The following is a 60,948-nucleotide window of genomic DNA, read 5'->3' on the forward strand; positions in this document are numbered from 1 at the left end:
TAAAAAGCACTGCGCTGTCCGTTATATAGGACCCGACGAGAATGTCTGTAATGTACAAATCGAAATAGAATACCAATGTAAAATGCGCAGTATGCACGGGACATTCAAACAAAATAAATGCATTGTTTTTGCTGTATTTATTTGGCGTCCTGCTACCGTTCTGTGTAGGTAAGTTGTTTTTGTACTGAGCGAAAACATTTAGAGAGATAATTATGTCCGTTGATACACGGAAGTCAAGACATGCTCAAAATTAGAGTGAGCCAGATATTTTTCTCATTATCAGTTCCAATCACGAAACCTAAACTTCGGCTCAGTCCAAGAATAGCAAAAGGCTCGCCCCGTACGCGAAACTCGTAAACAAAACTTATAGGTGACCAAACGGATTGATGCGGCAGAGTATGCGTTAGCATTAGTGTTCCCCCAGGACGGAGCAACCGCTTCAGTTGATGGGTTATACCTTGCGAGCGAGTGGCGTGGTCCAGTCCGTCAATCCCGTGTGACATGCTGTACCCTCTCTCACTTTCCCCTACCCGCCGCCCGTAGCTTACTACCCTTTCCCTCCTCTCCCCTGAAAGTGGAGAGAGGAAGCTCCCTCTCTCTCCACTTTGTCACCTGCCAACCGGGGTCGCAGACGGACGGACAGATTTTTCCAGCAGGGAGGTTCTAATGCAAACGAATTTAAACAAATTTGTAAATGCAGAAACTACGTTACCGCAAGTTCCTTGAGTCAGAGAAATTCTGAAAAAAAAAAAAGATTCCCAGCGGAAAGGTAGCAACTCTTCTTGTCTGATCACAGCCATATAGGGACTGAAAAATGCTGGGCAGATATTGCAGATAATGAGAAAGTTAACGAAATTCCTTCGATACCGAGAAAGCTGTCTGCTTCCACTGTTGATGTCAGTTGTAACTGCTTCCTTCTCATTTCCTAAAAAAATTTCAGTACGTCGCATATTTTATGACACTAAATCCTTTTCACGAAATTGATCAGTGTGATGTTATACAAGCAGAAAGAGACTCAACATAGCGTTTGAAAACGCGAACAAAAGCGCGTAAGAATGCCCACCTTCGTACTGGTTCCAGTCGACATCGAGTCCCTTGGAGATGCTAATGCCGAATCCCTTCAGCGGATATTTTATGCGTGACGACACGACGCTGGCGTCTATCCTCTGCGCACGCAGCAGCAAAAAAAAAAGAAGAAAATATTGATCATTCTTTGGGCGATGGCGAACGCACGCGTCCATCATGTCTGGAAGCACTCGGGCACAGAGTATCTTCATAGGATAACGTGGGGGCACTAGCCGTTAGAATGCGTTCAACAGTCATGGCAAAACCGTCGAACTTCAGACATCATCGTAACGCAGCTTTGATAGAAAAGTGATCCAAAGGCATAACCTCAGTCAGAGGTCACAAGGTCACAGGGTAGGTTAGGTCGAGTAGTATACATCCCGAGCATTGTGGTGGTTGTTGTACCGCCTATCGTACGCGACGACCGCTGCCCTCTTTTTTATTAGCAGCTGAGCGTGTGTGGTGAGTGATAATAGCGATAAATCGGAACTCTTGCCTCACGTATTGTATGAACAGTGAAGAAAAATTGGAGCGCCAGAAGTGGTATGAGGACTCCCAGGGATCTATGAATGTTAAGTAGAGAATGACCAACTCCACATATATCGGCCTTAACCTATTAAAGCTATCGCGTCATGCCCTTACGGCGGAGCACGTTTAGGGCGCTAGCATTTTTAGTGCGCTAGCATTTTCAGTGCGCTAGCACTAACATCCTCACTACGATTTGGCCGATATTTGGCGCGTGCTTGACCTTTAATACCGAACTTTGACCCGAAACCGAAGTGAAGATCGAACTGCTAGTGCATCTCATTTGAATTTAGCCTCACAAAGCTAAATAGTCAGTCATTTTTTCTCTTTTACGTGTATGTAAGATTGAAACAAGGCTCAACCCTTGTTTTGTTAAGTGACGCGATGCACCGAAACAAGTCATTTCTTGTGCCGCAGAGCGCACAAGAAAGAGCGCACCTTTCTATTTGACCTCACCTGCGCGTAGGCGGTCCTTTCGCCGAGCGTGGGTGACCCGTGGTAGATATACACGACTCCCACGTCGTTCTCGTACGGTGCGCCGATCGCCACGTCTGCAAAGATGGCAAGGTGAGGCCGGTGATACAAGTGCTTCACACCGCGAAACATGAGGCTCAAGAAAAAAACTCTCAGATAGTTCATTGCATTGCGACAGGCCTGACGACACACTCAACACCGCTTAATTTTGATCGGCTCGCATGTCGTCCCCGGTACGCACGCATATTAACCCGTATCCTAAAAAAAAAAAAAGCCGATCACAGCACATCTTTTTGGAACATGCTTCCCTTGGCGAACAAAATGTGAGACATATTTGATCAAGGGTCCCACTTTCCTCAAGCCTCAACTAGTTCGTGGGTTCAACCTCTTTTTCCACCACCCACCGTTTCCCATAAAGTAGCTTAGATTAAAGAGAAAAAAAAATACTACCTCCGCCTCCAGAAAAAAAAAAAATTACGGTCAAAAGTCTGCCAAACTTCGCGCTCATAGCCATAGAACGCTAAGCGGTACGCAGCATCCTGTCAGCACTGCAGCAAATATTTCTCCTTGCTTTGCTCTCGGAGGCCGAATGTGTTTACAGAAAGATCGATATTTGCACTGCAAGAGAATGCTGCCGTCGCATGACTGCTTAGCCATCGACCCCATCATATCTTCTCCCCCTCTTTTATATATATATAGTACAGAAAGGTAAACGTATTTGGTTGCTAGAGGCAAAATGCAAAGTTGAAAACGCTTCATTTAGCCATAGATTTATTTTGAGTCGACGTTTCGAACAGAGCCTGTCCTTTCTCAAGACTCTTCTCATCTCTCTCTCTCTCTCTCTCTCTCTCTCTCTCTCTATATATATATATATATATATATATATATATATATATATATATATATATATATGTGTGTGTGTGTGTGTGTGTGTGTGTGTGTGTGTGTGTGTGTGTGTGTGTGTGTGTGTGTGTGTGTGTGTGTGTGTGTGTGTGTGTGTGTGTGTGTGTGTGTACAGTTGAACCTCTTTATAATGAAGTTGACGGGGCACGGATGTTACTTCGTTGCAGCTGTGGCTTCGTTGTAGCCCGTGTTCACCTAGCTTCCAAGAAGAATTGTCATTCATTCGTTATATCCATTATTTCGTTATAAACATTTTGTTATAACGAGGTTCGACTGCATACGTTACTGCTCGTCAAACGCCGATTTCAGTGTGCGACCCACCTTGAATTCCGTCCGGGTTCAGGTCGCCAATTTTGGCGATGGTCGTTCCAAAGCGGGCAGCCGTTGCTCGTTTTCCCTCCAGGTATCCGGATGCGTACAATCCCTTCCAGGGTGAACGAAAGGGTGGACGTGAGCACTACTCAGAGAACAGTCCGTCATTTAATATTAGGCAATACGTGTGTCCCTTGTGCGATGTCACACATACAAAGCGCTCTCCGTAATTCAGCGAAGTGTGACTACAGTGTTCGAATATTATCGCTGGCTCTGGAGAGAAGTTCGACAACTCCGTCATAGAGCCGACAAGAAGAAAGACAACTTTCCATAGCGCTGGTCCCGATTACAGGCAATAATAATTGGTTTTTTTGGGGGGGAAAGGAAATGGCGCAGTATCTGTCTCATATATCGTTGGACACCTGAGCCGCGCCGTAAGGGAAGGGTAAAGGAGGGAGTGAAAGAAGAAAGGAAGAGAGAGGTGCCGTAGTGGAGGGCTCCGGAATAATTTCGACCACCTGGGGATCTTTAACGTGCACTGACATCGCACAGCACACGGGCGCCTTAGCGTTTTTCCTCCATAAAGACGCAGCCGCCGCGGTCGGGTTCGAACCAGGGAACTCCGGATCAGTAGTCGAGCGCCCCAACCACTGAGCCACCGCGGCGGGGCCCGATTACAGGCACTGAGATCGTATTTCCTTGAATGATAACAAATGTCAGAAAAAGAATCTGGAGTACTTGGGCAGATGTTTTTTTCTTCTAACTGCAACCGCTGCGCACTTTATGATTTTTAGTCGTTTATTTGTTATTATGCTGCCCCTAATCTGCTCATTCTAGCACAGCGCTATTCCCCCTTCAGCCAAAAAGGAAGAAGTGACAGAAAAAACGGCGCGTAAAAGACAGAAGAAAATGAAAAATGTAAAAACGAAAGTGCAGCGACCACATCCATGAATGATACACCTACTGGTACTATATGCAACATTCCGGCACGACAAGAGAAACAGACAAGGAGGACACAGCATCCTTCTGAGTATACATGTTCAGTGTAAAACTGAAGAACTCACAGTGAATGCAAAAGCATAATGAACACAAGAGAAACAAAAAAGGGGGAAAATAATTTTGAACACTTACATTGTAAGCAGATATTGAAACTGTTCGATATCATACTATGTGACTACGCGCATTGATTCTAGTCTGTAATGTTGTCCAGGTAAGGAAAGATGTTTAGAAACGCCGGTCGTATGCTTAAAATGGATTAAAGCAAAAGGTCCGTTAACACAAGCGCATGACAATATTATCTGCCGTCTGTTCCATGTATTCTTTCTCTTACCTCTCTAATCTCCAACAAGACCGCCGCGGTGGCTCAGTTAAGGCACTCGGCTGCTGACCCGAAAGACGCGGCTTCGACGCCGGCCGCGGCGGTCGAATTTCGATGAAGGCGAAATTTTAGAGGCCCGTGCACTGCATGCGATGTCAGCGCACGTTAAAGAACCCCAGGTGGTCGAAATTTCCGGAGCCCTTCACTACGGCGTCCCCTATAGCCTCAGTCGCTCTGGGACATTAAACCCTCATAACCCAACCCTAATCTGCAACAGGAAAACGTTCTGGCCGTTCTGGCGCCAGCTGCCAGCCTTTTCCTCTGCTTCGTACACTTCTTCACTTCGAAGTCAAATGATTGTAATACACAATCACGCTCAGCATTCTCCGACTGGTAAAACATAAGCAGCAAGTGAAACTAAGTTGGAAACCAGATGAAAAGAGACTCGATACCATACATCCTATTAAATATAACACCCACCCACATGCACTCCAGCCACCATCCTCTTCAATAAACTTTTATTCAATTCGATTCAGTTCAATTCAATTCCGTCATATCACGCCTAGCGTAATGGAAGACCCCATCTAAACGCATGCGGGTTTCCAAAAGTCATTCGGCTAGGGCGGCTGCGTTTTTATGGAGGAAAAACGCTAAGGCGCCCGTGTGCTGTGCGATGTCAGCGCACGTTAAAGATCCTCAGGTGGTCGAAATTATTCCGGAGCCCTCCACTACGGCACCTATTCTTCCTTTCTTCTTTCACTCCCTCCTTAACCCTTCCCTTACGGCGCGGTTCAGGTGTCCAACGAAATATGAGACAGATACTGCGCCATTTCCTTTCCCCAAAAACCAATTATTACTAGCGTTAGCCAACCGAAGAATCTATGCGCAGGCAGTACAGAGGGCCTCATAAGTTATCGGCAACCGTAGGCGGCCGACGACCGTGGCCGACAATTGCGCACCGATGGCTCCTGCGAATCGAAAACTTCCAAAGTTTGAAGAGTTTTGTGAACCTCGGCTCCTGACTGGCTCTTGCGTCTATTGAGTTGTCTAACCGGGTCGTTTGTACGTCTGCGCGAGGCCTATAGAGGTATGTACTCACGACGCCGTTACTGCGGAAGACGTAGACGCGTCCTTCGTCCTGGCCGTCCGGGATGGAGTGCATGGGCGCGCCCACGAGCAGGTCGTCGATGCCATCGCCGTCCAGGTCGGTGGCCGCCAGGGACGCACATCTGCGCCAGAGGAAGGGGAGCTCGGACGTATGTACACCTGCCGACATAAGTTTAAGGTAAGAAATTCAATTTCTTGACACCTCGGCGGCTGCGTTTTTATGGAGAAAAAACGCTAAGGCGCCCGTGTGCTGTGCGATGTCAGTGCACGTTAAAGATCCCCAGGTGGTCGAAATTATTCCGGAGCCCTCCACTACGGCACCTATTCTTCCTTTCTTCTTTCACTCCCTCCTTAACCCTTCCCTTACGGCGCAGTTCAGGTGTCCAACGATATATGAGACATACTGCGCCATTTCCTTTCCCCTCAAAACCAATTATTATTAAACGTTGATGCAAGAATATATGAGCTGTATTAATACAATGCAGAGTAGCATACAGCGACTAAAGTAGAAGACTGCACGCTACATTCCTCGAGGCGCGCGCCGTTTGAGGCGTGCCGCAGTTGAAGAAGAGCAAGAAGACGGACAATGGAGCCACCGGCCGCTGGACCCAAGTCGTCGCCGCGGCGCAAGCAGGGGGCATCGCGCTCGCCCCCGAAATCCCGAGCGTCTTCGGCTGCGCCGCGGGCCGGCAAGAGGATGAGGCCGGAAGCAAGCGAGTCCGGACAGCCGTGTCCCGGAACCGGAGTGGTGAAAAAGGCGCCGCGTCCGCCACATGGGAAGAAGCAGTCGCCGCCCAGGAAGCCGACCAAAGCCCGCACCGAAGCATCTGGTTCTTCTGGTGAGCGGCACCTTGCAGGGTTTCCGGTGTGAGATCAGCGCATTCTTCTCTGGTCACCCTTGACCACGACCTGTCCTCGAAGAATGCTGGGAAGAGAAAACGCAGCTATATACAGAGAAAGGCGGCCTAGTTAGCGGCTAGTGTTGAATGAATCTTGAAAGCGCGCAAAAAGACAAGAGACCAACGGGTAGGGAGTAGCTACCCTGCCGGCACCTGGCAGAGTAGCTGACGGGTTAGGATGCCGGCCGTATTGGTTGATTGGCTTGCTATATACATAGTCACATGATGTGCACAGCGCTGCCCCCCCCTTCTCTCTCGAGAAGGAATTTTTCTTTTTGTTTTTATAAACCGAAAAACAAAACAGTGCAAATCAATTCCCCTGGGAGTGTGTCGTCTTTACGTAGCATTCTGAGATTCGTTGGGTTAGGTTTGATTGCCGGCCGCCGGGAGCTTTTTGTGCAGGGTATTCTGTCAGCAAAACAGCTGGAAAAAGAATACCGGTAGTGTCGTTTCATTGGCTGCGTGCCGCGATGTGAGCGCAACCAGCCAATGGGGTGAAAGTTCCGGTAAAGTTCCCTGAGGGCTATTTTTGTGGCTGCCGGCAGTTCCGGCACAATATCTTGCCCGAAATTCACCTGTGGTAACGTCACCCAAGTGGACCGCCCGTGTGAAACTTTTTGGGAGTGCGGTATACCTGTCACTTTTTCGCCAATAGGGGAGAGAAAAAGTTTTGACAGCTTCCCCCCCCCCCCCCCCTGCTTCGCATGTAGCAATGTGCCCAGACCGCTGCAAGAAGGGAGCTCGGCTTCATCACCTTTAAGGCTCGAGCTCCTTCCTTCAGCTTAGGACTCGGAGTTAGTTTTTCTTTTTAATCGCGCTGACGTCAATGCGTTAACGTTTTATCATTTCCTAATCGTGCTTTCTTCTCTTCATGTATTTTATGTCTTCTTTCATGGCACGTGCTGCTTCAGGTGACGTATGTACCTTCCATTAATGCGGGACTTTTTTTTTTGGCACAACCAGGCTAAGATTCCGTTTGCTATGCTTTTTCTAGGACTGTTAACTTATCCACACTTCAGCACCCACCCCAGCAATAACCAGCCCCTTTGCCCACACACGCAGAGGGCATGTGCGGGCAATTGAGTTGACATTTAGCTGCTAACGCAGACCTTTGGTGCCCTGTCCGCACAGGACCAAAGGAAGCAGCGGGAGCGGCCAGCTCTAGCAAACGCCAGCCACCTGCGTCTGGCGCGATAGCCGGAGCAGGCGCAAGTCCACCAAGCGACCGTGCGGACGTCGCCGTGCACGCGAAGGCTGGAACGACGGCGACTGTCCAGCCGCCAACCAAGCCGCGGTCTCCTGCTGGCCGACCGGCCTCCGTTGAGACCGCGGACGTCGCTCCTCCGGGAAGGAGGTCGATGAGGTTGAGCCCGCGTTCGGTGCCGCGCCGCAGCGGCTCGGCAACGCCGTCTCCCGCCGGCTCGGTGCCCCTTGTTTCATCGTTCGCCTCGTCTAATCTGCGCACTGCGGAGCCCGACTCCAAGGCGAGCACCTCCGCATGGCTGGACAGCCACACCTCCGCATAGGGTCCTGTCTCTTAAAGGAACCCGAAAGCCAAGACAAGGCTGAAACTTAGAAGAATGCTACCTATACCGTGCTTTTCAAATGATGTCAACAGTGCCTGACATGTCCGCCATTCTTAATTGCCAAGTTCTTCGAACGATTATGAGAAAATAGTCGAACCAGTTTAGATACCAGTATAATTAGTACTAATTATTATTATTATTATTATTATTATTAGTAGTAGTAGTAGTAGTAGTAGTAGTAGTAGTAGTAGTAGTAGCAGTAGCAGTAGCAGCAGCAGCAGCAGTTATCGTTAATTTTAGCTGCCCTCAACTGACTCCGCCACCTCGTGGATTATAGCGGCAAGCTCGAGAAGCCTGACGTTCTACGAGTTGTGCGGTGTTGCTCTCAGCCCGTACAGCAGTCGGGGCGCGCGCCTTCATGCGCATACGTGCGCAAGACTATATCACGGACGTTATGCTACCACTCATTGCGCCGGACGCTTCTGGGCGGTTACAATCACGGTATCTTGAGCTTGTTTTGCAGCAAATCGTGTGGCATGCAGGCGGTCATATATACACGAGCTCACAGTATCAGACCATTTTGCGTGAGTGCAGCACAAAACGCATCCGTCATGCGTCGCGTTGAAACAAAAGTGTACCGATCCTGACACAGCAGTCGCGAGTCCAATTCCTGGCTGGCTAGAAGCTTTTTTCCTTCTCTGCGTTGATGCCATGGTAGAGGATACACCCTACCGCATAGCAGCTATAGTTATACCAGAATTAGACATGTCACCTGCTAAGCATGCTTTGAACCGATAAACTGGTATTCATACAATAGCTATCACTGCAAACTATAGGCACCCGAAGATCACCGCGCCACTGCAAGTTCGTCAAGCATCACTGTTTTCTCTGAGTTTTGTATGAGGCCTGCTGTGGCAGCGAGCCAACTGCGACATGAACGAAACCGTAGCCGAGCGGCTCTTTTGCCGTAAATGCATATTTCATAACGACTCCGCTAATCTCTTCGATGTCGCAGAGTTCGTCACCTTCGCATGTGCGGCCAAGGACTCGGAGCTGGAGGCGGGCGAAACGCGGGCGCGTCGCAGCACAAGCCGCGGCCATCATGGCGGTGACGGGTGCGCTGCTGCTCTACCTGATGCCGCGCTCTGCGATCTCCAAGATGGTTAAACGCACCTCGCTGTGTATCACGCCGGGCTGCCGTCATCATGCCGACGTCATCGCTGCCTGGGTGAACACAAGCGTGGACCCCTGCGAAGACTTCGAGGCGTACGCCTGCTCGCGTTGGGCGTCCAAGTCTCGAGACAGACCCCATGGCACGGCCATGATGGCAGTGGCCGAAAATTCTTGGATTGAGGATTTTCGACCACGACTAGAGCAAGCCACGCAGAGCATCCACCTCGCTAGGCAACTGGAGGTGCTTTTTGACACCTGTGTGAAGCGTCGGCCTGCAGAACACGCGATTACAGAGATATCGCAGATTAAGGAATTTATGCGAGAACTTAAGTTACGCTGGCCCCAGCCACCACTTCAAGGCGTCGAACCACTCGGGGTCATCTTCAATTTGGTGTTCAACTGGGCCATCAACATCTGGTTCCGGGGTTACCTGGAAACCAACGACAAAGGCGACCGCAGAAACCTCGTCTTACAGCCGGGAACGTTGTTTAGTGAGCGCTGGGCCTTCGCTCAAGACATCTTTAATGTAAACGCATATGTGAAGTACTGGACTGGTTTTCATCTCATGTTCGCTCCCGGAGAGGCCGTGCGATCTCATGTGGAAATCTCGAAAATGGCGACCATGGAAGAGAACATTTACAGAGACTTCATACGCGCAGAAAATAGCTCGCTGAAGAATCCAGCTTACATCCATCTCGAAGCCATCCGAGACTACACGCCCCACATACCTACTCACCAGTGGTTAGACGCATTGAACAATTACTTGGTCGGACAAGGACAGTTTCTTGCTTCAGACGGCGTAACCGCTGCGGACGTGGATCTCCTGAGGGCTGTCAACAACCTGTTTGCCAACTTCAGTCGAGAACAACTGCTGGACCACATTTCGTGGGAATTTGTGCAGCTCCTCGCCCCACTTGCCAGTTCAGACTTCCTAGTGGCCAAATTCGGCGACGAGAGTCGGGCTAAAATAGAGGTGAACCACTTCTGCGCTACCGAGATCGACAGGGCGTACCGCTGGCTCGTCACTGCGGCACTACTGCTCCCGCGTTTCGATGTCACTGCCAGGGCAGCCATGGACGAGGAGTTGGAGAACATCACCCACACCGCCATCGCCAAGGTGTCCAGCCTGTCGTGGGCGGACAACACGTCTGCGCAGACTGTTGCCGACAGGCTGCAAAATATCAGGGTCACCATCTGGCCGCCTAACTCTCTGCTTACCAACACAGAGCTAGATGAAACGTTCGGTTCCTGGTTCCGCAAGGACTTTACATTCACGCAGCATTTCATACTGGCATTAAGAAATTGGCAGCGCTTTCGCATGAATCCTTCGTACAAAAGTACGGCCGACTCGCCGCCGCCCTTCGAGTTACCGTTCCTCAACTACGACCCCGTCTCCAATGCGGTTCGGATATCAGCGGCCGCACTTTTTCTGCCCTGGTACCACTTTGAGGAAAGCATAGCCACGTTCTACGGCGGTTTCGGTTTCACGTTCGCTGGTAAGGTGGTCAGGTCTTTCGACGGATTCACGCTGGCGTTCGACCGGATGGGCAAGCTCCTGAAGACGTGGCCTTCGGCTGCCTGGAAGGAGGCCTCGGAGGACAAGGCGCAATGTCTGCGCCCAGAATTCGACACGTTCTTCCCAGAGATTCCCGCTCTGGAGATCGCACACGCGGTGTACCTGGCCTCGCAAAGGGATGGACTGCGCTCGTTGCCGATCGCCAAGGGATGGAGCCCTGACCGCGTGTTCTTCGTCACCGCCTGCTTCACCATGTGCAGCATGCCGACCACGCTGAGTCGTTTTCGCTTGGCCTGCAACAAGGCTATGATGAACTCTGCGCCCTTTGCGAAGGCCTTTGACTGCCCTGTGTACTCGAAGATGAACCCGCCACGAAAGTGCACTTACTTTGATTAACTTGTTGTACCTCGTATGTAGCAGCCATCCAACCACTTTCCCAGGCAAGGCTGGCGTACGGTACGGAATATTGTGCTTCGTAATTAATCTGTGCTTCGCCCTGCTTCTAACCTGCGTTCTAATTTGTTGAGTTGGCTGCTACTTGGCGTGGAAAATACGAAGACACATTTTGTTGTGTTTTGAACCACATTTTGTTTAACAAGCGTGACGTCTACGTTAGCGCGTCCTCATGAGTTGGGGCTACAGCTAAAGCGCCCACATGAATTAACTCTTCAAAAGTCTATATTGTTCCATCCTCCCACCTTTTCGTTCTTTAAAGACCCGCGAATTATATGTTCCTTCAATAACGGAAGTGTTGATATTATATCACTGCAAGTATTTGTAAAGATATAAACATCTGGTTTGTACGACTAAGCCTTGCTGAAAAAATATGAAGGCACTTAAGCCTGCTTATGTGCAGGAATGCGAAAGAACGCATGTATTCCCACGACGGCAGCACACGTAATTTTTTTTTCTGTTGCTATTTTGTAGTGAAAGCTACTCTACCCTAGCCCCGTACTCTACCCTACCCTCTACCCTACTCACCCGTATTGGCCATATGATCCTACTGCGCAAACGTGCGTTTCGCCACAGGATGGATGAATAGATGGATAGAAAGCCGTGGAGGATTCGCTGGGACGACTGCGACGAGCCGAGTTGGGGGGCCGCTTTTCCACAGCTGGCATGACGTCACGTAGAGCGAGTGCCTCCCCCACGGCAGCGGCGCGTGGAGGATTCGCTGGGACGATCGCGACGAGCCGAGTTGGGGGGGGGGGGGGGGGTCGCTTTTCCACAGCTGGCATGAGTCACACATAGGTCACGCTAAAGGTCAATGGTGGATTCTCCAGGACGACGGACAAGAGCGGAAACCTCGAGCAGTGTTGCTTTCGCAATAAAAAAATATGCCGAATATGTATACTGAAGTATGTGCGACGAGCTTACACATTGCCTCGATTTTATGGATGATAGATTAAGCCAGTTATCCTGCTCATACTCTGTTTTATGGTTTCATGGTACCGCCCCTGTTCATGTTTTCCGGGTAGCAATAATATGGAAAAAAATTCGCGCTCCCGGGCCCTCTCTAATGCCTATTAGGGGGGTCGCTGTCTTCTTGTCCCTCCCCTCTGTGCGCACATCTATGGCTCACAGACCCTCAACGCACGATAATGCAACAATTTATAGCTTTGCATACCCGAGTACGATGGTGCAGCCGCGGACTGTGCGACGAGCTGATGCATCACCTCTATTTTTTGGGTAGCACATTAAGCTGGGCATCCCGCTCATACCCTCTGCGGCTGCACCATATCGTACTCGGGTACACAAAGCTATAAATAGTTGCATTATCGTGTGTCGAGGGTCTGTAAACCCTAAATGTGCGCACAGAGGGGAGGGGCAAGAGGGGACAGCGGCTCCCCTAATAGGCCTTAGAGAGGGTGAGCAAACTTTTTTTTCATTTTATTCCTTCCCACCGAGAAGACATGAACAGAGCCGCTACCATGAACTTTGTCCCGGCGCTTTATGGAGAAACCTGTGCGTGCCCATATATAGTGTTAATGGTGATAAGTAGGTATGATATATTTTAGGTACTCGAAACTCGGCAGGGTATACGCTTTTCGCGGACTAACCTTGAGCGCCACCCCAAGGGTTGATCCGCTCGAGCGGGTCCTGCTGGGCAGAGCAAACGGCCGAGGACAGCTTTACTCTTGCGAGTGGCTCTACACATTCACAGCCGTTATTGCTAACAGTGCTCCACTTGGCTGAGCTACCGCCATCTTCACTTCCCTCCATCACCCGTATCAGCCCGTTGCCGTCGGCGTATTTTGTGTATTGCCTCGTGCCTAGCAGCACGCGGCCTCCGCGCTTAGCCGGAACGACGGCGAAGCAGACGTTGGCCAATCCCCCGCTGTGGATATCAGCCATATTCCACCAGAGGCCAGCAACAACAACCTGGCTCGGTGATTAAAAAACCGATCTCATTGTTGGGTTCTCCCCTGCGCCTGCCTGTACGCGGCTCCTTGTGTCGTGACAGTATATTTGTCCGGAATCCAACTAGCTGTAGAACAAACGCCTATGCTCAAAGACCAAGGTGTCAGTCTAGCTGAAAACAATGTCCTCGGACGGCAAAACATACGTCGATGGCGAAGAACAAGGACTAATTCTTTGCTCAATCTTGTTGAATGTGTCAGTCCGTGTGCTAGCTGTGCGATGCCATTGCATGTTATAGAACATCAGTGGGTCGAAATTAATCCGTGCCATCCACTACGGAGCCCCTTTCTCTCCTCCTCATTGCGCTTGCTCCATTCCTCACCCCAAAGCACGGTTGAGGCGTCCATTGAGAAGTGGGACAGTTAATGCGCTTTAGTTTTTCTCGTAACCAATTTATTTTCTCTTCCTCCTCCGGTTAGCAAATATACTATTACTATTACCACTGCTAATTCTATTACTATTAATGCAACCGCTATTACTATACTACCAATACTGCACGATTGGGAATGTTCCGGCGCTCCCGTCAGCTCATGGTTCCGGTATCCGCGACATCCGATAGCATTTGCACTGAGCCGGAACTGCTGCTCTGGGAGATAGTCCGCAAGTCAGCGCTGTAACCGCACTGAAAGCGGATGCTTGCTGACGCGCGGGTGGCATTGCGAACTTAAGCCGGTTTTCCTCAGCCGCCGCCTTCATCCGCGATTCTCATCTTCCGGTCAGAGCAGCGCGCTTCCGCCTCTATCGGTGTCGGATCCTCGGACCAGTCGCAAACGCCTCCTTTTGATGGCACACACTTTGCTTAGATCGTTGCGCCAATATTACCCCCTCCTGCACTCACTGGGAGTGGTAACTTACTAGCAGGAGAAGGCTTCCCTGTGTCCATGAAGAATGTCGCGTGCCTCGGAAGACAAGAGCATCCGAGCAACTGATAATGGTATAGCTCATTCATGTTTCCCATTTGCTGTTATGAGGAATAAGTAAAACAGCAGTTCGGGCCACTTTATTCGACATACTCGACTGGAAGCATATTGCACAATTAAGACGAAGGGACGCAGAAGACAAGTGGACATGAGCGATGACAAGTGGGCACAAAGGCACTAAAGTGATGTGTGTTGCAAGCGTGTTGGTGAGAACGGAAGCGGTATCTCACGCGAGCCAATAGCAGCACAGAAAGCCCGCTCCTTTTTCGGTTTGGTTGCTTGCACCGGCCGCCGCCAACCTGGCCACCATGGCCGACGAGCTATGCATCCTATGGGCTATGGAGCTGTGCGTGTCATATGTGCGTCTCTCACGGTATCAGTGTCCTTTTTTCGTGCCGAATCACATTTTAGAAATAGCGGACCGACTAACCCACATAAAGGCTCTACTTATGCAGTGAGAAGGTGCAGAATTGTGTTTATCGTTGAAGAAACTACAACGGCAAAGCTGCTGCCTGTCATGAACAATTCATCAAAAAGCTTTTCTCGCGGCGGCGTTCCCGCTGGTGTTCGACTTTGCGAGCACACTATTCATCCGTAAGCACAACGTTCGCCTCACGCGCGGCTGAATTTTGCTTTCATGTTCCTGCTATTTGCATACTCTCCTCGCCCGGTGCCAACCCGCTCCGCCATGTGGAGCTGCTCTTGCTGCCTGCGCACTGTGGGAACCCCGGCTACGAGGCCGTCAGCAGCTTATCCCGAGGTTCGATACACCAGGTAATTGTGGCCCCACGTTGGAGTTCTAACGGGAGCGCATGCACACGTTCAGTGAGCTGACTCAGGCCTACCGAGCTGAGAGAGAGCTCTACCACCAACCCAAACCCTACCTTGACAATTACCGCCAAACTCTATGGCGCCGCCTCCAGACGCGAATCCTCCCAACCCTTATAGTGTTACGTCCCGCTACCGCCACACCCTCACCAACCCCTCTTGCACCCTCTGCAACCACTCCACTGTCACCCTCGCCCACATTCTACTCGAATGCCCGGAAGATCGTCCCCCCTGGGAGTACAGAACCTCATCAGTTGGGAGGACTGGGATACCCTGCTGCGCTCTGAGGACCCGGTCCGGCAGAAAACCGCCACGGACGGGGCTGACGACATCATGGATCGCAGAAACATGAACGTTTGGGCGCAGTGGAGCCGTGCGGGGTCCCAGGGGCTTGCGTGCCACAAACTCCTCGGAGTCAACAAAAGTTTTTACTACTATACTTCTACACGTTCATGAGTTCGTGGAGTTCCATGATTTGGGCGGCCTGGTCAGTGGCGATTTTCTGCCTGGCTAAGGGAGCGGGCCTGAAGGCGGCGCCATAATATTTGGTGATAACTGTCAAGGGAATGGTGGGTGGGGGTATATAGCAGGCGTTCGGCGCGATATGCCTCGGTCAGCGCGCAGAAGAAGTGCATACGCTCCTGAGAAGAGCCCGACTTCGGTTCTACCATCGCCCGGTTGATAGGGCCTCGGGCTCTGTTATTGGTGGCTTCGTTGCCAGACTTCCCAGAATGCGCAGGCACTCGGTGTAGGGGGAGAGGGGGTGGAGCGACCTGGTGATGCTGAATGCGACTCGCCCTCGTGCAGAATTTAGGAGTGCAGTTTTTGAGTCGGTAAGGACGTACCGGAAACTAGTGTGTGTGAGGGCAAGCGCGATTGCCGCCTCTTCCGGGAATTCTGGGGTGGATGTGGCAGGAAGGTGGACAGTTATGAGGGGTTGGAACGCATTGTCAGCGGCTGCTCTTGCCTCGTCTTCGCCCGTGCAGGCCCCGTTCACCCGTACGGCGTCGGCTTCCGGACCATAATATTTCTGGAGAGCTTTTGCACCGGCCATGCGGCCGGCCGAGTGATAGGTGGCGTAGGCGTTCCGAGGGAGGGGTTTTTCTAGGAGCTGCGTTTGTGTGAGGCGGAGGACTGGTAGTAGTGTGGGGTCAGCTGCTGGTATGTGAATATAGAGGGTGTCAAGTATGTGACGTCATGCGAAATATTGAGCTAGGCGACAGCATTGTGCTTGAATGTGGGCCTCATGAGTTCGTGTGTGGTGTTGTGGGTGCCACGCTTGAGGAGTTTAGTGTTTTGGGAGTTAGGGAAGAGATGAAGGGCCACCTTGTAAGCTTTACGGAGTATATAATCTAGGGCGGCGATTTCTTCTTTTTGGAATCGGAGGTGTGGAACTGTGTAGAGGAAAGGACTAAGTATGAAAGCATGAATGAGACGGCACAGATCGGGCTCCTTCATACCATACTGTTTGCCGGAAACTCTGCGGATGAGGTGCGAGAACGCTTCCGTCACCCTCTTGAGTTTCCGGATAGTAAAGTGTCGCAGCCGTCCTGGATGTGAAGGTCCAGGATGCGGAATATGTCGGCCTCCGGGGCAGGGCGTCCGTCCAGAGTAACGGCGATGGGAGCCGTCGGAAGGGTACATGGTGAGGAGCGCATGAGAAGTAGCTCAAGCTTTTCAGGGGAACAAGAGATACCTATGCTTTGTGCGTGTTGTGTGATGTTTGCGGCGGTTTGTAAGGTTTCCTCTATGGCGCCATCACTGCCACGGGTGGTCCATAGAATGATGTCGTCCGCATAGAGGGTGTGGTGAAGGCGAGGGATATTGTATACACCGCGGGCTAGGGGCATGAGCGTAGCATTGAAGAAAAAAGGGGTGAGTACAGAACCTTGCGGGGTGTCCACTCCGCTAAGGGAGGGGATGCACAGGGGCCCATGTGAACCTCGGCCGTGCGTCCAAAGAGGAAGGTTTGTATGTAGGCGCACATGCGACATTAAAGGGTGAGACCAGCCATGATCATTGCGTGCTCTACTCGATAAAAGGCTTTCGATAAGTCCAGGATCAAGTCGGCTTTAGTATGAGCGGGAATGAGAGGGTCAGAAATGTGCGTCAACTGAAGCTTGGCATCTTGGGCAGAGAGACGCGGGCAGCAGCCGGCCATGCTGTGCGGGTATAGGTTGTGGTCGTGCATATGTTCAGTGTCTTTTTAAGGCATTATAAGTTTCCCGAGGCACGATTTGAGTGATATGGAGTGGAGGTTTTATATGGTGAGGGAATTGTTTGGTTTGAGGATGAAGATATTTTTGGCGTGGCGCCAGGATAATGGGAGGGTGTCTTCCCTACAGCAGTGTTTAAATTATTTTGTAATCTGTCTGATCGATTGATCATCCAGGTTACGGAGCATAGAGCTGGTGAATTTGTCCTCTCCCGGTGCAGAATTTGCGCGGAGGTTTTGGAGGGTCATGCGGAACTATGGCTCCGTGATGTCGGCGTCCAGGACCTCATTCGGGGCTCCTGTATAAGGCAGAAGAGGGGCGGAGGTGCCAGATGCCATGTGTGCAGTTCGGAGTTGGTCCAGTGGAGATCTTTAACGGGCACTTACATATTGCACAGCGCCTTTTGTTTTTTGTCTTCACCGAAACGAGGGCTGCCGCGGCCGGGATTGAACCCGGGTCAGTAGCCAAGCGTTCTAACCATTAAAGCACTGTGACTGCACCAATCCAAACAATAGCTGCACAATCCAGAACGCCTTCATTCGGAAGCAGTTTCATCGTGTACGGCATGTTGAAGGTTTGTCTTTCGTGAACAGATATCATGACGCCCTGTTACAGAATTTATCGTATTAAAAACCAGTGCAGCTACACTGACGCCCATATGGAGAATGTACAGCGTAATAGTACTCCAATATTAAGAACACAGTGATACTTGTTGGTGCGCTGTGAATATTTATGGGAATTTACCTGCACCTGCACCTGCGAAGCGTTTTCTCTTGCAATGTCTGTGTTTTTAAAAGGATGTGCAAAAACGCGAATGGCACCCCCGAAGTGCACAGAATCTTCTAATTTAGCTGTAAGTGCTTCGCAAAGAACTGCAACAGCAGGAGACAGTCTTTTCTCAAACTTATGTATGCAAGTGCATGCCTTCGCTGAATGGTATTTATTGAGCCTTTACTGAGGTAGAGATCACTTTCTTCCTGCTGCTCAGAGAAGATGATTTCATTTGCATTCAGGGGAATCAGCTACGGAAGTATTCTGCAAGAGATGTATATGATGGTGACCATATATGTGGCTCTGGTGACCGTGCTTCGTGTATCGTACAGGCGAAGGAAGTGTAACCATCCTCCAACCACTTTTGCCTGTAGACGGAGTGCACAGCCAGTTCAATTCTCTGCCAAGAGTGGCATTTCACTCAACGATTCAGGCGGAGCAAATGTTGCAGGTGGTGTTGGTACGGTGGTTCCCGGACACTGCATGCACTGCTTGAAAGGCTGTTCGATTGAATGACTTGCAGGCGAAGCGATTTGCAGAGAAACGAAGAACTTTATACAGGCTATATTTAAAGAGCACAAGTGTCAGTACGGCTACAACTATCCGCCGCCGGCCTAACCGATCGCCTTCACAGAGGCAAGGCACAATCGAACTGATGCGCCTCGCACCAGCCCTCAACGGTCGCTAATCCCCGTGCTTCGCCAGACCGAGCGCGTGAGAGGTGGCAGTAGCTAGAGAGACAAAAGCCTTCGGGCGGCGCAGGTTCCTTGGCGGGTAAACCGCAGCCATGTCGGCGCCCCTTTCCCCACGTAACAATAAAATGTGCTAACTGCAGCTTTCATCCTAACATCAGTTTTAACAGAGAGGAAAGCTCAGAACCGACATCCCGGTTTTGCAGTCACCCCAAAATACCTCCCTACATGGTTGCGCAATCCCCACCTTGTATACCGTATGCATGCTAGACGTCGGGCTATCCGGCACTTTCGGTTTCTTTAAGACCTTGACCTAGCACACGGTACGCCATACAACGCAACGAAACCGCCACCCCCTATACCCCTCTCGCTTGCTTACGGGCGGCGGCGGCTGTCCACGGGAAGCGAACTCCGGGGGGACAGGGGTCCAAGGTCGTGGTCGGTGGAGTTACTGTATACTACCAACAGTACCTAGAGTTACGCGTAGGTCCGCCATATTGCTCCCCCAAGCATCCAAATTATGAGGGAAAGTTTCAACTCTTGCATGCAAGAGGCGGACTTGGCGCAGTGTTAGAGCGAGTGCAGTCTCAATCCGCTTGATCCTGGCTGCCGAACTTGCTTTATTCAAGGCAGATTACTGTTGTATTCAAATGACATAGCTTGCTAGTAATGCCGGTAATGCGTCGACTGCACCAAGGCCTACCTCAATAGTAGGCCAACAAAATACTCGCCATGTGGTGGATTGGTGGCGCCATCTTTTGTAAACGCCGCTAATCACAAACGTTTTCTTAACGATCGGCGAACACGCGATAAAATTGCGAGTTATTGATAAGGAAACATCGCTCTCAGTTAATATACGCCCCGGATAAAATAAAACGCCGCAAAGCACGATAACAGTAGGTGTACGAATGGATTGTCAGCAAAGGTCTTGTGCTAAACCACCACGGGAGATCGAGCGGCCGTGGCTAAACGAGGCAAAGGAGTCTGCTTCCCCGCAAAGCATTGATGCTTTTCAACCATGTGATCGCGGTTATAATAGAGGCGCCAGCGACGCAGGGAAAACAAACGCGCAACTCTAGGTACTTATACGGTAGCTCCGCCGTGTGGCGGGGCAAGGGAAAACGCTCTTGAACGAGCCGGGAGACCAAATGCAGAGCAGGGGTTTTCGAGCTACGTGCCCTCCTTCTAACGGAGCGCACTAAAACAAAACAAAGCTCGGCGCGTAGTCTGTCACACACACGCACACACAAGATATACAGCAACGCGCAAAACAAGCTGCTAAAGCTAATAGCTGTTTCCTTACCACAAATGCAGACAGTAAACGGAGTGGTCAACTTGGTGCTTTTTTTGCAACGTATTGTTTTCCTCACTTGTTTTCACTTTCTGGAACCGATTCCTCTACGACTGCTTTATTTATTTTGACTGTTTGTTTAGTTCCTCTCCTAGAACCATACCAAAAGTTATGACATTCTTGGTCTTATAGCTTTATCCACTATAAATTTTTGTATCAAATGTCACTTTCTGCCTAGACATGTTACGGCAACTGTATCAGACAAATTCAGAGCTAACAGTTTGTTTTGCTAAAAAAAAAATCCAAGCACATCATGCCCTGGAGCGCACTTGCAGAAATGCAATGAACAGTGAACCAACTTTTTCATATTTTGTTAACTCTGCACGCTTCTCACAAGTTTTAGGAGAGAAATAAATTGTAGAAAAAAAATGTTCTGGAGATATAACATTGAAATTTCTAGAAAATAGCCATAAAATTATTACTGATATGCTGGATATTTGTCACGTAAATCCAAAATAAAAGAAAAATTTTTTGCTGAAAGCTGCCACTCCTGCTGACCAATATATGCCTCTGACTACTTTTGTTTAAATAATCATATTTAGACAGCTAATCTATCCTACCATATATGCCAAAACATTAAAATATTTCTTGATATAAAATGTTCATTTCACTTCATAATCATCCTTGTATTGGGGAAAATATTTTTCTCAAACCAGACTTTTGAGCCATCCACAAGTAGGATACTAGGCAAATTTGCTACCTTTAATGTGTCGTAAAGCTTCAAACATTTGACATAGACTTTAAAATCACATTCCTCATCACGAGCAGTGGTCTTGTGACCACACACAAAAATTATTCGTTTTAACAAAAATTTTGTTTTTCTAGCAGAATCTACATGTAGGACACTGCAGATTTGGCATCCTACATTTGTGCCCTACATGTAGGACTTTGCTCGCGTCAGCATGTTGTAGAAGCACTTAGAAACTCAGCGTTCAATAAGACTGGTGCAGAAGATGCCAGTAGTACATGGCTGGCCAATGTAAGCATGCACAGTGCTAGCTAGCATTGTGCATTTTGCAATGGCAATATTGAGTAGTGGTGAGATTATGATACAGCTTTGCTACAGAGCACTGCACTTGTAAAAATGCTTATATGGCAGCGTCACTGCTCATAATACTAGTAAACTTTGCATGTAAAAAAAGCAAGTCAAGCATTTATTTGCATTAACTAACTAGTCTTTAGATTGCAACTAGCCATGTGCTGTTACATCCCTCCTAGTTAATTATGAAATGTGAGCGACTCACCCATCCATTTAAGATGCACATTTCACTGCAAGAGGAAAGAAAGAGCACAGCAAATGAGGTTAATTAGCTGTAATGCTGTCCTCTTGGCTTCCTTACAACGGCACAAAGGATGTAGCGTTCAAGAAGCCAAGTCACAGAAGGTGCGGCTGCAAGGTCAATCCCGACACCAAGTGACCTACTTGTAGCTCATTACTGCATGGTCACAGCTGGATGAACAAAATCAGAAATGATATGAATTTAGAACAGTTTACTGATGCCTCATAACAGCTCCTTTATTTTACTTCAGAGTAATTAAATTTCTTCATGGAGATCAAGAAAATTATGTCGACATAGCATTCTTATGTTTACCAGGTGCATGAATTTGCAAGTCTAGCCTGGGGAACTGAAGCTCTAACTCCAGCCTCTTTGCCACTGACAGTAAATTCTGTTCTGCAAACTTTGGTGCAATCAGCTGCATGCTGAGTGGAAGGCCATTAGATGAGAGACGGCAGGGCAGGCTGACTGCTGGCAGTCCTGCCATGTTCACTGGCTGCGTACAAAAGTCTTCAACGGACACGCGCTCCCTGTTGTCCTTAAGAACCCAGTCTGAGTATTTGGGGGCCTCAGTAAGAGTCACTGGTGTCAAGAGCAACTGGATGCCTGATTCAAACACCTTTTTGAAGTCGTCACATATCAGGCGACGCACTTGAAGAGCCTTCGTGAAGTACTTGTCATAATTTCTGCGCAAAAGAAAGAAATTTCCAGCCAAAATTCGTCCCCGAACGACTTGGTTGAAACCCTCGTGTCTGGAAGATGCGTACAGGGCTTCTGTCGAGGAGTCGTTGTCAGCGCGGAGCCCATATTCGAGACCATCATAACGGGCAAAATTTGACGCCACCTCGCAGCAGTTCAGCACCGAATAGCACTCGGTCGAATACTGAGAATGAGGCAAAGACACCGACGACACGGCTGCGCCCAGGGAAGCCAATTTATCGGCCACTTCTCGCCAAGTGTCTAACACTTCCGTCGACATGCCCGGACAGTGATACTCTTTCGGGATGCCCACACGGACTCCTACAAGCGAAGACTCGTCGCTCACGTCCACGTTTCGTGCATGTTCGGGGACGGAGATGCACGTGGAGTCCTTTTCGTCGACGCCATCCATGGCGCTGAACATTAAGGCTGCATCGTCGACTGTTTTTGCTAATATGCCAGGAACATCCATGGAATTTGTCAGAGGGATAAGCCCGTGTCGCGACAATGCTCCGTAGGTGGGCTTCAGCCCGACAACGCCGCAACGTGAAGCAGGGTTACGCGTTGAACCTCCAGTATCAGAACCTAGCGCTCCGAAGGCGCAACCTGTCGCTACAGCAACAGCAGACCCACCGGAGCTTCCACCCGCAATATACCAGTCGCCTGTCGCATCCTTGCCCAAATGTTGCCATGGATTCCTTGTTGGCCCAAAAGTTGAATCGGTCGCACCGGAGCCCATTCCAAACTCGTCCATGTTCGTCTTGCCAAGGATAACCGCACCTTGTCGTTGAAGCCTTTCGACGACCGTCGCCGTATAAGGTGGGTAAAAGTCGGCGAGCATTCGCGATCCACATGTTGTTCTCACACCATATATGCAGAAGTTGTCTTTTACAGCGAAAGGCACGCCATCCAGGGGTCCAAGAGGTGTATTTTCACTGAACCGTTTCTCACTGTCCCTTGCTTGCTCCTGGGCTCGTTCCGACAACACAGTCACAAACGCATTCAGACTGCTTGTTTCGCTGATTTCTTTTAGACATGCTGAACATACTTCTAAAGGGGAATATTTTTTACTTCTCAAATTAAAGGCAAGCTGTCTTACTGTTAAGGAAAGCATAGTGGACAAGGCGCAATAGATTCTTATCGCAGCACCTCCGTAGCCATGTGCAATATAACGGATGTTGACAGCAACGATCGCACCACCAACTTCCGGCTGAAACAGAAACCGAAATCGCATCATGTTTTCGCCACTAAACAACGATTTAAAATTAAGTGTGAAATACAGCGCTGAAGTACATACGCTAATTATTCCCCTGCAATCTCTGTAAAATTCGTTACCGGTGTGAAAAACTCGTCATAATGCTTACAAAACACACGTGTCTCACTTATTTCCGTTACTTAGTAGGATACAACTTAAAAAAAAAACAGTTCTTAACACTGGGTCACAATCCGCGCCGTACTATTTTACTTCGCTAGCCAGTCACACAAGTAAACGATACCAGATTTTTAATGTTTGACTTTATTAAACAAGTCATGTATCAAAATTCTAGACCTTATATTTTTTCTCGTGATTAGCTTCTTGTTTAGGTGACAAAAGAAGTTTTAACGGTCTACCTTTTTGTTGCGGAGGAATTCTGTGCGCCGGTCATAAATATGAGCGGAGCTTCACTGCAGACTTAAGTTGTACGCGACTATAAAGCAATTGTAATCTATTAACAACTCAGCCTTTCATGAACACGTTTCAGTACATCTCAAGTGTATATCTCACAAGTGTACATCTCACAGTAAATCTCAAGTTCATCTCAAGTATACCTCGCAGTACATCTCCCGGGTGATGTTTCTTGAGGTATGGACAGCGCTACAGATAAAAACCATCGCCAGGCACTCTGCGACAGTGGACACCACGGAGGAAACTCCGGCTGTTGACCAGCACCTGTTACATCTGTGGGAAGCGAGGAGATTTCTGACAAGGAGGTGGAAGAGGCAAAAGTTAAATCGCAAGCTGAAGATCAAGATTGCAGAACTCACCAAAGAAGCGGATGAATATGCACATAATCTCGCTAACCAAAACTGGCTCAAGATGTGATGACCTCAACGGTAGAATGGGAACGGCTAAAGCATGGGGACGTACTCCTCAGATTCCTTATCAAGTCGAACTAAAACCGGAAAGAGCAGACAGACACGCTTTGTAAGGCCCTTCATAGCTATAGAGGGGACAACGAAGCCCTTGTCACAGAACTTGCATGGCAGTTCCTTGATCTGGGATCCTCCTACCCTCTCCCTGCGTACACCAGCACACCCGATGAAGAGACGGACCAAGACTTAACGGTTGAGGAACTGAGGGCGGAGCTTGAAGTCATGCGTAAGAACACCGCCCCTGGACCGGACCAGATAAACACCAAGGTGCTCTTTAACATGGACGACACCTGCTTAAGAAAATTAGTTAAATACTTCAACACACAGCGCTGGAACAAGGACGAGATCCCAGACTCCTGGAAAGTGGCTATAGTACGGTTTATTCCCAAGCCCAAAAAGCCGTGCAATATTGATCATTTACGACCGATCTCCTTGACGTCGTGTCTGGGCAAACTGAGGGTTTCGAACGCCCGACTGAAGAGACTCCTGAGGAATAATGATATTCTCCTGGACACACTGTATGCGTTTAGAGAAAAGCTGTCTACACAGGATATTCTTCTTCGTATCAGAGAGGATATTTTGGACAACCCAGGCAGATGTCAGGCCAAGGGCATCCTTGCGCTCGATTAAAAAGGGGCATTTGACAATGTCACCCACCAGGGAATACTGGGGGAGCTTAATAGAATCAACTATGGTGACCGCACCTATAATTACGCGAGGGCCTTTCTCTCCAATAAGAAAGCGTCAATAAGTATTGGTGATCGGATCTCCTCTCCGTTCAATCTAGGTTCCAAGGGCACTCTGCAGGTAGTGGTACGTCTTGTCTCCACTTTTCTTCAACCTGGCCATGCGTGGGCTCCCAGAGAAGCTAGACTGCATCCAAGGCATTGAGCACGGTATATACGCCGATGACATTACAATCTGGTGTTGCAGCGGTAATGAAGGAGAAATTCAAGATTGCGTTCAGGAAACAGCGAACGTTGTGTGCCGGATGCGGTGAGGCATGGTTTAACGTGCTCTCCCGAGAAATCCGAGTTACTCCGATCGACCGTGCCAAGAAGCAGAATAAGGCACTTTTACCATCCACTCCCTCTGTCACTATTACGGTCCAGGGTATGAGCATTCCAATCAAGAAAGAAATCAAATCCTGGGAGCGATCATACCGAGCGGCAACACAAACACCACAACAATCAGACAGCCCCAAGCCTATTCCGAGTAAGTCACTAGAATGCTATGCTGGATAATCAAGAAAAGAAATGGGCTAGGAAAGAAGGAAGCCCCAAGATTAGTTCAGGCTTTCATTCTAAGATAACATATGCTATCCTGTACTTGCGGCTTAGCAAAAAGGAGAAAGACCAACTGGATGTTATTATTCGAAAGGCAGTTAAGACAGCGCTGGGACTCCCTTTATGCACATCCGCTCAGCGCTTACTACAGCTGGGGATCCATAACACCATTGAGGAACTAATAGAGGCCTACCATGTCAACCAAATTGTCAGGCTCTCGACATCTAAGCCTGGCAGGAAAATATTACAGAAACTGAGAATCCGTCCACCCCGGGAAGTCGCCGACACGATCGACATGCCCATGCAGATGAGATCACACATTACGACTCACCCCATACCAAAACGCATGGATGAGGAATATAACAGGGGACGCAGACTAGCCAGCGCTAGACACCTCTCTAAGCGCTGGGATGGAAGCAAGGACACGATCTACATCGATGCAGCTGGACCCGTTAACAGGGTCGCGGCAATTACAGCAGTTTCACCCCGCAGAGATATAATTGGAAGCAGCCTTATCCAAGCGGTGGATACGACATCGGCTGAAGAAGCAGCTATCGCACCAGCGATATCAAAGAACAGCGAGGCAACGGTTATGTCTGACTCACAAGCAGCGGTATGCAATTACCTCAGAGGTCGCGATGGCCCTCCATGTTGGGAAATTTTGGAAACGTCTAATAACGTCCAGATCTTCTGGACGCCAAGGCACCTCTCAACAACAGGCAATGAGGTGGCCAACACAGCTGCTCGAGCTCTCCTCCTCCGAGCATCTGGCACGCAGCCTCTCTCTGACAGTTATTAACCCCTCACCGTTTACTAAGCTGCGCAGAAATTATGGAGCACTATAAGATCATAAGAAGGAAATATCCTCTTCCTCACAAAACCCTCAGCCAATTTGAAGAGCATATAATCAGGCGATTACCAACTATAATACTCTGCCCAATCCGTACTTGATGAGTAAATGGCATCCAGACACCTACAATTCGTCCTGCCCCTTCTGTGGAGCAGTTGGAACACTCTTACACACAGTTTGGGAATGTCAAGAAAACCCACACTTGGACAGCAATCCCGATCCGACATATGAGCACTGGGAGGCAACCCTTCATAGCCACAGTCCCCTCGACCAGAAATAATCGCTGGTTGAGAGGGGCCGGATTATGATGGCGACCAATGGGTTCTCCTACTGAACCCACCCAGTATTTATACTCTAAATAAATGTTTTTCCTGCTCCTCCTCAGTACATCTCGCCTTCGGACTCACGCACTTTCTGGCGCAAGCAAAGATGAAGCACGCACGTTGCCTTTACCCACTTCCCTTTCTCGCCTTCTGTCAAATGTTGCATATCTCACGCGTCGTTACCTCATTGCCATGGTTACACTGAACTAGGTAGTTCACTGTATCATGTTCCATGGAGGAAGGAAAACTCGGGAGAGGCCTTCGCTATCCGAGGTGCACAATCCCTTTCTATGCCCTTTCTCTATGGCTGCACACCAAAAACTGTGCCGGAAGTCACGCGCTTTCGCAAGGACTACTGGGAGACTGGCCGACGGCGCATAACGTCGGGTTGGTTGAGTGCAGCAGCGTCGTCTGCTGCATTGTCTACTGCGCATGCTGAAGCGCGCTGAGACGGCGGTGCGGGGGGAGCGGGGGGGGGGGTGCCTTTACGTCCGGCTTCAGAAAATGTGACGTAACGGCCTCTCCTGAATTCTTTCCTTCCACCATGTCATGGTCCAACCTCTACATGCTGCAAATATATGGACATATTTGTGCTGAGCTATAGTTGAAACAAATCTAAGAACAATGCGAATGATTATTTTATATGTTGAAACCTACTTATGTTGCACTGCTTTAATGATATGTCTGCAGCATTTACAGACGATGAAGTTAGTTCACTATTCCTCTGAACCACCTGGCTTTGGTCCCTCCCCACCTCATTCCTTTCTCACTGTACTTTTGCGTTTCCACTTCCTCGTATTCACATGAACCCACTGTACGTAGAGTTGCAAATTAGTACACTCTGGTTAACACCATTGCGTTTCATTTTCTATGTACACCAGGTAGACATACCTGAATTTAGACTTAATTGCCTGTGCATTAGTTCACCTAAATGTAAAAAATTGGCCCCTCCCCCTTCATCTGGTTAAGCTAAATGAGACTTGGGTGCACTGGCACGTTTGCCCTTGTTTAGCTTGGCTTTTCCGTTTTGCCTCGTGTATCTCTGCTTACTTTTGTTTTGCTTTTACTTGTGTAAGCCTGGTGACGCCATCACAATCTGCCCATCATGGCAGATGGAAGGTAAACTAATGACTGGTCGCGAGAGGTTGCTTGGGAATAGCAGCCTGGGTCTCTCACAAGCCCTACCGGTGGCATCACCAGGACACATAACGGCTTTTGTAGCGATAGCTACATTACGGTAGCGTCTCGAGCCTTCAGCGTGGGGGTGGCCGCCACGCTGTCACGTGGTTGGTCACGTGACCAGCCATTCAGCCAGCTGTAGCTATTGCGTCACTCCAGGTTTAACCAAAGCTAAACCACCACCAATATTTTTCAACTAGTGACTTGTCTAGTGCTAGAACACTAAATAAAAAATAATACTTCAACAGCTAGCGTATAAAGTGACATGGACAGCAAGACATATGCTGAAGTAGCATTTTGATACAAGCACAGGACAGCAGCAGCATCCTGGGACTGAGGTAAAATGTCATACTCATTAAAGAATCAGCATTAATACACAGATGTGCTTACTGTGCAAAAGGTCTTTGATCAGAAAGAATCATAAAGAATACTTATCAATTTAGTTCACCCAAATTCTCAGCTCAATGCAAAACTTTTTCCTTCCTTCAAATAGTTTTTATGTCTGTGTGCAAACCGAGGGACCACAAACTCAATCTTCTTCACAGATAGTAGGAAATGTTAGGGAATGGCAGCATCGTTTTAGAAACGGCACTTTTTGGTATATGCTTTCATTCTCTAATATTCGATCTGAAAGTTCTAGTACATCTCCATTTTTAACATAATGGCCACCAATTTAAAACAATGATGAAAAGAAAAATATTACTTAAGATGAAATCACTGTGGAAAAAAATGCACTAGTTTCACAGCAGCATAATTTTCGGTGACACTAAACTCGTGATGCATAAGGCACCTTGTATCTTCAATTACTTAGCAAAGGATAAGCAAAACTCCAAGAATAGACAGTTTTTGTCAGAAACATATTTACCACTGGCATTGCTTCTGAGCTGTGCAATGTTGCTCAATTTGAACTGACAGCATCTGAATCCCTAAAGGAAGGGACGAAGCCTTGTGTTCACCTCACCGGAGCTTAGGATTTCCGGGGATGCTAGACAGCCCCACTAAATGGCATAGAACCAAACCTCACAAGGTGTATATTTTTGCCAAAAGCTATACATGATCAACAACTCAACATTTAGTTTTCCAAGTGCAGCTAAATTAGTTGAGCTTCTCACAATCATCTTCCCACTTGTCTGGCATAATAATAATAATAATAATAATAATAATAATAATAATAATAATAATTGGTTTTTGGGGAAAAGAAATGGTGCAGTATCTGTTGGAGAGAAGGAATAAAGGAGGGAGTGAAAGAAGAAAGGAAGAAGAGGGGGCGTAGTGGAGGGCTCCGGACTAATTTCGACCACCTGGGGATCTTTAACGTGCACTGACATCGCATAGCACACAGGCGCCTTAGGGTTTTTCCTCCATAAAAACGCAGCCGCCGCGGTCGGGTTCGAACCCGGGAACTCCGGATCAGTAGTCGAGCGCCCTAACTACTGAGCCACCGCGGCGGGTCCACTTGTCTGGCACAAAAAGGAATTTCTAGCTGAAATGCAAGTCAATCGGGGAACTTTGTATCTTGTGCAATGCTGACTGAATTCATTACATAAATTGTGCTGTCATGAATCTGTGCACCATGACTTATTGACTTGTTTTTGACTGCTTTAGTGGTTTTATTGCTTTGAAATATATATTATTGATGAATCACTGGTGGTGCAACAAACACCATTGTTCAAAGAAATAGATTTCAAGCTGCAAATTCTGTCTCACAATGCTCCGAGAGTTGCCATTTTTGAAAAAGAAATTTACAAGGTGTAGCCCATCAACTTGCCTATTAGAAAGTTCCCATTCCTAGTGGTGACAAGTGTAGGGTTAATTGACCATTTGCGGAAAAGTTTCTGCACATGCGCGGTGAAGGTGCAGCCAGCACTCTCTGTAGCCGTTTGGTTTTGGTTGGAAAACATGAGCCTGTTGTGTATTCCTGCGCTGTAGTGCGGCGACTGATATGAGCTGTAACTGCCATGTAACTAACATGTTTCTATTTAAACTAACCACGCGTTGTGCAACAACGAGACCTGGACGTAATAAAAGCCGTGACGAGATACAAGGTGCAAAAAACGAAGCCATTAATGGGGCCAGTGATGCGCGCATCCAACATGTTTCAAAACGGCTGTTACTGCTATATTTTGCGCTTGCTGCCAAGTGCACACAGTTCGGTCGTTCTAGAAGAGTTTTGCCATCGATGCACGTGGGTATTCAGTGAAAACCAAATGATACACACTAGTATGATCATTCACCATAAATGTTACAATGACGAGGTGTGCTATCTGAACAGCGGGAGCATGGCAGAGTGCAACCTCGCATATATCCGCGCATTCCAACTCTCCTGCAGCCCGTTAGCATGCAAAGCAATGGCCTGCCATATCAGCACGAGCCGCGATTGAGATAGTACAACAGGTCGTTTACCAATCAGTTAAGCGTGGCTTGCGGCAAAAGGTGCTGTGCGAAGTTAGCAGAAACTCCTTCCTTATCAAGGAAGTGCAAACATAAACGTCTATGCGCAGTAGAAAAGTGCACCCTATTATACTGTTACACTCGCCCGTGCATAGGCACACATTGACACACATTTTCATTTAATCATTCGACGTTCCGTTCCGTTCAGGTAGCAGAGTGCAGGTACTGCCACACATGGTCGTTTTTCAGGTTACAACGCGACAACTCTTCGCTTCACCCAGCTTCTAAAAACGGAAAAGGAATGTTCTCCCCTCTACCATCCTCTTTCATTAGTAACGCATGTTTCTGGCAAAGAAACAACACCAAAATAACAAAACAAGCGCACGTGAACTGCTGAACGCTGCCTTGCACATGTTTGCTCGAAAACTCCTTTCCAACCAAATGTGCCAGCAGAGCTTCCCTGTTTGCACAGCAGGTGGTGCTCACGTTTCCGCAAATGGTGAATTGCCATTGATATTTGATGAACATTGCTACAGTCCTTGCTTCTGAAAAAGCTTAATCTTTTGACAAAATCTGCATACTTGACATCCTCAAAAGGCAATCCATCGATCTAAACCCACGTCATATGGTGTTACTGGCACTTCAAATATCGCTCGAATTGCAGCAGTAGATTTTATCAGATATGACCACGTCAAAATACATACCCTTGTGAAGCAAAGCTGTGGAGATGCTGGCATGCTGACAAAGCATTGAATTTCCTAAAGCAGTATAGACACCTAATTTTGGTGCCATGTTTTCTTTCCTACAATGATGTGGAAGACATTAATGTGCATGAATCACCATGTGATATTCGCCAACGACAGCTAAATAATTTATAATCTAATTTTTTTCTGTCGTGCTGTTTCAGTTTCAAAACCTGAACAATGGCTGTGATGTCAAAGCATGTTTATGTGTCACATGAGGCATGGAAAAAGGTCCATATAATCTCTACTTCGTTTTAATTCACTACAGTGTTGAAGCCAGCCTTTTTCAAGAGCCAGAATGACAATGAATGTGGAAGCAGCGATTATATTTCAGGTTTTTCATGTCTCACGTGACCTGTAAGCGCACGTTGACGTCACAGTCCTCATTCGGCAGTTGAAACTGAAGCCGAAACAGCAAGAGAAAAAAATGCGATAATAAATTATTTAGCAGTCGTAGGAGAGTACCAGGCGGTAATACATGCATAATAATGCTTTACACATCATTACAAACAAACAAACCCGAACCAAAAAGTTAGGTGTCTATACTCCTTTAAGAATTAAACATGACTAGTGCAAAGTCCATGGCTTCTAAAAATGTTTATTTAAAGGGCAATACAGCAGCAGCAGCAGCTGATGAATGGGCAATGGACAAGTCTACAAAAAAAAAAATAAGGAAAGGTAATACACACATTTTGCACCATCCAGTAAAAGGGCTGGCTATTGATGCGACTCTGCAAGACATCATTGTCACAATGAAGCCAATTACAGCCCCTTTAGTGACAGCAACCACAACGGTGATGCAGCCCTTGGGATTCTCTCAGTCCAGTTTTGGACCACGAGCACATTACTGAAGACTATGCTGCAGGCTTTAAGAATGGTGTCTAGGACAAGTTACACAATGATATAATAACAACAAAAATGCCTGGAAGGAACAGCATCATGTGTCCCAACGTGATTTCCTGTTTCTTCGCCTTGACGTGTCCTCTTTTGGTGTGCCATTGTTTTGTTGGCCGTGCTGTTGCCTGGAATCAGAGCTATAAGGTCTTTGCTGACTCAAACCGTCCTGAGGGTGCGCATTGCCATCACCCTGTTGCGAATCGCGGTGTGTGCCTGTAGAGGGCGCTGCTGGTGATGTAAAATGCACTGGAGCAGGTACAGCAAATGGCACGGGGGCTGCAAATGGTGTGTGGCGTGGTGGTGATGGTGGTCGGCGGGGAGGTGACCTGGGCAACCCGAGCTTCCATGATGTGTCCGTAGCTGCAGTGAATTGTGACTTGTACTGAGCCTGCATGGCAAAATACGTGTAGTTAAAATGTGCTGTGGTTATTGACAATGTGGCGATAGAAGGAACACTACAGTACATACGCATGCACACAGACATTCCTACTCCCCTTTGCAAATTAACATGTTCACTGTGTCATGGGTCACCGGTGGGCCACATCATGTATTCCTGCTGAGCGGCATGAGTACTGAGTGCCGCTATGAAGTGAAGGGACAACTCAAATCTTTCAAAGAGCCTGAGAAAAACACGCGTTCTGGGTTGTAATTACCATCTGTTGGCGGTTCCAACAAGTTGACTTCACCGGAGGCTCACTGGTGGGTCAAGCCCTACCCAAGAAAATCTAAGGGTGGCCCACCAGAGGGCCACGACGCACAGGGATTAGGGTCCCAAATATGGCTGCTGCAGTGAGCGTGTTACGTGATGGTGCCTCTGCCACACACAGCATGACGCAATAATTAGACACGCTCAGATACACAGGTCATAAAGAGTCCTCCACTTAAAGCACCATGCACACAAGCGCCACTTCACTTGTCACCAATCCTTCACAGTTCTATGGTCGAAACTAAGACTATTGAGCATGCCATCACATTAACATTTTGACACACAGCACCTGTGCGGGTGTTTTCTGCACTGTTACACATATAGACAGCGAGAGTCTGGAAACGTTGATAACTGTCTAGAAGGCTTTCACATGATACGACTTTTGCACACAGAGTGTAGGTTTAGGGGTGGAGAATATCAAAAAATAACAGTGCGAAAAACAGAGACAAAGGGTAGAAAAACACAGGACAAGTGAAAAGTAGGGATGAGCCAATTAGGCATGTGTGCGGCCTTTCACCATGCAACATGCATACTGAAGTGGCAGCAACCATGGCTTGAGTGAAAGCTCCCTGTATACAAATAGCGAGAGTGCTAAAATGCCCTAGGGTGAGAAGGAATTTTGACCTGTAAACAACGAGTTTAAAGGTGAAGATTGAGGCAAGGAAGAATGACGTACCTGAAAAGCTGAACGCATGGCAGACAGCCTGTCAGTCTGAGGACCTGCACCTGCCCCATGGCGACCGGCGGAAGCAGGGGATGAAGAGGACAAGTTGCTGCTAGCCATACTGTCAGAAGTAGTTCTGTTCCCCGAAGCAGCCATGAACTTTGGCCCAGAGAGCACACTCGCTGTGTAGCTGCCAAGACCAGACATGGGTCCAGCCACAGGCGCTGGCCTTGGTGGTCCAGCCTGTTAAGAACGCCACAGCTACATCATTGCACAGCAGTAGGAAAAGGTGAGAAAGGCAAGAAATGAAAAGAGTACAGTAGAGTAGTGGCATGGCAGCATTCCATACACAATTGAAGAGTTCTTTCTAGAGAGTTGTTTGCACTCCTCAAAAGAAAGCTGCAAGGCAGCCGCAGAAGGTGAAGACTAAAAAAACTGAATGAAAAGCTTGCTTGAAATTGTCTTAAGAGTGTGTTCATTTCACCCACCTACTTGAGGCCTTCCTATATTAAAATATATAATCAGTCAGTGCTTACAAGCAAGTTTGGTGTCACATAAATTGTCCTTATTAAAAAGAAACTTCCACAGCCGGCGAATAATATGTGCTCAGAGTTATTAAAAAGAAACGCTGTCCACCTGGTTTTATGAAACTACTGCTTGACAGCACAAGGTGTTGTACTGCCCAAGGTTCAAAAGCACTCACATCATGGGAGCTGCCAAGGCCTGGTCGTTCCCTGGTTCTGAAGCCCAGTCCGTGGCCTCCCACATTGAGCTTCTTGCCACTGCCTTGTTTGAAGCGGGACTTCTTGAACCATTGGCTCTGATGAAACAGAACCAAGTTAACAAGTTACAAGGTCAAATCTGTCGTGGCTGAAGGAAAAGTCTGGATGTTCCACTACACAGCCTAAAGCCAAAAAATTGATGGCAGTTTAGAACTGCTAAGCAGAAAATATTGTGCGAACGCAGGTTTTTGCAGGTGGACACCACAACCATCTGTTATTGCTGCGGAAGCCCAGGTGCACTATCCATCTCTGAGCAGACTGAGCTGTCCCACACTTGTCAGGCTCGTTTTAAAATCTCAACCCCGTTATTCGTCTCCTCTAATCAACCGAGTCTAACTATTATCTTCATTGTCAATTTACCCAAAGAATGTCAGCGGCCTAATGCTGAAGTGCCACATTTCTGCCAACGCATGGAGAGCACATCTCTGTCATAGCGTGAATGAATTCCACTGACTCAAGGAACCAGTTATGTGCATTTCCATCCTTTTGTGACTGTCTCAGAGGCTTCCGGTTCACCTGTGGATTTTGCGGGGCAGGAGGATAATAGTGCTTTTTGTGCATAGATAGAAGTTGAAGACGACAACGTGCAATGCACAGCGCGAAAGTGTGGCAGTTTAACAGAGGCGTAAGCAGTTGCTTGCGGCGATAGCATAATGCTCTTGTGCAGTGCCCAGCGAAGCTGATCTGTTCCAGCTGCCGCGTGTTCAAAACCTAGTTGCAGCAATATTTATTTTATTACTGCAGGTATCTGAGAGGCTTCAGACAAATACAGTAAAAGCTCGTTAATTAGAACTTCACAGGACAGGAAAAAAGTTCGAATTATCCGATGTTCGAATTATCGAATGGCTTCGAAAAAACTGACAAGAACCATTTGCATTATGGTATATGTACCGTATTTAGGGCAACCCACATGGAGCGAACTTGCGCTGCGGATTTTGAGCACGCGGCGGAACGCCGAAAACGAACGGCTGCCGCCAGGGTTTAGAAACGGCGTGATTCCATATGCTTAGTAAAATGCTGAAAAGAACAGCTGTGCATTTACAATTAAGCTATTATTTATTCAATGACAACGAAGAGGACGAATTATTCTTTGTGACCCCTTTCTGAACCAAAATAGTTAGCCTGTTTGAACCTCTCGCGCTTCCCGACGTCAGCCAACGCGTAGTGGCTAAGCCTAGCAGCTTTCAAAATCCAGAAGCATTCTGAAAATTTGGCACGTTTCATCGCTAAAATTTTGTGCTACGGGCATCTTCAGACAAAGCAAATGCTTTGCGCGACTTTTGTTTGCCGTGAACATGAGGCACAGTGTAGCGGCAACGACGAGTTCGTGGTGAAGCGCGAGGCCGCTTCGGCAGGCGCGGCCATGTTGTAGAAGCAGGCGGAAGTCAGACGCTGTCGCGCCCTGATTGGTCCACGCTGACAGCCCATGCTGTCAGCCCATGCTGTCAGCTAGCCACTTCCGGCCAGTGGCTACAGTGTTCTAGAAGGTTCTAGAACACTGTAGCCGCGCGATGCTAAAAGCCGGCGTTATGATCGCGGCTGACCGCGTGCTTCCGTTGGCGACTGCTGGGTGGAAGGATGGACGACACTCGCAAAGAAAAAAAAAAGTTTTTCGCACGTAATTTGTAGTGACCGTCCGAAGTCATAGCCTTTCATGGACGTTGGCTGGGACCGTGCCGATAGTATTATCAGTATTTCTGAATTAATAGGGCTCGAATTAACAAGTATTTAGTTGCGAGTTTTGGAGGCTGCACAGAAATGAGGGTACGCAGCCACCAACCCGTACCCTCCAGCGCCGCCGGCCGCCGCGCCGGTGATGGCGCCATTTAGGGTTTACCCACTCTTCCACGGTTTTATCTGGTTCCATCTTCTGTCCCCGTTTAGGACATGCGCAGCCTCTAACTATGCGAAGGTGCTTTTCTTTTTTTTTTTTTTGGCCACGTGCTATGTGCCAAGCCGCTCAGACGCGGCAGTGTGTAGTTCGAATTATCCGTAGCGGAACCAACTCTCCTTCCAATTAACGGGATTTTTTATACACAGATCTCTATGGAGCTTGGCCAGACCAAGTAGTGTAGTTCGAATTATCCGAAAATTCGAATTATCGAGGTTCGAATTAACGAGCTTTCACTGTATAGCCTTTCTCAGGATGCTAATGAAGTTGTGCTTTCACACTAAAACGACTTAACAGCTAACATTACAAGCAGATCCATAGCACTACACATGAACAGGCAGGCTGGCAGGTTGCGTGCTGTTCACTTTGACTAGCTGCACAGTGCAGCACAAGGCAGAGAACAAAAGTGAAGGTAGTGCACTTGAATTGCAAGTCAGAATTCTGAACTGTCTTCAGTTATGTTTGCTGCCCTATTATGATATACACCTAGGTAAAGCAAATTCTTACAGCTGGGACTGTTGCACATGGAGGTGTCTAGAAACTACAGATGAACCCGCATATATCGAACTCGAAGGGGATCGCAAAATAGTTTCATAATATCGATAGTTCGACATTAAAAATGTGAATCTATAATTGCTCCCACGCTAGTGACGTGCATCTAGCAGCGACATGCCACCTGCTGGCATGTTAAAAGGACTCTAGGCATTGCTTGGCCAAACCTGCTTCGCATGAAAGCAGCTGTGGACAGTGCTTTTGAACTAGCCACTGCCTATCATGTCTAATCCTGTTACAAGTATGTATACCATAAATAGAATAATTTCTCATTAAAGTTAAGGTACAGTGGGTTCCGTAATGCCTTCAGCAGCGAAATACTCCATGCGAGTGGTGCCGCTAAGCTTTAGTTAGTCAGGTTGCTTTCACCGCATGACAGCGATGTGGTGTGGAAAATGGACTAGCATGGAAAAGACTGTGCGGCAGGCGGTGAAGTAGACCCGTTTCTGCGTGCGAGAAGTGTTTGAAGAGTGCCGTTAGAAGGGTCACTTGTCAGCCACGGTGCGCAGTTCCATACATTGAACAAGTAGCAAAATATATGTTCAATATACAGAGCGACTTTTATGTACTTTTACACAGGCATTTCAAGGGAATAATCTGTGTGTTCGATACAGCCAATAATCTGAAATATCCGGGTTCAATATATCTGGGCTCGACTGTGCTCTCAAATTTTTATGTACGACACTTAAACCTGAATTTAATGAACATCCACCTAGCAAATCCCTCAATAACATGAAATTTCTGAATTCCCCAATGCCACCCCCAAGGCAGCATGTGTTTTGAGCACGCCATGTAACGAAGGCGTAGCAGCGGCTGACCTTGATATAATTAATGCACTTGCTATGCTTACTGCCTATTAACTACTGCTGCGTCACTTGAAATTTGGCTGAACAACGCGAAAGTTTCGTGACAGTATAGCACGAAGTGCCACCAGCGGAACATCTATGATTGAAATGAGTGCATGCAGCGCCAGCGGCACTTCGCCGTGGCAAACGCAGCCCTCTTTGCAGCTTTAACTTCACACCAAGTAACACTACAAGAGTTCATGTCCAGAAGCAGCACAAAACAAGAGGACGTAGCAAAGAGCACACAAGACAAGCAGTGTGCGCCAATTACCACAAATGAATTTTTGTTAAGCAGTTATTTTAACTCCAGGGAATTAAAAACAAAGAAATATAACAGGGAACAGAAGACTTCAATTTAACGACTTGCTTCAGTTAAACGTTGCACAAATATCTTTACTACACTGGCAAGTAATAAACTTTTAGCAGTTAAGTGTTCAAGTAGCATGAGAGACTGAAAAATCAAAGGTTCATTTATCCATGGCATCCTCAATGAGGCTTTCTTTGCCTTGGCCCGCTCGCTCACCTGCATGGCGAGGTCCATCAGTGACTGTGGCACCTGCTGGCTTGCCCCTTCTAGGTTGCGCACAAGGTGGCCAGCAAACTCCTTCTCCTTGTCTGTGATGAGTGTGTACGCCACGCCCTTTTCGCCTGGAAGGGAATGAACTGATGGTCACTGTCCTGCAGATGGCACCTGAACCCACAATCTGCTTATCAAGCCAAATGCAGAAAGGTAGAGCTATAAAACTCAAAAGGCAGATAGCATTATATATTTTTTTTGAGACCCAATGATATTTCATGCTCCCAATCTACATGTGGACAATGAGAGGCACTGCAGAGGACAACTCCTAATTAGTTTAAAACAGCTAGGGTTCTTTAATTTCCCGTCAAATCCCAGCACACAGCCGTGTTTGAGTTCTCCCTCCACTGATAAGTGCCTGGTGCAGCAAGGAATCAAAACTGTCACCCTGTGTTCAACGGCAGGGCTCTACTGAGCCACCAAGGCATTGAAAAGAGAAACCTCTGCAGAGGAAATATCTGCAATGAGTTGATAGCCAAGTCTGAATCTTAAATGCAAGCTAGAAGCAGGGATACAACAAACAAAAAGTGTGAATGTGCAGCAACAGGTAGAGGGCATGTCACCCAGTGATAAAACAAATTTTGCCACTGCCTTTGTGCGCTGCAGAGAATGCAGCACACCAATTTCCAACCGTGCACCCGCTGACTAGACAAAAGACTGAACAGCAGTGCTTGTTGACCAGCACTGCAAAACCAACCCTTAACCCTAATTGTGTTGTCGCACATGCATACAAATGGTAAAACTGCGCTCAGAATGACTCCTAGAAACTCAATGACATTACTTTTCAGCCATATCAACCCCTTTGTGGAAAAAAAAGGATGTAAACATTTGTACCAATGACTTCGCAAAAAGACCTCAAATGTGGTAGGTACATGTACTAAGTTTTCTTAACATGTAATAAAGCTTTTGTTAGAAATGAAAATAATCAAAACTCAGTCTGTGGCCAGGAAAAATGCTTCACGTGATGCAGCGATGACATCACAAACATTACTAGAAAAATATTTGTAATTGTGTTAAACGGCTTAAGCGGAGGCTGAAAACACCGAGTTCTTTCATCAAATGCCTGAGACAACTTAAAACAGCCCAAAAAATTTTGATAGTGAAACGAGGAGCGGGTGTTAAGCGAGAATGCCTGTGATATCGAAAATGCAGCGTTGCCCATAGAAATCATCCAAAGTAAGGCCATGGGAACGGCAAACTTTATAACAAATCTGTGCCAGAATGAAATGTCTGATGACCTGCCTATCTAGCTAGAAGTAAACAGAAACAAGAGAAAAACCTGCAGTATAAGTTCCATTAGCACATGATAGCCATGGAAAACCTCTGGAGCTATCCTTTAAAGGGACACTGAGGACAATTTCATCCTTCATTGCTTATTCTTTTGCCCATTTTCCCACCCCTCGACACAAACTTGTGATGTCCTTCCTGAAAGGACCGGTTGCTACCATTTTGAAGTGAATGACAGTGCAGCCCAGCATCTGAGATCCATGCCTAGACTCTGGGATTTGCATCTAAAAATCGGTGTCGACACACACATTTTACTTGCAAAATCACCCAATGACAGCGAGAGCTGTATTTCATTTTTCTAGCTTATAAAAACTACCTTTCACGGTTAAAGTGGTCTCTGTTAGAGCACTACATGGGCTTAAGCCTAACCGAAAGCATAAGCCTGGCCCAGCCTTAAATGGACTGCTCCACTGGGCCTGGCCAGTGTTCGGGACCGGACATAGGCAGGCTTGTGTCAGGCTGTTGATTGTAAATTGTTGGATGGCGCACCCTTCGGGCATTCAAGTGACAAAAAGGAAACCGATGCAGGCCAAAAAAAAAAAGGGGGGCAATGCCTATTGATTTATTTTTTAGGTTTGGTGTCTGCTATAGCTATGCTGTTCTCACGCAATGAAAATTATGAAGACTGCTTTGAGTCTACTGTTATTTTGGCTTGCTGCTCGGAATGTTTGGGATTTACAGGACAAAATGATTACAGGGATTTACAGGACAAAAAGCAATGCTCATGAAATTCAAAGTGGCCCTGGAAAAAGCTCATCTTACCTGCACGGCCAGTCCTGCCGACCCTGTGCGTGTGGGTGTCAATGTCACGAGCAATGTCATAGTTGACCACAGTCTTAACATGGGGTATGTCCAGACCACGAGCTGTTCAGGCAAGGCAAAAATGAAAACCATTAAGAAACAAACCACCAATAACACTCGGAGCCAGCTGCTTCCGTGCGTTACTGACAAAATCAATGCTTGCCAAGCTGTTTTTCAGATTTACTATGTTTCATAGCTTTTAAGCCACTCAAATTTTCCACAGCAGTCTATGCATAAAGTTCCCGTCCGTTATCTAGCATGCACACTGCACTCTTCGCTAGTTGTTTTACTGTTAATGTAAACAATCTTTTCCCAACACCAAGAGTTCAGTCTCCTGTAAGGTATCAAACCAGCCCATTTGTCATGTTAAGCTGAGAGTTTTTCTTCCACAATTAAAATGCAAAAATGGCCATCATGCAAAGTTTCTTACATCTGAGTTATCACTTACCAGCCACATCTGTGGCAACAAGAATGGGGAAATCCTTCTTCTTGAAAGAGGCAATAACTTTGGTTCTGTCATTTTGGTCCATGTCTCCATGTAATAGACCCACTGAAACACAGGAAAGCAGATGCAGTTATGCGCTAACAGCAGCTTCAAGTAGTTCACTTTCATTTCCCTTTAGCTACACCGGATATGCAAAAAAAACAAAGCTGCAATAGGTTACAAATTGTACACATTAACTACATATGGCCAACCTTTGTTTTATTCTTAGTGTCTCACTAGAGAAAAATCCGCCCTGTCTGTGGATGAAGCCTCTACCTGCCACAGTTGATAGGTGGCAAAGTGGAGAGAGGGAAATCACCCTCTCCACTTTCAGAGGAGAGGAAAATGCAACTGAGAGAGGGGAGATGAAGAAAAGGTGACGAGTGACAGGTTGCAGGTGGCGAAGTGGAGGGAAAATCCCCCTTTCTTTTCGTGCGCAAGCGCTAGGCCGATCACTAGTAAAAAAGTCCTTGCGTGTCCTGGTGAAGCCTGGTGGTGTAATGGTGAAAGAGGAAAACCGGTTTCATGGCAACTGCAGGCACGTAGAAAGGATGAAACCCGTTGCTGCCAGCTGCAGCCAAGTGGAAAGGCAGAAACTTCGCTGTGCTAGCTGCTACTTACACTGTCTGTAAAACCGTTGTAAGTAATCCATGCGAAGGGTGCATACATTTTGTGCTAATGCACCTACATTGCATTTAGTTTAGCGAAGTAAATAGGGTTAATTTTTCGCCTTCCAGTTTACTCCGCAGCCGACAATGTGTTAATTCATTGACTTCTAAGACCTGTGCGCCAAGTTATGTGCTAGCACGTGCAGAACTTTAAAAGTGCATTATGAGTCTTTCATGGCTGAAGTGTGGAGACAGCGGTGCAGTAAGCAATAGCAAAATGTTGTCCAATCAACAACTATATGTGACACTGAATGTTTAAACTTCTTCCATGCCTTTGTCTACAAGCAGCAAGGCTGCCACCTGCCACAGTTTCTTCAGCTGTTGGCAATACCAATAAAGTTTCGAGGTACAGACTTTCACAAGCCGTCACGCCATAGGGTTTGTTGCTGAGAAGTTTGGTGGCGTACTCACAGCCCACCGCTGAACACTGAAACATGTGCAGAAATTAGGACAAAAGTTCTGCTCATCCTCTAGAAAAATCTGGAGCTTAAGGGCTTGCATAAATGTCCCACTGAACAGGTAAACAGCAAACTCTGCAGCCTGAATACTTTTGACCACAATTGTGTGTAGGCTTTCTATTAAATATACCGAGTGTTTCAGTGAACACTCAAAAATTTTCAAAAATAGGCTTTTGGGGTAAAAGCATGGCTTCTACGGCATAGTATTACCAGTGTTGGCAGACAGCAAAAAACCGGTGAATCGCCTTAAGTAGTAAGCTGGTTAATAAATTTTTAATACAACAACTTTTTAACTAGTAGAGTTAGGCATTTAGTTGCAATTAGAGATTTGTAGCCGGTCATTAGTAATAGCCATATCAGTTTTTAGAATTTCGAAAACGTGCACTGGAAAGGTTGCTTTGCCTGCATGCTTTCGAAAGCGCATGTATTTTCGCACGATGCAGCCATATTTTGTCGAGCCACAGCAGCGAGGGTAATTGCGTTATTGAAATTACAAAAATTGATGTGGCTATTACTAACGACTGGCTACAAATCTCTATTTGAAGCCAGGTGCCTAACTCTACTAGTTAAAAACTTAATTATTAAAAATTAGTTAATCAGCTTACTACTTAAAACGATTCACCGGTTTTCTGGCGCCTGCTCACACTGGCAATACCGCAAAAGCCATATTTTGACCCCAAAAAGCCTATTTTTGAAAATGTTCGCTGAAACACCCGGTGTAATGCAAAGAAAGAGTGATTGCATCTTGCTACAACCAGAGTGAAAAGGAAGGAAGTGGGTTTGGGTGAAAACTTCAGTTTTTTCCAGAGAACTGCTACACACTCACCGTTGTGGTCATGGGCCTTGAGGTTGTTTGCCAGCTCCTCTGAATTAGCCTTCTTGGTGACAAAGATGAGAACACTGCCCACTGTGAGAACAAAGAGAAGGGAAAAATGAGATAACTTCACAAACACAAGCCCAGACACATGCATGTGCATATGCAACTTAGATGTCGATACTAGGCATGTGCAAATATTTGATAATTTCGAATATTCGATTGAATAGCAAAGTATTCGATATTAGATTCCATCAGAATGTTTAGCCTCCAAAACCTCTAAGTATTCGTCTCGAGCAAATAACATTTCTGGAACTCTTGCTATGTTTAAAAATTAACAGCTAGGAAAACGGGGACTTCAAGGGTAGAAAACACAGGATAAGCGCTTTCCTGTGTTTTCTACCTTTGAAGTCCCCGTTTTCCACGCTGTTATTCTTTAATTATGTATCACCAACTCGCCCGCCTTGCTATCTTGCTATGTGTCGTTTCGGTACCCCCTTCAAGATGGCTCCGCGGCGCACACGCAACCAAAGCCCCGACTCCGCACCGCGTCCTGCGCACCTGCGTGTATGCCGGAGCCGGTCTGCGCAAGCTTGCGGCAACAGACTCAACAGGTGGAAGCGCAGCAACTAGATCTGTACCTTCCAGGTGTCTGCGGCTGCGCTACTCGCAGTGTACACGTGTCATAACCAGCATGGCGGCGTGCGGCAATAGAAAGATTTGCATAGAGAGGTCTGCTTCCGCGCGACGCCAGTGTGCACGCGCTGGCTGGTTCCGACGTGGCAGGAGTGCAAACAGCCGGACGGTGTCTCGCGCATTTTGGCATCGGAGGATGTGCGGTTCCCTTGACTTCCGCGGAACGGGTCTGAGCTGACTGTAGGTGCCGCAGCAACTCTTTCCCATGTGAAATTCGCCAAATGAGCGCAACGGTGTGAACATGAAGGGGAGCTAGCACGAGACACACATGGTGATGGGCGCCTCTTTCAGATGCCTGACGCGGGATGGCGCTAGGCGCTGGGCGCAAGTAAGTGGCTCTAGGCGCATGGTATGTACGCCTTGGAGGCGTAACGGAGTCCCCGCTTATAAGCAACAACTGCGCGATGAAGCAATTGCAATAAAGAGCAGCAGTTGGAGGCCCCACATATAGGTCTCACCCCCTACAGGTACGTCGGCACCCTTTGCAGGTCGGCTCCCCCAATTTCCAATCGCCAATTCTATGAAAAGTCGACACAGCTTCAATGAGCGCGACAAAGCTTCATTCATGTAATGGCCTTATGTGTTCGAAAACCACAATTCTGAAAATACTTAGGCATTTGTGCCATTAAACATTTTTTGTGTGCCAGAAGTATTCGAAATATTCGCTTAGAAATTATTTGAAGAAAATTCGCTTCACTTCGAACCAATAAACCATTATTCGCACATGCCTAATCAATACCCATTAGATGGTTTAGTTTATTGGGGTTTAACATCCCAAAGTGACTCAGGCTATGAGGGACGCCGTAGTGAAATGATGCTGCATACTTTTTCATGCTCTTCTTAAAGGTACTCGCCAGCTGTTATCGAAAAGCCCCCTTTCACAGCAGTATTGTAAATTAAGAAAATAAATTAGGAAAGTTTTGTTTACATCAGTATTTAAGGGCCACGCTCCCCTCCTGTAATCCTGTAACCCCCCACCCTCAAGGGTAGCTTTGGCGCACATACATATTATGGCGTTTTAAATATACATAGGCTCTGCAATGACATTTTATACTTGCACATTGTGTTCTGGGATGTGCTTGGGTTTTGCTAATGAAGAGATGACCTCATATGCACAGTGCGAAATCAGAAAACAGCTTCAAAAAATTTTGTTTAAATGTGTTCCTCGGGGTCATTCCCGAGAGAACTACCACATCTTGCTTATATCACAGATCAGTTTTGGTCTCTACTGCAGTGTAAAAGTGGCACAGTTTTTAATGCCTAAGTGCAAGTTAAGCAGAGAGACAGGCGTATTAAGAGGAATAGCTCAAATTTTCAGATTTTTGTATCTACGTTTGACCACTTACACGGCATCTGTGCAAGTACTGTACTGATGAGCGGAATTACCACCAGTGAAATGCTTGAAACTGTGCCCATCTATGAGAATCCTACTGCTAACAGGTGTATTTAAACGGCTGCTATAATCGTAGCACCCTCACCAAAAGTAACCAGGCTGCTCGGTTTGCTTCTCAGTCATTAAGTAGAACACTTGTGCCACCCATCAAACTCTCATCTCTGTAAGGTAAAGAGAACCCTTGTCCTCCCTTACAAGACCATTTGAGCTTAAGGGAAGCCGAATTGCTCCATTAAAAGACTGAGAAGAAAACCATGCAGCCTAGTTACTTTTGGCAAAGACAGTATAACCAAGTGGAAAGCTGCTTCAAATCATTTCATGCAAGAACTACATTGCTGTGCATACATCCCAGAAAATACAGTACTAGCAACAAAGCTGGATGTGGTAATGACCTTTCCCATATATCTTCAAGGTATGTTTTGAGCATGTTTTATGCAAGGCCCTAGCATTCTCATTGATGAGCACCCGTTCAACGAATGTAAGCTGCGGCAGACAATGCCTGATGTATTGACATGCTAAAAAAATCATATTAGCTAGATTTCTGCAGTTAATTCCTTCAAAAATGGTAATACCACAGCTATGGACTGGGACATATAATTTAGGATCAGAGCAAAATAACCTACATAATAATAACCTCACTAAGGGAAGGAATTAAAGAAAATATGTGGCAATAAACACAAGAGAGCTAACTTGAATAACCAAAATCCACTGAAGAAAATGAATGCTCATTAGCAGATGCAACTCTAGACCTTCCCACTGTGCTATGTCCATTCCATGACCCTATGCAAATGAAAATGTAACAATGAATAAGAGATTACAGACTTTTCATGTGCAGCTGAGGTGGTGAGCGTTCCAACTCACCTGATGTGAACTCTACCAGGTGCGTGGTGAGCCAGTTCCACTTGGAGGTTGGTGGGTTGCTGGGCATCACAAGCACAATCTGTGTCACATCCTCGTTGGCCTCTCCCACATCACCCTGGACCACCTTGACCGGGTCCGTCAGCACGTCACGTGCCAGCCGTTCAACTTTGCGCTTGAATGTGGCACTGAACATAAGTGCTGAAAAAATAGGAAGCACACATAAGCAGAGACATCCGCTGAGCACTCAATGGAAAGGTTGAGATGCTGATTCTGTGAATTGTGTAGGTAAATTTTGGAATCGAAAATCACGAAAAAATCTGAATTTGCTTTCTGAAGGTGCACCTTGATATTGATGGATTCACTGTGCAGGTTCGCACGCACTTCAGTTCATGGCTGTGTACTTAGGCTGCCAAAAAATTGCACCTTTTCGTGCCCTCTGTGTTCTGAAACCTTACTTGTGCAGTTGATTTCTTGACAATCCCACCTGCATTGGGCCCCTATAATAACTAGTTCTGCTTGCTCTGATGTAGGTCAATTCGCTATTGAAGTTACCTTTGCCTGCACCTTTTAAAAACACATGGCTTGGTGTTGGTTATTATTTGTTTAATTAATGCAGTGGCTTCTCACAAGCACGCAATAGTGTGTATAAACAATTAATTACAATGGCTTAAAACAAAAAACTGCCGAATAAGAATTGCCATGCAAGAAAAATACTCCAAGAATGCTACAGCCTATATAGGTAGTACGCATTTCAGAATATGCTCAAAAGTATAAAACCAGCCTTTTATAATGCTTCTGAAACTAGCGGTGCTGTTAGACATGACAGTGGCATTCTGCTTAATTAATATTAAAACATTGTGATCAAATCATCATAAACAAGAAAAAATTCCAGCTGATATTCTATGCATGATGTTCATATGTTTATGAAAAATGACTTGCTATAAAACGTATGCGAACACTACACAGCTCTGTGACAAGTAAACATGCAACTGCTGCACTCAATGCTTCCAGCAAATTAACGATGACAGCATAACAGGAAAACAGAGCATGGCACTTACTTTGCCTGTCAGGGCGAACGTGGTCACAGATAGACCGCACCTGGGGCTCTGTAAGAAGTGCACCGATGGCATGATTGGTAAGATGGCCAAGAAATGAATACAGACAGGAGGCAATGATGTTAGCAACATAAGATGCAAACAGTGATGGCAACACAGTGGCACAAAAGCTAAAAGCGGCCCTGGAATCTTTGATCAAACCCTACTATGGTCCGCTGCTCATTCTTCATGGTCTGCAGGCAGCAACCTCACTGTCTTCAAATTATTTGTAGAGTTGTGATTTGTTTCTTTTGCAGAACAAGCACCGTAACCCCAATGGCAACATTTTTTTCTCTATACATTCACTGCCTTAGTCACAGCGTTACATTTTTCCTGTTGGCATCTGAATGCCTGCCATGACAAAAGCTGGACTTTGAGAGAGTGGTAGACACTAGCTGCAAGCTAATGTGATGCTGCATTAAACAATACCAAGTGTAGCAGTAGCCACACAGCAGCTATGGCACTACAAAGGACCTTTAATCTTTAAAAGACAAACTTTGTTAAGCTGAATCCTTTGGTAACCTAAGCAGTTTGAAGACTAATATCATGAAGACACTGTAAAAAAAATAATAAATATCTGGTTAACGCAGCCTACTGAGCCAATGAACATAAGTTATTGGAACTCTAGCGGTGCCACAACGACATAGTCTTTACATGTGCAGATGTTTTTCGACCTGCCGAAGCAATGCTGAATTGTGGGTGTCCATGTGCACCACATAACAGTACACTTTCTGTAGTCTGAACATCAACAATCTTCAGCAGCATGACCCTCGTGACCACTACCATACTTACTCACATACTGGTCAATCTGTTCTTTCTTTGAGATCACACTCTCCAAACTCAAGGGTTAACTAATATACATGAATCGCAGCTAGGTCAAGGCGAAAACCTGCCTAGAAAAAGATGGGAGAAAGCGATTTCAATGATGGTACTGCTGAATGCCTTGCCTTCTGATTGTGCTCGAGCCTTCACAAAGTACAGCAGTTGCTACCACCGTTACTGCACAGAGGTTTCATGCCGCCAAGTCACTGCACCAAATATGGACTCATTGATTAAAAAAAAAACTTCTCTTAATTGCTCAGCCACACGAAGAGTGATGCCTCCCAAACATTGGTGACAATTATCAGCCGCATTTAAGCAAGCCAATGGCATAGGCATGGGAGCGTTGAATAATTGCACAGCAGCATACAAGTTCGATGTCGCCAAAAAGTGGGTCGGATACTGGGTTAAGAAGCGAGGGTGCCTTTTCGCATGCAATAACAACGCCACAGTTTCCTTGCGCCCGTGGAGGATGGTTTCTATGAATGTACAGCATTGGCAACAGTTTGGATGTTAGGGGGCATTCTCCTAATTTAAACAGAACAAATTGAAGGTGCTGACATCTTATGTGCTCAATTGCCTTTTCTACAACACAAAAGGTAGAATTCGCACTCGGTGCACAAGTTCACCGTCTTTGGTGACGAGTTTCTCACGATGCCGCTACAACTTTGATACGTGATGCAGTGCCTCGGTTCCCTTGATGGAACGCCAAAAGCTTGGAGCTTCCATTGGTCGCTTTTACTTGTATTCGTAACTCCAATTACCAAAGTTGGAGAGTTGGCCTATACAATGTATCGATCAATATGCGAGTAAATACGGTAGTTAGCAAATAGTATTGTGAGATTCCCTCCAAACAAAGGCACCATTGTCACCAAAAGGTTAACACCCACAAAGTAACAGCTCACTCATGGTGCTCTGCTTTTTTAAAGGGACCTGACCAATCTTGTGGGGTTTTTATGCAGTTTAAATTCTCAGTTTTTTGTCATTAGCATATTGGCCATTTATGTGACAAGCACAACCAAAATGATATGCCTTTATTGGCCAGCATCCTTCCCCAAGAAGAAATAACGTGTTTACGATCATAGTGCAAGAGCATTCGGACCAAGACGCAATTAAATATGCAGCACTATGTCATGCAAATGGCCCAGCATCAGAGCAGCATCAGTGCAAGCTGCAGTGGGCCTGGTCCACTGGCTCGCAGCCCACTAGTGATGCTGAGAGGAAAGAAAAATGCCTTAAAGACAAAGAAAAGTGGAGGACTGGGACTCTAGCAAGAGGTACAAGTCCCGGACATCAGAGTGCACACTCACCAAAGCCCATGTCAAACATACGGTCTGCTTCATCCAGCACCAGGAATGTCACGCGCTCCAAGTTGGTAGCTTTCATTTTGATCATGTCAATCATGCGGCCCTGCATGCACAAAAAGGCTGGAGATCAGCTTGCGCCACACACAGAAATACATAATGGCAAAACTGTGCACAGCTGGGCACATGGCATACAGGCACACATTTCACACATAAGAAAAGTGAAGGAAACAAAGAAAAAAAATTGCACACAGCAAAACACTCACAGGTGTGGCGACCACAATTTCAGCTCCTTCCTCAAGTGCTTTAGACTGCTCCCACTTGCTACCACCACCAAAGCAACAGGCAGCGGCTACTCCATAAACCTTGCCGAACCGCTTGGCTTCAAGATATATCTGCAAGAGCAGGCATTTCAGTTTGCTGGTTTTCTATCTTGAAGAAACCAGCACAAACACAAAAGATAGCAAGGAAAAAAACATTCTGTGTGTGTGCGTGTGCATGTATTTGCACTACTAGTTTCAAGTATACGTACAAACATGGCATAAGGCAAGCCATGTCAATGAGATGTGGTAAGACAGGGAGAGCCCTGACAATAAGATATGAACATAACCCTCACCTGTTGGGCCAGCTCCCTGGTAGGTGCCAATATCAGCCCAATGGGACCTTCACCAGGTGCAAGCTCCCTCTATTCATCGCCAATGAAAGCAAAATAATGAAGTCAAATGTGAACAGAAGGAACCAGGAGGAGGCAGAAATCACCTTTCACAGCTGTATTTCAACCTACACTCCCCACATAGTCACTGAGAGTAGAAGGCAGCTCAATAATTACTTAAGAATGTAGACCTTTGTCAAAAAAAAAAAGCCCAATATATGTTAGACCGAAGTGACGTCAGGCTGTGCATATAATGCAATGACACAAGTCTGAAAGGTCTTGAGGAAAAAAAAAAATTATTATTTTTGCCCTCCAGCACTTTGAATTGCTTGGAACACAAAGGAGCTACATCACAAAGCCTGGTATCTAAAGTAATCATGTGCATAGTGGCTTGTACGGTTTCTGCAAAGCAGCGTAGATGTGCACCCACAGTCAAAAGTTTATGGAATGCAATATTAGCAAAAAAAAAACTTAATTCTCTGAGTGCAAACTGTACACTGTAACATTAAATCCCAAGGAATGCACCCTGGATGAATAGAAATAAAATATTTTGCCAAAGTTGCTTTCCAGAAACTTTTGATGGCGGGTGTTCCGGATGGGGTGTTCATACTGAGAGAACTGGCAATATAACGGATACATAGCAGCCACAGCAATAGCTGAAGAACGAAGATGCAGCAGTGTCTCTCGCTTGTCATCGTGCTCAACAGTGACAGAGTAAGCATAGGCAAAGGGAAAATCCAGCTATGTACACCGGTGAACTCAAAGCTGTTCAACTCCGAAACCGTACCCACCATCACCACCTACTTCTCACCCATTGTGCCCTTGAACAAAGGCATGCAGCTTGTACAAAGAATATCTGCAGCCATACGTGGCCTAACAGCTTTCACTGAAATATGCTATGTTAATCCATAAGTGTAACCATTGTGAATTTTTGCACACATCACCAGAAACAAGTGCCAAGAAGTCACTCTGAATTTAACAGCAGGCGACAAAAAGCGGCGACTTCAGGCCAGCCAGCAACACAACAGGGTCACATGAAACTGGTCTCTATTGCCAGAATTAAAGAGACCAGTACGCTCTATGACCCCCACAGATCTAGAGACTGACACCAGCATTTCTGATAACACAGCAGAGGTGTGCTTCGTAAGTTTCTTCAATGAACTGCACTCCAACTTGTCTGCTCAACTCTCAGCTTCTGGTCCTCTTGACAATAAGCATAAGGACCACTGTCTTGCTGGACATCAGAGCTCAATTAATATGCTTCAGAGCATCTTGCCTTGCCCTGTCCTGTCTTGGTATTGTTTGTGATCATCAATTTCTTTCCACAATGGTGCTGTTCCCGCAACAGCATGCACCAACTGGCACAAAAAGCTACTCTACACACAAAAAAGAAAGCCTATACTTGATACAAACCTATAATAGGGCCATCCTGTTCAAACATGGTAAAGCACTTAACAGACAAACAACAAGATGGAGGCTTCAAGCACGAAGTGTTACTCACCTGATCCATGATGTGTGTCAGAAGAGGCCATATGAAAGCAGCAGTTTTGCCCGAGCCTGTCTTGGCAATGCCAATCATGTCTCGGCCACTAAGCGCAACTGGGACACCCTGCGGTCGTACAACCACGTTGCAACTACGAGTCAAAGGCAGCCTGACTACATTACCACCAGCAATTTACTAGTATCATTCTGACAACATGATCAATGATATCTCAGAAGTGTTAAAAAGTAACTGTGAAGTGGCCTTTGCCATTTTATCATATGAGAACAAAATAAAGGAGATAAATTTCAGGAACTACTCTCGGAAAAGATTTGGCAAACTCTTTGTTTTTAGAATAAAGAAAACGGCACAATAAGATGACGATGAATGAACACAAAGGGAACTGACAGGCACCATTCTTTTCAATTCTGTTTATAATGCCCAAATCCAAACAAGCCCAAATCCAACTTCTCATGGGGTCCATTTTTGTTCTTTTATGCTTGTAACCTGCTATTCATGAAACTATTACACAATAAACAAAAAGTGCCCTCTAAAGCGCTTCTTACTAAGGTTTCTCATGCTCATGTACAGTCATGATAGGCTGTTTTCAGACAAGACAAAAATGAATGACCCACCATCCCAAAATTCCATGAAAGGTCAACTGAGCAAGCTGCAAAGGCATGCCTGTTTTTTTCTGTTTTTCTTTCTTTCTGATGACAACTTACAATGGAAAGGTGCTGCAGGCACTGTTAAGAACTTAAGTTAGGCACAGTGTTATGGTAAGCCTCAAAGAACAGAAGGATGCCTGCATGTTAAAAATTTACGGTATTTACATGCATATAAAGTCGCAATGAACATAACATGAGGGCTGGGTTTGAGACCCCATGAAAAGAAAAAAAAAAAGCAGAGACGGTATGCAAAACTATGGAAATGCCAAATACGTCGATATCATCTGAGTAGTAGCACTTCTGAAATGCACGTGACATTATTTGCGCAGCAGAGCCACCAACAAGTCAATGCACGCAGCCTCCCAAGCAGTGGCGGCTAACGTCTCCGTTGTGCTGCTACTGCCTCGTTTCATGCTTTGCTGTCCTGTACCCTACCACCTTTCTTTCCTTTCTCTACACCACGCAACTATATTAGTGCCTTCTCCTTCCCAGTAGCCCGCACCTCCATCTTTCTACATTCATAGCCACCATTTCCAATGCCCGAAAAGGCGCCGAAAAGTTGGCTTCTCCTAACAGGTCGGTAGTCTAGTGGTGAAGCCACCTGTGGCCACCTTGAGGAGCACGGAGAAAAAAAAACTCAAGTCATATTCCAAGCTTAGTTTTGAAGAATATAACACCAGATGTGTTCTGAAACTGATGAGAAAGAAAAAAGCTTGCGTTACATTCGTATAAATACGGTATTACTAATTTTGCTGCTTCATTTCCATGGTCAGCACAGCACGCAGTTTCAAAGACGAAATAATGCAGGATACGAAAGAACAATGCCTAGAACTGCAATACTCCTGAATGCTGACAAATGTTAGATGTAAACAATTTTGAACGAAACAGAGTATGTCATTGGCAATGAAGAGAAGGATGACGTAAGAGAAATGACACGTATGTATTTGCAAAGAAAAAAACACAAATGTTTTGATTACATTTTTCAACTCTGGGAAAGAGTTTATCAATGCTTACACTGTTCTTGCAGCCTGCTTTTAATCGAAGGTCACACACAATCTGTTTCTGCTTACTGTAGGGTCATGAAGTAAAACCAAATCAAATAAATAAATTGTGGCATTTAATATCCCAAAGCAAAACATGAGCTATAAGGGATGCCAAAGTGGAGAGCTCTGGATTAATTTAGACCACCTGCGGTTCTTTAGCATGGGCACAGCGCATAGACATTGCACAGCACATTTGTGCCTTTTGCATTTGGCCTCCATAGAAACACCACGGCCAAGATTGAACCCAGGTCCTCCGGCTCAGTAGCTGAGTGCCCTATCCACTGAGCCAACATAGTGAGTGATCAGGTGCGCAAAGCACCATGACTTCTCATCAGGTGTGTTGTTCTTGTTCAGTGACCGAGCATGAAACAGCATCTCTGGCACCTTAGCTAAAAACCTCTTTTCAGTAAAAAGAGCATAATGCAAGAAAACAGCCAGATTAAGCTTGCAGGAAAAGTTCATTTTCAGCCCTCGACTACAGCAGCTTTGACAAGAAACAATGTATTTTTGGGTCATAAAAAGTACACTGATGAGGAAGTCTGCAGCACTACTAAAAAGTGCACCCAACAAGATCAATTTTTTGTGACAAGGCATGCAACCAGAAACTAAGAAACAAAGACTGAATTTGTATTTGTGGGCAACACAGTAGAGCCATCAATTTTGAACTCAAGGCTACAAAGGAATCTAGTTTTAGTAGCACACCTGTGGCCCACAGGCTTCTTGCTTGTGGGTGTGGGATAACATTTTTTTTTAACGAGTCTACAAAATTAACTGCACAAAGAATGCATGAAAACACCACAGAATACAGGAATATTACAACATATGTATACATAAAACATGCATTACTATACCAAGGTATCTTTAACTATAGCATACCTGTGCTTGAATGGGAGAAGGCTGTGAGTACTCAGCTTTACGGATTGCCTTCAGCAATGCTTCGTCAAATCCCAGGTGGCCGAAGCTCGTCACAGGTTTTGGTGGACAGGCTCCAGTCACTTTAACTCCCAGTTTCGCACGTAGCTCATCCACTTCAGATGCACTAAGCGCAGCTATTTCCTCATGTTCAACATAGAAATTCTTGGTGAACTTTTTATACTCTATGGTCGAGTGGTCAATAGGGGGCAATGGATCAATATACTGTAGAAAAAAAGAAAAGAAAAATGCATTAAGTTGGTCAAATAAGAAAAATGTGGGCACATAAGGCATGGTGCTTTTGCTTAGTGAGCTCACCAAGCACACATATGAAAGTATACTTGGTTATAACTCAAAAACCACAGTGGCAAAATCCCTTCAATGGAGGCTCTTCAACCACTGGTGTTAACGTATTCTCATGGTGACATGACCAGTCACCTTGAACTTACGAGCATGATGGTGGACATTACTTGTGTGTGAACACTTATGTCGATGTGCCCACGCGCAACAAACTCATTCTCGTGCAGAGACGCTTGCGAGTGCAGTGCAAAAGCACACACCCACAGCCTGTGTCACCCTTTCGGAATAGATAACAGCGGCGGACACGGTGCTATATTCTACATACAGTTTTATATATTATCCCTACATCCCTGTCTTTTCTTACTGTCGCTCCCCTCTCTGTCTTCTACCTATTCTTTTTGCTTCCGCTGGCTGCAGCTCTGGTTACGATGGCAGATGCCACAGCCAGCAAAAACTTCTCCTTCTTTACGTATTTTTATTTTCAGAAATAAGCCAGTAATAATAACTGCCAGCCACCAGCAAAGCAACACTAGCAGACTCAAAGCCCTTGAACACGACGCCATGACAATTGGTCAACGCCAATGGCAGGAGCGCCTCCTTTAAAGGACATTTCCTGTTTTGGTCTTAAATTCGAACTATGGCATGTGAAAATACACCAGTGGTGACACAGTGCAAAACATAAGAACTGGATGTGTGAAACAAAAATTCTCTGAAAGAAATTCTGAGTGCAATAAACGAAAAGGAATAAATAATTTGCTGTTTTTGCAGATACTGAAAACATACATAGAAGTCAAACAGGCATTGCACAATTGTATAGTGATGTGCTGTTCAGGCTTTCACATGGGCTAGTTTTTATCTTTAATATGTGAACTATAGGCATATTTAGAGTTAACACGACACTCCACTGGAATTACTTGTAATTCTAAAACAGCCCTAAGGAAATGACGCTAAGTGACGAAAATTAATTTCATGTTAATGTACTTCAGCTACGCAACTTTCATGCCATCAGTAGCTTGTGGAAATTCGACATCCACTGAAGCAGCACACCTAGCAGATGTCGCAAACACCACTTTTAACTAATTATGCAGAGCAGTTCATGAAGATGCATATACTACAGGAGCCAGGGTACCTCAATGTTAAATCACAACATGGATTTGTGGTCACCTTTTGCCACATCAGGCACCCAGTGCCTTATGACTTATTTGAATACTGAGAAATTCAGTGAAATCTGATGGTTATTCTCAAAATAAAATTTTAAACCTTTGCATTAGCATCCAGTGTGCAGAAGAAAAAAGATTCAATATTTTCTTGGTCTTGCACACAGCTTGCACAACTTAGCCAGTTTCAACAGCTATCATTCTGAACAACAAATCATTTGCTGTCTCCATCCTGCTAAAGTTATATACGTGGACAGCACAGGCACTTTCAAGTTTTAATGCAATGAAACAGAGGGATGCGGAAATAAGCACTGCACCTTTGACTTGACCGGGGCAATGGGATTACCATCTTCATCATACTCCAGCTCAATGTCACTGTCGTCCTTGTCTGCACCAGCATTAGGATTCTCTTCAATGTAACGATAATATGATTCTTCATCATCTTCATTTTCTATGTCATCCCGGACACCCCTACGAGGAAACCAATGGAGAGCAAACGGAATGTCACTTAGTTTCACCAGGCGGAGTAAGCAAAGAAAACAAGAGAGGCAACCCAGGAGAATGCACTGCAAAAACACAAGTAGGCTGCATGGCAAAGCTCTGCTTCTTGCAACGTGGTAGCACAGCCACTTTTCACAAGAGGCTAGAATTCACCAAGCTGGTACTTCTGTGCAGCAGATCTCAGTCGCACATCTTGAAAGCACTACATGCAGTTGCCACCTGCTGACAACATTACCTTTATTTACCATCAAAAATTAGTTACACTGCTTTGTTGCAGAAGCGCACCCATGTGAATCGAAATTAATGATTTATGCAAGAAGTATCCTGTTATGAGTGACTACCTTGCAGTAAAACATAAAAAAAAACACTCTACATTGTAAAATCTGCATCAAAAAAGATTGCATGCGTTGCATATCATGCTTACTTCAATTCTTCCTTAGATTTGGTCTCTTTTTCAGGCATCTTGCTGTTTTTGGAAAACGAAGGTTTCTTGTCTTTCTCCAGTTTTTTCTGCCAACAGAAAGTGGAGTTATTCATATACCGACGAATGAATAATGCTGTCTGCATGAGTACAACTCAATATGTAACGCTCCATCACAGTGATCCTGGCAGAAACGATGTGACAGCTTTGAGCAGACCTCGTGGTTTACCACTCTGCAATTGGGATAGCAAAGGACGAATAGGGTTGCTTTCAAACTCCTTTTTGCCAACCTTGCAAAATGTTTTAGAGCTGTTAGGCCACCTTGCGAGTGGTGTCATCCTGTATTTTTCCTTAACGTGCAACAGGAGCGAAGAAGTCAGAGGTACAAGGGTTGCTGTGCTGCGCTTGTCAATCGAGCATTCATGCTTAAAATATTTCAGGTAGAGGTAGAAGAATGCTTGCCACTTATTTCTGCACCATTAGCACGAAGAACGATATCAATAAATGTGCATGCTCCAACAATGTTTGTATTTCTAGTCAATTAATTTGCCCTGCACTGTTAACTTTCACACTGTCAACCCAGCAATACATCGACGTCACAAAATAGTCGCGGGGTTCATTTCTTCGTTATTTATCGTTCTGGAGCCCAGCTTTTCACGGAATCCTGTCTGCCCAGGAAGACATAGAAAAGCATTAATGCCCAGTTAGCAAAAGTGAATTTCAGATCCCAGCAAGGGGACTTTCTTAAAACTTTACAAGCGCGCTTGGAGCGGAAACTCCACTGTTTTAACTGAGCTGATCGGTGTCCTTATCTTTATAATTCCAGTTAGAAAAATGTCCAGTGTTTCTTCTTCTGCTACTTCAGGCAGAAGAAGCTTGTGCCCACTGTATCATTGGTGGGTATCTGGCGGCACTAAGGGATCAAACCCCGCACCTCTCGCATGCGAGGTGGATACTCAAACAACTAGGCGACTGCTGCGGTAATAATCTGTTATTACCACAGCGTTTATGTATTGAATTTGAATCTGTTCGAAAGATTACTATTTGCAAAATTCAATACATGAACATGATTTCCTCTAAGGTACTGATATTACTAGCAAGGCAGCAATTTTAAATAATGTTAACAACTGAGAAGAATGAAGAGTAATCTTAAGAACAGATTACTATTTGCTAAATTCAATACATAAATGCTGCGGTAATAATCTGTTATTACCACAGCGTTTATGTATTGAATTTAGCAAATAGTAATCTGTTCTTAAGATTACTATTTGTGAAATTCAATACATCAGCATGATTTCCTCAAAGGTACTGATATCACTAGCAAGAGAGCAATTTTTTAAACCATGTTAACAACTGAGAAGAATGAAGAGCAACTCTGCTAAACATTAACGAGTGACTAAACAAAGTTCCACATTTGGCCAAGCTGTAGAACAACAGCCCATTTTAAGCGATATACCACCATTTCATCCTGGTTCATTTTGTTTAGCGTCGTCAGGAATCCTATCTTCCTGCCTTCTCTCCACAATGGATCTTCATGCTAGAAACTCTGGCTGCACTTGTCATGTAAGGAACTCAGAAACGGTTCTTCGAGGAAAACAAAAATTAAAAGAGAATTTCAGCCTTGTACACTAAGAAAAACAAACGTGCAACATTTGATCAAGAATTTTTGGCCCAATATGGTCCAGATAAGCCAACTTGAGCCACAAACCTCGATGTCAGCCATGTAAGCATCTAGAGGGTCCTCTTCACTCTCTGAGGATGCTTGCTCTTTATGCTGTTGCTGCTCATCCCATGTCGGGCTCCCAGGGGCTGGGATGTAGGCCAGTTGCCCTCCTCTCCCATCATCTTCATCCTGCTCAAAGTATCTGCAACAGTCGGCACGTGCAGACGTGCTCTGTACTATCTGTAACACGTTAGCAAAAGTAGTATGTTGCTTGAACTTTACAGTGCTTAGCAGGTTCTAATATAATCTACCAAACACGCGACGGCACTGAGGAGAGCCATACACTTATGTGTGGCCACTAAACGCACTACATACTATACAGTGCTGCCAAGTCCACACCATTTCGTGATGTCAGCTGAAATATATACTGTGAGCCTAATATAATACTTAGCATGGTAGTGCTAAGCCAAAGAGCAGCCCTCAAGAAAACAAAGGGAGGCTGAGGTCATACAGCCCAATTTAATGCCATGCACACAGTTGAGTCAGAGTTATGCATGTTTCAACATTAGTTTCGGACTGAACTCCACTCACGCATCAACGGGATGATAAAAGAGTCTGCATTTGTTTGAACGCACGCATTGGGCACGCATGTGAATACACCTGCCGGCCTTCTAGGCTTAAAAAGCGTTCATCTTTCATCACCTGACGGAAGATAAATTCAAGAGCGCACATTTCTGATTACTGGTACTACGTGCATTGGTAGAATATGAAGCAGTTTCACTCGTCACGCATCTCTTCAGAATAAGTTTAAAGACAACACTGCCCCCTTCAGCTTAGGTTTTGTGTGAACTCGCATATCGCATGTGCGGTTCATCGTATTTGGTTAGATGACAGAGAAGTTATAACTAAAGGCGAGTTAAAGCTCAGTAATTTCTATGCACGGTTATTCCAGCTGAAATCTGTCTACGGTTCCTGAAAGACGCCAGATGGGAAGATGAATGGCGTACTTGTAATACAGCAAGCTACGAGTACTTACTCTTCTTCGGTCTTCGGCCGCTTGCGAAGATTTCCATAGTTGATGTCCAGAGCATTTTGGGTTATGGTGCTCAAGCCAGTGTAGCCCCGCCTGTTGACAACAGGTAGAGCTGGCACAGGTGTTTCTGGTGGTAGAGCGCTGCGACCAAGTTGCACATCGGGTTTCTTGGATCCCACCGCGAAGCTTCCGAAGCCAAAGCCTCTCGGTCGTCCCTCGCCTCCTTTATGAAACATGATATCTGCTTAGTACGACAAGTCGGAGACGAAGTGCGCTGGTCGCTTTCTTACACAATAGACAACAGTATAGGGACCGCGCCTATGTGCGCAAATAAAATCAGCGCAACGAACACGCTTAAATGAAAATAAGCCACAGGGTCTGCCCCGTCGTTTTCGCTTTAGTTCACGCTCCAGTACGACGTTCGTTAGCGAAACAATGCACCCATAGCAGCACAACTATGTTTCACATTATCCACAACGACACTCGAGAGGAAAACAGAAAAACAAAAACTCTTATTCAGACGCGAAGAACCGTACCGCCAGCAGCACCGCTCATAACACCGTAAAGTGGCAGTCAGATTTCATGGATTGCCTTGGATCAAGTTGGATTGGATCCGTTAGTAGTCTGCACCGTCTGCGCAGATAGGGTGCCTAGCGCGACTACGTGAACATGAGAATGTAAAGGAGTATATACACCTAACATTTGGTGCGTGTTTTCTTCATTGTAATAATCTGTGAGGCATTATTATACATGGACTAATGCGTGGTATTCTCCTACAACCGCTAAATAATTTATAATCGAATTCCTTTCTCAAGTTGTTTCGGTTTCGGTTTTAATTGTTGATTTATGAGTTGTATGACGATCGTAACGTGATGAATGCAAAACTGCTCCATTCATTGTCATTCTGGCTCTTAAGGGAGGCTGGCTTCTGCACTATAGTGAATTAAAACAAAGAAGCAGTGGTTATATCGCAGTTTTTCATGCCTCACGTGACAAGTGACATACAGCATTGCGCGTTTTTATCGTGAAGACTCAAAAATTTCCCCGCCTCAACCGCTGGCTCATTTGCGGTGAAACTGCACACAGAGCTTGTATATTATGGTAACTGTTGTATCGTAGCAAGTTTCACAACGGTACTTACTCAGTGGAGCCGTGCATGAGGCGAAAACGTAACCGTCTACGCAAAGATAGGCGAACCAAAATCCGCAGACAACGTTTTTTCGCTGAAAGGCGGCTGTGGCGTCATCTGTTTTCGGCAGTGGAAAGCGTCACTATAAGGCCGCCGAGAAGATCGTTGCAAACAATATTCTTTGAAAGGTAAAGCCTCGTTAAATCAGTTGTTCTGATATTTTTTTCCCTCTCAACTAGCCAAAAATGTTGTAAGCGCTTCAGTTGAAGCAGACGAAACGGCCAGAACGACATGTTAAAAAAAAAAAAAGGGCCCGCGCTTCTTGCAACGCTCGCCGCGGCGGTTTGTTGTGACGCTTTCTAATGCCGAAAACAGATGGCGCCACTGTCGCCATTCAGTGAAAAAACGTTTTTTGTGGGTTTTGGTTCGCCGATCTCTACGTAGACGATTACGTTTCCGCATCATGCACGGCTCAACTAAGTAAGTACGGTTGTCAAAATCGTTACGATACAAAAGTTACCGTAATACGCAAGCTTTGTGTGCAGTTTCATCGCAAATTAGCCAGCGGTTGAGGCGGGGAAACTTTTGAAAGTATTCAGGATGAAAACGCACAATACTGTATCACCACACTCTGACGTTGGACGTGGAAATGGGCAGCCCTAGCGCTCGTCTGACACATTTCCTGATGATTGAATCCAACAATATATTGGAGAAAATGGGCCTGCATAACAATTGGAGAGAACTTACTGAAGCTGTTAGAACATCGCAAGTCGAAAGGCCAACATCCACATTCGCAGGCAGGAAATATCTAGAGCTAGAAAAATAGATAATCGTAGATAACACAGTGAACACTGGAACAGATCGGGGAAGAGAGCCATCTTATTATTTCCCCCATACCGAGAAACATGCATCCCATCCACGACAGAGGCAGAAGGAAAAGCAGGGTCGTACAGCTGGCCGCTAAGCTAGGCAAGTGCCACTGGGAACCATGGCCTACACTGATGCCGCGATAGGCACGCTAGGAGACTCCGTCTCGGTAGCCGTAGGAGGCACAGGCAGAACGTTAGGCGTTGCAAGACACCTAGACTTAACACCGGTCGTGGCGGAGGAGGTAGCGATAGCGATCGCTCTAACTCAGTCAGGTACCAAATATGTAGTAAGCGACTGCGGAGCCGCAATTAGAAATTGCAGCACGGGGCGCATCCACGTGATGGCGGCTAAATATCTAATGGTAAATTCCAATCGCAGGCCCGGAGCGGTCTGCACGCTCTGTGACAGAGCGCATGAATCCAGCGCAGAGCGCGCGGCCTGAAATTGCGATTGGAGTACACTTGCTCTGGCCAGAGCATGCAGGCCAGAGCATGTAGGGCGCCGCTATCGCCGCTATCGCCGCTGAAAAAGAACGTCACGCAAACTTCCGGTCAGATCCGCCGATTTCAGCGGAGCAGTCCCGACTGCTCCACGGAGCAATCTCGGCTCGGCAACCGCTCCCTGTCTA

The 60,948-nt window shown here is 46.3% G+C and overlaps 4 protein-coding genes across 4 annotated transcripts in view; 1 reads left to right on the top strand and 3 right to left on the bottom strand.

Annotated features, from left to right (window-relative positions):
• The window catches only part of LOC144124336 (integrin alpha-PS3-like), a 16,644-nt gene extending 10,771 nt beyond the window's left edge, over positions 1-5,873 (bottom strand). The window contains exons 1-4 of the mRNA XM_077656970.1: positions 5,697-5,873; positions 3,289-3,391; positions 2,047-2,141; positions 1,064-1,166 (exon numbers count right to left, since the gene is read on the bottom strand). Of these exons, the coding sequence (XP_077513096.1) occupies positions 1,064-1,166; positions 2,047-2,141; positions 3,289-3,391; positions 5,697-5,873 (478 nt within the window). The remainder of the gene's footprint in view (positions 1-1,063; positions 1,167-2,046; positions 2,142-3,288; positions 3,392-5,696) is intronic.
• Positions 5,874-9,032: 3,159 nt separating this feature from the next.
• On the top strand, positions 9,033-11,309 carry LOC144123572 (endothelin-converting enzyme 1-like). The gene has a single exon (XM_077656385.1). The coding sequence runs from the start codon at positions 9,136-9,138 to the stop codon at positions 11,212-11,214; it is 2,079 nt and encodes a 692-aa protein (XP_077512511.1). The 5' UTR covers positions 9,033-9,135; the 3' UTR covers positions 11,215-11,309.
• A 9,844-nt stretch (positions 11,310-21,153) lies between these two features.
• GatA (glutamyl-tRNA(Gln) amidotransferase subunit A, mitochondrial) lies at positions 21,154-23,164 on the bottom strand. The gene has a single exon (XM_077659509.1). The coding sequence runs from the start codon at positions 23,105-23,107 to the stop codon at positions 21,581-21,583; it is 1,527 nt and encodes a 508-aa protein (XP_077515635.1). The 5' UTR covers positions 23,108-23,164; the 3' UTR covers positions 21,154-21,580.
• An 8,316-nt stretch (positions 23,165-31,480) lies between these two features.
• Positions 31,481-58,959, bottom strand: LOC144125802 (ATP-dependent RNA helicase DDX42). The gene is made up of 19 exons (XM_077659510.1): positions 58,858-58,959; positions 58,325-58,544; positions 57,334-57,490; positions 55,629-55,714; positions 55,021-55,174; positions 53,211-53,471; positions 50,645-50,752; positions 49,108-49,176; positions 48,758-48,886; positions 48,498-48,597; positions 46,333-46,380; positions 45,275-45,472; positions 42,337-42,417; positions 40,349-40,450; positions 39,862-39,963; positions 37,759-37,883; positions 33,869-33,985; positions 33,178-33,408; positions 31,481-32,183 (listed from the first exon to the last, which is right to left on the bottom strand). Exons 1-19 carry the CDS (start codon positions 58,874-58,876, stop codon positions 31,836-31,838), a joined length of 2,655 nt encoding a protein of 884 aa, XP_077515636.1. The 5' UTR covers positions 58,877-58,959; the 3' UTR covers positions 31,481-31,835.
• Between the last annotated feature and the right edge of the window lie 1,989 nt (positions 58,960-60,948).

The sequence above is a fragment of the Amblyomma americanum genome, chromosome 3 (genome assembly GCF_052857255.1).
Source record: "Amblyomma americanum isolate KBUSLIRL-KWMA chromosome 3, ASM5285725v1, whole genome shotgun sequence".
NCBI classification, from domain to species: domain Eukaryota; kingdom Metazoa; phylum Arthropoda; class Arachnida; order Ixodida; family Ixodidae; genus Amblyomma; species Amblyomma americanum.

Coding starts and splice junctions, on each gene's coding strand:
- GatA (XM_077659509.1), bottom strand. CDS start 23,107: ATGCTTTCCTTAACAGTAAGACAGCTTGCCTTTAATTTGAGAAGTAAA.
- LOC144125802 (XM_077659510.1), bottom strand. Junction 42,418..45,274: donor CCTGGTAGAGTTCACATCAG/GTGAGTTGGAAC, acceptor TTGTTCTCACAG/TGGGCAGTGTTCTCATCTTT. Junction 33,986..37,758: donor TGATGGACCTCGCCATGCAG/GTGAGCGAGCGG, acceptor CTGTTTCATCAG/AGCCAATGGTTCAAGAAGTC.
- LOC144123572 (XM_077656385.1), top strand. CDS start 9,136: ATGTCGCAGAGTTCGTCACCTTCGCATGTGCGGCCAAGGACTCGGAGC.